Here is a 60,948-nt window from a genome sequence, read left to right as displayed (position 1 = left end):
TTATGATGTTAGTAAATGCATGTGTGAAAGTTTCATGCATTAATTTGATCATTTCTATGTGAATTTATTTAAAATGGACTTGTATGAAACATTGTTGAAAGGTGATAGGCTAATCTTACAATGGTCTAATAGTACATGCATGCAAAAGAGTGGTTTTGCATGTCAATTTGCCCAAAAAAGGGAAGAGTGGCGGCCATGACAAGTTATGGGCAAGGGAAACATGTTTCAAACATGTCTAGTTAATGGATTATGTAAGGAGGAATAAAAAAAAAGGAAGCATGGGAAATAAACTAATGAAAAATTAAAGGAAGAAAACAAAGAAAAAAATGTGTCCATCATTCTCATACATGACCGAAAAAAAAAAGGGAGAAGGAAAAGGCTTCATACTTTGGTTCTTCTTAGCCGTGTAGAAGAGGGAAAAGAGGAAGAAATTTAGCCACTTTGAGCTGGAAATTAAGGTAAGAATTCAAGTTAGCTCTTTAAATCTTAGCATGGTTTTAAGCTAGATTCTAAGCCCCTTATTTAACCATGCCGAAATCTTTGAAAATTATGGTGATATGAACGTTCGGCCATGGTAGATGTTAAAGAAGATGGTGGAAATGTTGTACACATTTGATTAGTAAGTTAGATGGATGAGATTTGAACTAGTTATCAAGTTCTTTAGGTAACCCATGTTGAAATCTTGGTTTTGAATAAGTGAGGTTTTCGCTAGGGTGACTAACAAGGGTGATGATTGTTGTTTCATGCTGAATCTAGATGAACAATAGTTTAAGAGGAGCACTCCGCCATGATATGAGATTGTGATGTTAGTGCCGAATATGAAGATGATGAACTTGAATAAGAAATATTCGGCTAGCATGATAAGTATGAATTATTAAGTAGTTGTGATAATTGATGAGTGAAGTGGCTAATGGGGACTCTTAATGAAATTATGCTAAGGCCAAATGTATCAAATGCTAAATGTGCTTATATGTGTGTGTGTGTCGTTAGTAGCTAATGGCATTCGGCATTGTTTAACTAAAATTAGAAATGAATGCTTGAAAGTTAAATATGGTCGCCCTAGTGACCAAATGCTAAAAGCTAATATATGAACAAATGATACTGAATAAATTGACCTTTGAAATGTATATGGTTGCCGTGTGTTTGTGTCGATTGAGAAGTAAATTTGTTTGATTTAGCTCAAGATCTTAAAGGAGAGGCGTCCAACAAGGGGAAATCGAAGGTCATCGAGTAGCCGACTTGGAACTATTTTACCTAACACAAGGTAAGTCATTAAGCACATATGTTTGATATTGCTTAAATGATTGTAAAATCTATGCAATTGTGTTTAATGGGATGCTATATATATATAAATGAAATTGTATGTGTATGGAGTGATGACAATTGTTGAATGTAAAAGAAATAGTGAAATGTGTAGAAAGTTTGCTTTCGGCACTAAGTGTCTTGGCAATACGTGTGTACGGTGACGAGAATGGCACTAAGTGTGCGTGCTGGAAATATATGGCACTAAGTGTGCGTGCTGGAAATATATGGCACTAAGTGTGCATGCTGGAAATATATGGCACTAAGTGTGCGAGCTCGAAGGGTATGGCACTATGTGTGCGGGCTTAAATCGCATGGCACTAAGTGTGCGAAATCGAGTATTAAGCACTATGTGTGCGCACTCTATATATATATATATAAATATCTCCGATCGAGCAATTATATGGAGGGTGTGTCTCCATCGAGTTGAGTATGGACAGCGGATCGGGTAAGTACCTTGAGCTCATGACGACTAGGTAATATGTTCATGCTCGGGGTTGAGCTTGGTAAGCTTTAAATCTATGTGATGATTGCAATTGTATGATTGTGGTGAAAATGAGTTGGTGTGTAAAAATGCCTCAAATATCTTATTGTATAGAATATGAAATGTGGATGTATGACTTGGTATGAGATTGAACCGAAGGTCCAAGGAACTATGATATAGTTCGATATGGATGGAGTACTTAGCCTCGTTCATTATTTCATGTTGTAATAATTTTGTTAATGGATGGTTGTGGAATGCTTATGACTTACTGAGTTGTAAACTCACTCGGTGTTTTCTTGTCACCCATTTTAGGTCTCTTGGACTCGTATTGTTGCGTGCTCGAACCGTCGTTGAAGTCATCACACCGCTGAAATCTTGTGGTATTGTTTTTGTTGTTGAAGAACATTTGGCATGTATAGGCTATTATATTTTGTCGAATTGTGGGTTGTAAACTTTAAGCCATGTGAAAATGACCTATGTGGTTGTCGAGTGGGATGCTAGAACCTATAGCCACGAGTCTTAGAAACTCAAATTTTGATAAGGTGGCCATAATTTGTGTCATGTATGATGGATGATTAAGGCCAAGGAAAACTTCATGAAATTGGCATAGTCTACTGCAGTAACTGTTACGGATAGCAGCAGTGGGATGAGATTGAAAAATCACTAAAAATAGTAGAAGTAGAACTAAATAGTGAGTAAATTATGGAACTGAACCTTGATGAATCTATTTTTATATGGACGAAACGAAACGACCATATGAGCAGTATACTGAGAAATATTAAAGTTCTCGTGAGACAGGGCCAGAACGGTTTCTGGGTCCCCTGTCGCGACTTTGAAAATTTACCATAAATTATCCAGAAAGAATTAGGAGTCATGCCTTATATTTACAGATTCCATTTTGAGTCTAGTTTCATTAGAAACAAACGGTACCAGTATTAAAGCCCTGTACAGAGATATATTCAAGTTGTAACGCGCGAAGGTCAGAGCAGTCGATCCCTGTAACATGGGTGAATTTAACTAATAAACTGTATCAATTGGCCCAACCAAAAATTCTAAAAATAAATACATGGATGGGTATATGAGTCCAAATTCAGGGAAAATTTACGAAACCAGTTTCCGAGTTTTGAAACTCGAGATATGATTTTTAAGGCGACGGTGACACAGTTTTCCAGCCTGTCCAGAAATGGCAAATTGGTCGGTACTTTAAGAGGATTTGTCTCGTTAACCCCTCGTGTCCGACACCGGCGATGGTCTCGGGTTTGGGGTGTTACACTCATAATCATACTTACTTCACATTATCGACCCTTATGTTCATACACAAAAGAACAACTTAGCCAAAGGCCGGTAGCTCGTTTATCAACTGAGCGAATACTTACTTGTAAGGACTCAACTAATTCAAGCACATACGAACATACCTCATTGCTGGAATTTTCACAAGTGTATAAACTGAAATTTTTACAGCAAGATTGCTCATTTCCGAGTCACGTACCTTCGGGATTTAACCGGATATAACCACAAGCACAATTGCCTTCGGGTCTTAACCCGGATTTAGTTACTTGCACAATTGCCTTCGGGTCTTAACCCGGATATAACAACTCGCACGAATGCCTTCGAGTCTTAGCCCAGATATAATTACTAGCATAAATGCCTTCGGGACTTAGCCCGGGTATCATTCAAATGCTCATGTATACATATATCAATAATCACGACACATCCATATTTCATTTTCGTTACTAAGGCTCAAACACAAAATATTTATCAAACCTTTACAATTTCGGCTCAATAGCCACACACAAGGAGCATGATTTCAATATAATTCAAGTAGGGTCATTACTCGAAGACTTACCTCGGATGTTGTCGAACGATTTCGACGGCTATTCGATCACTTTTTCCTTTCCCTTATCCAACGGTGGTCCTCTAAGCTCTTGAGCTAATTCACACAAATTTAACTTATTAAAATCTTATTATGATAGCTTATGGCCGAATATGACAAGGAATTTAAATGGTCATATGGCCTTGGCCATCCTTTAGCTCAAATACACAATGGTCATGCACAATTTTTAATCACAACAAGCAATTCAATACAATTCATTCAATCATCAAAGTGAAGCTCAAGGTACTTAGCCCTTATATACATTAGACATTAGAGTCACATGTGTATGAAATCACGAATCAATTCAACACATTAGTTAGTACTCTCCTTAGCCGAATTTTCCAAGCCAAGAATAGGCATCAATATGCTTGCCTCTAACCGAATGCATGCACACCAACTCCCCTCATGTGGCCGAATATGCATGTCCATGTTGAGGCCAATTATACACTTAATACCACACAAAAACAGCATACATTTTACTAACTAACGCATTACATATTGCAGCTCAATACACATCTCTCATTTACTTCATAACCGAAACATCATCACAAGCAAATATACACCTTGAAATAGTATATATGTCATACCAATACATCATGTGCAAACATATATTCATGTAGGTGCAAGGGCCGAATCTCAAGTTGCTTATATCCAAATATAAACACATATCCAAAGCTCAAATCTTACCTACCATGCAACATGCATGAATCATACTTATGGATATACCATGGCCGAATACACCACAACACCATACCGTTTCAATTTGGTCATGGTTAAACAAAGAACTTAGTATCTCATTCAAAAATGCTAAAAGAAAATCTAAGAGTCCTCAATCCCCCATCGCATGTATCATTATCAAGCTTGATATTTAGCATGCAATGGCATTAACACCACATCCACTTTGGCCGAATATCATTCCCATGACATAGCAAAGATTTGAACCATGGGCTAATAAGAACATCAAGCTAGCAACTAAAAACATGCATGAATCTCATGGCACAACCTCAAACATACCTTAATCTTGATGCAAGTATAGCCAAATCTCTTCCTAATCCCCTTCCAAACCAAACATGAAGCAAAAATTCCTTCCTTCCTCTTTAGTATTTTCGGTCAAGAGAGAATGAAATGGATGAACAATTTTTTTTCTTTTCTTTTCTTCAATACACGGCAATGGGGAGGGGAGAAGCCTTCACACACATTTTTTTTCATTTTTTTATTACCCATACCCCTTAGTTTAATGTTTCTCCCTATGCACCAACAAAACATGTCTATGACATGTTTTGCCCATCCTCCTTGTCATGGCCGCCACCTCTTATAAAAAGAGGGATATTTGACATGCAAGGCCATTGTTTTACATGCATGCTTTAATTAGTCATCACACATTTCCCCATCATACTTTCAAAGTTTTCTACTAGGTCCTTTCTAGTGAAATTCACATTTATAACTCTAAATCAAACATCAAAAAATGTCACACATGAGTTAACACATATTATAGGCAATAAAATAAATATTAAATTATTTTTATGCCTCGGTTTTGTGGTCTCGAAACCACATTCCGATTAGGGTCGTTTTAAGGCTGTCACAGTAGCAACTTCTTATTTATTTTTATTTATTTAAGGAATGCAACAACTTCTTATTGGAGATATTTGCTAAGAAGTATAATCAATAGGATGAGATTATAGAGTCGAATTAATGGCAATTCATACCACACAAACATGAGCTATTTTTAGGGAAATTATCTCACTTTTCTAATCTACGTCCATTTTTATAATTGCATTTTTTAAGGTCATTTATTTTAAGAATGGCTAAATTTAGTGATTTTTGGAATTTTATAGATATACCAATTAGGTCAAAACAAGTTGGTCAAATTCTATATTAGACCATGTAATTTGTATAATTTGTGGATTTAGTACATGTACTTTAATTTGATCAACTTTAGTCCTTGTACTTTTTGAATTAGTCAATTTTAGTCTCTATACTTTTCAAAATTTGAAATTTTAGTCCTTACCAAAAACAATCCAATGTCCAAAAACAAACCCAAAGAGTTTATACAGTATTTTATTAAAATTAAATTCGAGAGACTCCTTCAAATGCTGCATCCAATTCTTACGCACGGGTATTATCTGAAAAGTTTATGAACACTAAAGGGGTGAGCTAATAAGCTCAGTATGAGTTTTATATCAAGATAAATATCAAATATCACTTAAAACATATCCAAACATGTTAATCAAATATGAAAACTTTTATGCATGTGATAATTTCAAATTATTGATAAAAATGATTATGTATATTTTTTTCAAAACACCCTACCCATCATTGCTATACACCAAAAGGAGTTACTCAAAACTCATCCATCCATAACACACCAGCACATATTGAACAAAACCACCAAATTCCCAGACAAGTTTTAACACCCTTAACCCGTATCCATCACCGAACTAGGGTTATAGGCTTTACCGAACAAATCAGAACATGTGACAGCCCAAAATTGACCCTAGTCGGAAGGTGGTCTCGGGACCACAAAACCGAGGCATAAAAATAATTAAAAATTTATTTTGATGCCTATAATATGTGTGTGCTCATGTATGACATTTTATGATGATTGATTTAGTGTTATAAGGGTGAATTCCACAAGAAAGGACTTAGTAATGAACTTTGAAAGTATGATAGGAAATGTGTGATGACTAATTAAAGCATGCATGCAAAATAATGGACTTGCATGTCAAATTCCCCTTTATAGGTGGTGGCCGGCCATGACAAGGAGGATGGGCTAAACATGTCATGAAACATGTTTTGTTGGTGCATTAGGGTGAAATAATAAACAAAGGTGTATGGGTGATAAAAAATGAAAAAAATGTGTGTGAGTGTGGTAATCTCCCCCATTGCCGTGAGTTGTAGAGAAGGAAAGAAAAAATTTGTTCATCCTTTCTTTGAGCCAAAACTAAGGAAGAAGGAGGATTTTTGCTTCATGCTTGGTTTGGAAGAGATCTAGAAGGAGATTTGGCTAAGTTTGCATCAAGATTAAGGTATGTATGAGGTTGTGTTAGGAGTTTCATGCATGTTTTGGTTGCTAACTTGATGTGCATGTTAGCCATGACTCAAATCTTTGTTAAGCCATGGAAATGGTATTTGGCCAAAGTTGTTATGGTGATAAAGCCATTGCATGCTAAGTGTGAAGCTTGATGATGATGCATGCAATGATGGATTGTCTACTCTTGAGTAAGATTTTGAGCTTTCTTTTGTTTTATCATGATTGAAGTTGAAAAGGAGCATGATTGTCATATTCGCCATGATGCATTCATGAGCATGGTTCATGCTTCTTGCATGTTAGTTAAAATTTGTGTTTTGGATGGCTATGGACACCTTGAAATTCGCCATGCTCATATATGTATATATATGTTTGCACATGATGTTTTGGTTATGAAGGAAGTGATGAATAAGTTTGTTTAAAGAAGAAGATGTTGAAGAATAATTGTGAAATTGTAAGCACATTCGCCTAGCACACATATGAGTGCTTGATGCTATATTGTAAGTTTTGAGCTACAATATGCAAAGCATTAACTAGTAAAATGCATGCTGTTTTGTGTGGTATTAAGTGCATAATTGGCCTCAACATGGACAAGTATATTCGGCCTTGGGTAGCCTATTGAAGGCCTTAGCTTTTCCTTGATGCTCGAATAAATTGTATTGAATTGCTTGATGTAGTATAAAATGTGCATGACCATTGTGTATTCAAGCTAAAGGGTGGCCATATGACCATTTAAATTCCTTGTCATATTCGCCATAAGCTAGCACAATGAGGTTTTGATAAATTGAATTTGTTTGAATTAGCTCAAGAGCTAAGAGGGCCACAATTGGAAAAGGGGAAGGAAAAATTGATCGAATAGCCGTAAAAGCCGTTCGACAACATCCGAGGTAAGTCCTCAAGAAGTGACCTTACTTGAATTATGTGGAATGAAATATGGATGTATTGATTATTGATTTATGTGTGTATGAGTATTCGAATGATACCCGGCTAAGTCCCAAGGCGATTATGTTAGTGATTATAATTGTGTTTGAGCCTTAGTAACGAAAATAAATATGTATGTCCAATGATTATTGATGTATGTGTGCATGAGAAATTGATTGATATCCGGGCTAAGCCTCAAGACAATTATGCTGGAAATTATAACCGGTTAAGACCAAGGCAATTGTGCTAGTGGCTACATCCGGCTAAGACCAAGGCATTCGTGCGAGTCATTCTATCCGGCTAAGACCAAGGCATTTGTGCAAATCGTGATATCCGGGTTAAGTCCCGTAGGCCTTGGTGCGGGTTACCATAACCGGCTATGTCCCAAGGCGATTGATCGAGTAGCGACATCCGGTTAAACTCCAAGGTATGTGATTTGAAAATTATAAGCTTGCTGGAAAATTTCAGCTAATGCACTTGTGAAATTTCCCAATGACAAGGTAAGTGCGGTGTGTGCTTTATGCGCTAAGAGTAAGAGCGTGTGAATATCCGCTCCTATGATGGAACGAGTTACCGGCCTTAATGAAGCCGTTATTTGTGTATGAACATAAGAGTTGGGATGGTGAAGTAAGTATGATTATGTGAATGTGCATTAATGAAATGATGCATTTAACTATGTGAATGTATTGCTGTAATTAGAGTTGATTATATTCCTTGAGACTTATTAAGCATAAAATGCTTACTCCGCCGCTTTGGCTCTCGGTTTTCTAGATTTCGCCGATAGCAATCGGATTCGGGATCGTTGAAGTCGAAGTCATCCACACTATCAAGCCCCCATTTTGGTATAAATTCTTGGTTGAACTTGAAATGGCATGTATAGGACTACCCCTTGTTGGTTTAAATATGTTATGATGTATATGTGTACGGCCATGCGAAAATGGCTCGTAATAGTGAAGTATCAACTTAAACTATTTGCGGTTTGTATATATATATATGGTGTCATGATGTGACTATGAATTAGAAATGGGAATGTTGGTCACATGATCAGCCATTGGCATGGTTAAAATGATCATATGTGGACCTATGTAAGGCAAGACTAGTTGGTTCATGGAGACTACAAAATAGGTAAGACCTACCTTAAAAACAGATGCTGCCAGCTGCAGTAACGTGAATGTGAAAAATCACCAAAATTTGTAGGAATGGTATTAAATAGTGAATCAGCTATGTAAATGAACATTGATGAGTCTATTTTCATATGGAAGAAACGAAATGGTCATAGGAGTTACATGTTAAGAGATATTAAAGCTATTGTGAGACAGGGCCAGAACGGTTTCTGGGTCCCCTGTCGCAACTTTAAAAATTTACTATAAATTATCCATAAATAATTAGGAGACATACCTTATATGTACAGATTCCATTTTGAGTTTAGTTTCATTAGAAACAAACGGCACCAGTATTAAAGCCTTGTACAGAGAGATATTCAAGTTATACCGCGCGCAGGTCAGAGCAGTCGATCGATGTAACATGGGTGACTTTAACTAATAAACTGTACCAATTGGCCCGACCAAAAATTCTAGAAATAAATCCATGGATGGATATATGAGTCTAAATTCAGGGAAAATTTACAAAACCAGTTTCCGAGTTTTGAAACTCGAGATATGATTTTTAAGGCGACAGTGATGCAGTTTTTCCAGCCTGACTGAAATGTCCAATGAATGGGCAAAACAAGTGAACTTGGCTTGCTAACCCTCGTGTCCGACAATCGGCGATGGTCTCGGGTTCGGGTGTTACAATTTTATTGGTATCGAGCCACGGTTTAGTCGATTCTAGGACTACCGTGAGGTGTTTGGGGTCTAGCTATACATGCCATTAAATGATGAATCGATAGTGTGGTGATTTCGACAATTTGACTTTGAGTTTGTTTATAGCAATGGATCCCGATCCCAACCGAGCAATAGCTGATGATGTGGAGAGTGTGGCGCTGCTCCCACAAGGGACAGCGCCGACGGACTCTCAAACTATGGCCAGCAATCCGAATGATGAGGCTAGGCAAGCCTTTTATAGTGTGATGAACGAATGGTTTAATCAATACATTCGAACTAACACGGCTGTCCCACAACCTCCATTCCCGACAAATGCAACCTCTGACCTACAATACCTCCAGAATCGACCAAATAAGGTCAAGTAAGCCCCAATCGATAGGATTCAAAACATGGGGCCACTGAATTTAAAGCTACGGATGATGATGATGCCGAACGAGCTGAGTTTTGGTTGGACAACACTATCCGGTGCTCGATGAGCTATCTTGTTCACCCGATGAGTGCTTAAAGTGTACCATCTCCTTGCTACGTGATTCCACGTACTATTGGTGGAGTACTCGACTTACGTGGTACCTAGAGAGCAAGTGACTTGGGAATTCTTTCAAACCAAGTTCAAAAAAATAAAAAAGTAAAAAAGTATATCGATCGAGATTCATCGACCAAAAGCGAAGGAATTTCTTGATCTTAAGCAAGGTTCAATGTCGGTTACCGACTATGAACGAAAATTTGTGAGGCTTAGCCGATCTGCGAGAATGCATTTCGTCCGAAGCTATTATGTGTAAACGCTCGAGGATGGGCTGAATGATGATATAAGGATGTTCGTTGGCATTCTCGAAATACGAGAGATCGTAGTACTTGTTGAGCGAGCTTGTAAAGTCGAAGAGCTTAGAAAGGAGAAACAAAAGATGATGTGGGAACCAAGAATTCGAAGAGGTCCTCGGAAAGTCTCTTCAACAGCAATCAAGAGATTTCGAGATGATGTGAACCGGTCTAGAGGCGCTTTGGGCTTTTCTAGACGAGGACGCGATCGACCCCTGTGACCACACGAGTCACTTCGATCGCCGATGGTGGAAATGATCGCCGAGAGAGGGCGGAGTGTCAACATTGTGGCAAATGGCATTCGGGAGCTGTTGGTTTCGTGATCGCTCATGCTATAAGTGTGGATCGGCCGACCACTTTAGGAAGGATTGCCCGAGGATGCTTGAATGAATGTGAGTCGAGTGGAAACTCGGGTGCTACCATCGCCGAGGTAGGCCACCTAGAAATATGGGCAATGTCGATGGCGGTCGAGAGGATCTAGAGATGCTACCATCGATCCGAGGCTCGTGCTCTGCGAGGACTTATGCCATCTGCTGCACGCCGAGGATGCCGCCTCTCGGATGTCATTACTGGTGCTTTCACTCTTTCAATACTAATGTGATTGCTTTGATTGACCCCGGTTCTACTCAATCTTATATATGTGAAACCTTAGCATCCAAAGAAGACTTTGCCTATTGAGTCTCATCGAGTTTGTAATTGGTGTCAAACCCTTGGGTCATTACGTGCTTGTCAACAAAGTGTGCAAGAAAAGTCCCCTAGTGTTCCGAGGTTCTTGTTTCCGGCGGACTTGATGCTTTTGCCGTTCGATGAATTCGACGTTATTCTTGGTTTGGATGGGTTGACCATGCACGATGCGGTCGTAAATTGCAAAAGCAAGACTATCGATTTGAGGTGCGCGAATAACGAGATAATTCGGGTTAAGTCTACGGACTTAAAGGGGTTGCCACCGTAATATCGCAATGTTGGCCCGAAAATATGTAAGAAAAGAGTGCGGCGTACCTTGCGTCGTGCTCGATGACAAGGAATCGAAAAGAAACCCGAATCTGTGCGTGGTTTGTGAATACCGGATGTTTTCCTGAAGAATTGCCGGTTTACCACCGTCGGAAATAGAATTTGGCATCGAATTGGTACCGGTACCACTCCAATTTCGATAGCTCCGTGTCGTATGGCACCAACGGAATTAAAGGAGTTGGAAGCTCGATTGCAAGAATTGGTGGATAGAGGTTACGCTGCCGAGTTTTTCGCCTTGGGGTGCGCCAGTGTTGTTCGTGAAAAAGAAGGATGGAACCATGCGGCTGTGCATCGATTATCGTCAGCTTAATAAAGTGACAATAAAGAACAAATATCTGTTGCCACGTATCGATGACTTGTTCGATCAACTAAAGGGATCCTCAGTGTTCTCGAAAATAGATTTGAGATCGGGCTATTATCAATTGCGAATCCGAGATTCGGACGTACCCAAGACTGCCTTGAGCGAGATATGGTCACTATGAGTTCCTAGTGATGCCGTTTGGGCTCACTAATGCCCTACGGTATTTATGGATTTAATGAATCGGATCTTTAGACCATATTTGGATCGATTCGTAGTCGTGTTCATTGATGACATCTTGGTCTATTCAAGAAATGAGACCGAACATCTTGAACACCGCGGTTAGTGCTTGCAAATTTTACGGGATAAGCAATTATATGCTAAGTTCAACAAGTGTGAGTTCGGTTAAGAGAGGTTAGCTTCTTGGGTTATGTGGTATCTGATCGGGTATTCGAGTCGAATTCAATAAAATTTTAGCCATACTTAATTGGAAGCCTCGAGAAATATTACTTGAGGTTCGAGCTTTTTGGGGCTTGCTTGGTTATTACCGACGATTTGTAAAGGCTTCTCAACGATAGCCACGCCGATGACGGCTTACTCCAAAAGGATGTTAAGTTCGAATGGATGGAGAAATGCCAAAAAGTTTCGATCAATCGAAAACTTATTTGATGAAGCCCCAATTCTAGTGCAACCCGAGTCCCAAGCAAAGAGTTTGTCATCTATAGCGACGCCTCTCTACTTGGGTTAGGTTGCGTATTAATGCAAGAAGGTCGAGTTGTGGCCTATGCGTCGAGGCAATTAAAGCCACATGAGAAAAATTATCCGACTCATGATCTCGAATTGGCCGCCATCGTATTCGCCTTAAAGATTTGGCGACATTACTTATTTGGTGAAAGGTGCCATGTATACTCGGATCACAAAAGTCTCAAATATTTGATGATCCAAAGAGACTTAAATCTGCGACAAAGACGTTGGCTCGAGCATTAAAGGATTACGAGCTGGTCATTGACTATCACCCGGAAAGGCGAATGTGGTTGCGGATGCCTTGAGTCGTAAATCATTATTCGCTTCTGACCGATGAACGTGCACTTGTCTGCTTGATCCGATAGTGTGTTAGTAGCTGAATTGAAAACCAAACCACTATTGATACATCAAATTCGAGAAGCTCAGAAAGTCGACGACGAGTTGGCTGCAAAACGGGCTGAGTGTGTTCCGAACAAGGATTCAGAGTTTCAAATTGATGATGACGATTGTTTGAGGTTCAAAAGTCGTCTGTGTGTTCCAAAGAATTCGGAACTCATTTCGATAATTCGAATGAAGCCCATTGTAGCCGAATGGCAATCCACCCGGGAGTATGAAGATGTACAATGATTTGAAACGTTGGTTTTGGTGGCATGGTATGAAGCGAGACATCTCCGACTTTGTTTCGAGATGTTTAATATGTCAACAAGTGAAAGCGGAACATCGGTGCCTTGAGGATTACTTGACCAATCACGATACCCGAGTGGAAATGGGATCGAGTCACAATGGACTTTGTATCCGGACCGCCATTGTCGCAAGTAAGAAGGATGTGGTTTGGGTCGTGGTAGATCGATTGACTAAGTCGGCCCACTTGGTCCCCATACGTCGGATTTTCAATGGACAAATTAGCTGAATTGTACGTTTCTCGTTGTGAGATTACACGGGTGCCTATTTCCATCGTGTCGGATAGAGATCCGAGATTTACCTCGCGATTTTGGAAAACGTTGCAAGAAGCTTTGCGTACCAAGTTGCATTTCAGCACCGCCTTTCACCCCAAACCGATGGTCAATCCGAGCGGATAATTCGGATACTTGAGGATATGTTAAGATGTTGCGTCCTCGAGTTTAGTGGTTCATGGGAGCGGTATTTGCCGTTGATTGAATTCGCCACAACAACAACTTTCAATCAAGTATTAAGATGGCACCCTACGAGGCCTTGTATGGTCGTAAATGCCGTACACCATTGTTTTGGACCGAGCTCGGTGAAAGCAAGATTTTCGGGTGGATTTGATTAGGGATGCTGAATGAAAGTGAAAGTAATCCGTGAAAGTCTCAAGATAGCCTCCGATCGTCGGAAGTCGTGACGCGGACTGAAGCGTAAGGATATCGAGTATCGGTGGGTGATAAAGTGTTTCTCAAGGTATCGCCTTGGAAAAAGATACTCGATTCGGTAGTAAGGGCAAGTTGAGCCCGAGGTTCGTTGGGCCATATGAGATATCCGGCGAGTCGATCCAATGGCATATCGTTTGATTTTGCCCCCGAACTCGAAAAGGTTCACGATGTCTTTCACGCTTCGATGCTTCGACGCTATAGATCCGATCCATCGCACGTGATTAGTCCATCGAAATTGAAATTCAAGCTAATATGAGTTATGAGGAAGAACCGATTCGTATCCTATCACGAGAAGTGAAAGAGTTGTGAAACAAGCGGGTTCCTCTAGTAAAAGTGTTATGGCTCAAGCACGGGATAGAAGAAGCTACTTGGGAGACCGAGAACTCTATGAAAGAGCGATATCCAAACCTATTTACGGTAAGATTTTCGGGGACGAAAATTTCTTAAGTGGGGAGAGTTGTGACACCAAAATTGACCCTAGTCGGAAGGTGGTCTCGGGACCACAAAACCGAGGCATAAAAATAATTAAAATTTATTTTGATGCCTATAATATGTGTGTGCTCATGTATGACATTTTATGATGATTGATTTAGTGTTATAAGGGTGAATTCCACAAGAAAGGACTTAGTAATGAACTTTGAAAGTATGATAGGAAATGTGTGATGACTAATTAAAGCATGCATGCAAAATAATGGACTTGCATGTCAAATTCCCCTTTATAGGTGGTGGCCGGCCATGACAAGGAGGATGGGCTAAACATGTCATGAAACATGTTTTGTTGGTGCATTAGGGTGAAATAATAAACAAAGGTGTATGGGTGATAAAAAATGAAAAAAAATGTGTGTGAGTGTGGTAATCCCCCCATTGCCGTGAGTTGTAGAGAAGGAAAGAAAAAATTTTGTTCATCCTTTCTTTGAGCCAAAACTAAGGAAGAAGGAGGATTTTTGCTTCATGCTTGGTTTGGAAGAGATCTAGAAGGAGATTTGGCTAAGTTTGCATCAAGATTAAGGTATGTATGAGGTTGTGTTAGGAGTTTCATGCATGTTTTGGTTGCTAACTTGATGTGCATGTTAGCCATGACTCAAATCTTTGTTAAGCCATGGAAATGGTATTTGGCCAAAGTTGTTATGGTGATAAAGCCATTGCATGCTAAGTGTGAAGCTTGATGATGATGCATGCAATGATGGATTGTCTACTCTTGAGTAAGATTTTGAGCTTTCTTTTGTTTTATCATGATTGAAGTTGAAAAGGAGCATGATTGTCATATTCGCCATGATGCATTCATGAGCATGGTTCATGCTTCTTGCATGTTAGTTAAAATTTGTGTTTTGGATGGCTATGGACACCTTGAAATTGGCCATGCTCATATATGTATATATATGTTTGCACATGATGTTTTGGTTATGAAGGAAGTGATGAATAAGTTTGTTTAAAGAAGAAGATGTTGAAGAATAATTGTGAAATTGTAAGCACATTCGCCTAGCACACATATGAGTGCTTGATGCTATATTGTAAGTTTTGAGCTACAATATGCAAAGCATTAACTAGTAAAACGCATGCTGTTTTTGTGTGGTATTAAGTGCATAATTGGCCTCAACATGGACAAGTATATTCGGCCTTGGGTAGCCTATTGAAGGCCTTAGCTTTTCCTTGATGCTCGAATAAATTGTATTGAATTGCTTGATGTAGTATAAAATGTGCATGACCATTGTGTATTCAAGCTAAAGGGTGGCCATATGACCATTTAAATTCCTTGTCATATTCGCCATAAGCTAGCACAATGAGGTTTTGATAAATTGAATTTGTTTGAATTAGCTCAAGAGCTAAGAGGGCCACAATTGGACAAGGGAAGGAAAAAGTGATCGAATAGCAGTAAAAGCCGTTCGACAACATCCGAAGTAAGTCCTCAAGAAGTGACCTTACTTGAATTATGTGGAATGAAATATGGATGTATTGATTATTGATTTATGTGTGTATGAGTATTCGAATGATACCCGGCTAAGTCCCGGCGATTATGTTAGTGATTATAATTGTGTTTGAGCCTTAGTAACGAAAATAAATATGTATGTCCAATGATTATTGATGTATGTGTGCATGAGAAATTGATTGATATCCGGGCTAAGCCCAAGACAATTATGCTGGAAATTATAACCGGTTAAGACCAAGGCAATTGTGCTAGTGGCTACATCCGGGCTAAGACCAAGGCATTCGTGCGAAGTCATTCTATCCGGCTAAGACCCGAAGGCATTTGTGCAAATCGTGATATCCGGTTAAGTCCCGTGAGGCCTTGGTGCGGGTTACCATAACCGGCTATGTCCCGGGCGATTGATCGAGTAGCGACATCCGGTTAAACTCAAAGGTATGCGATTTGAAAATTATAAGCTTGCTGGAAAATTTCAGCTAATGCACTTGTGAAATTTCCCAATGACAAGGTAAGTGCGGTGTGTGCTTTGCTGCGCTAGGAGTAAGAGCGTGTGAATATCCGCTCCTATGATGGAACGAGTTATCGGCCTTAATGAAGCCGTTATTTGTGTATGAACATAAGAGTTGGGATGGTGAAGTAAGTATGATTATGTGAATGTGCATTAATGAAATGATGCATTTAACTATGTGAATGTATTGCTGTAATTAGAGTTGATTATATTCCTTGAGACTTACTAAGCATAAAAATGCTTACTCATTGCTTTGGCTCTCAGTTTTCTAGATTTCGCTCGATAGCAATCGGATTCGGGATCGTTGAAGTCGAAGTCATCCACACTATCAAGCCCCCATTTTGGTATAAATTCTTGGTTGAACTTGAAATGGCATGTATAGGACTACCCCTTGTTGGTTTAAATATGTTATGATGTATATGTGTACGGCCATGCGAAAATGGCTCGTAATAGTGAAGTATCAACTTAAACTATTTGCGGTTTGTATATATATATATGGTTTCATGATGTGACTATGAATTGGAAATGGGAATGTTGGTCACATGATCAGCCATTGGCATGGTTAAAATGATCATATGTGGACCTATGTAAGGCAAGACTAGTTGGTTCATGGAGACTACAAAATAGGTAAGACCTACCTTAAAACAGATGCTGCCAGCTGCAGTAACGTGAATGTGAAAAATCACCAAAATTTGTAGGAATGGTATTAAATAGTGAATCAGCTATTTAAATGAACATTGATGAGTCTATTTTCATATGGAAGAAACGAAATGGTCATAGGAGTTACATGTTAAGAGATATTAAAGCTATTGTGAGACAGGGCCAGAACGGTTTCTGGGTCCCCTGTCGCAACTTTAAAAATTTACTATAAATTATCCAGAAATAATTAGGAGACATACCTTATATGTACAGATTCCATTTTGTGTCTAGTTTTGATTAGAAACAAACGGCACCAGCATTAAAGCCCTGTACAGAGAGATATTCAAGTTATACCGCGCAAAGGTCAGAGCAGTCAATCGATGTAACATGGGTGACTTTAACTAATAAACTGTACCAATTGGCCCGACCAAAAATTCTAGAAATAAATCCATGGATGGATATATGAGTATAAATTCAGGGAAAATTTACAAAACCAGTTTCCGAGTTTTGAAACTCGAGATATGATTTTTAAGGCGACAGTGACGCAGTTTTTCCAGCCTGACTGGAAATGTCCAATGAATGGGCAAAACAAGTGAACTTGGCTTGCTAACCCCTCGTGTCCGACACCGGCGATGGTCTCGGGTTCGGGGTGTTACAGAACATTTAGCATTCATTTCACAATCATCATAGCATCATAGTCATACATCAATACAGAGTCCCTTACATAGGCCAACGAGACCTTAAAGATGCTTTAGAAAAAGGTCGGGACTAAACCGAGCTCATACAAAATTTTTTGAAAATTAAACATTTTTTTCAAAGTTATACAGGTTACATGCCCGTGTGAACAAGCCGTGTGACTCACACTGCATTAGACAAGCCCGTGTGTCTAGACCGTGTCAAATTAGGGGATACATACTGACTTAATCACACAGCCTCAAGACATGCCCGTCTGTCTTGGCCGCCGTCGGAACTGACTTGGGCCACATGGCTAGCCACATGCCCGTGTGCCTTGCTCGTGCTCAAGAATGACTTAAAATCGTAGGGTACCCAAGGGACACATGACCGTGTTACATGACCGTGTGTCACACACGGCTGAGACACACACGCGTGTCTCTGCCCATGTGGACAAAAATAGGCCATTTGAAAAACCAATTTTCCACCCAATTTGGGTCAAGCCTACAAGCATCAAACCAAGAACATTTGCACTATATTTCAGCCAATTTCAATACCAAAACAGACATCATTCATGCCATATCATTAACAACAAAATCATGCTTGTAACATATACCAAAACATGCCATCCCATAAGTCAAAATCATACCAAAACATATAGTTTCATAATCTCTAATCATATAATCAAATCTCATGCCATAACCTTACAAATTCCATACTAGGCACATTCCAAAAACTTACCAAATTGACCAGCTCTCTTGGCCACCCAAAACACTTCACATAGATAAAATTTCATCACATAATTCATTCTAAAAACTCTTTTATATACACAACCAAAACCAAGCCAAATCATATGGCTAGATATATATACACTTCACAACACATAACCAAATCCTCTAGCCTATACATGCCATTCTTCAATATATACATTTTCACAAGGTGCCAAAATAAAGTTTGATAGTTTGGTGATGATCCTCGACAATCCTCGAGCTCCCGATAGCTACGATATCTATAAAACAATGCAAACACATACAAAGTAAGCTTTCAAAAGCTTAGTAAGTCATATACAAATAAACTTATCAACTTAAGCATATAAACATCACAAAATACATATACTTCATGGCCAAGATACTAACATATACCACATAGTTTACATACAAATCACATATTTCCAATCCATATGCTCATATAACATATTTTCTCATAATTATATCATATGTTCATAAAGGTACATGTACTTACCTTTCATTCTCAACATGGTGTACAATTCAAACGTACCTAATTTGGATGCACATTTCATATAATCATTCGTATCTCAGAATGCCCGTTGAACTGTTCAGAATTATTAGGATACACGGATAACTCGAAAAGCTCGTACAATGCCAACGTCCCAAATGTGGTCTTACATGTAATAAAATATCGATGCCACAGTCTGAGATAGGGTCTTACACGAAATCAAGCACGATGCCAACGTCCCAAATGTCGTCTTACACGAAAATACATATCGAATCCTATGTCATGACATATGTATCCTGTTAAACCGTAATTTATACATATTTTTACCCCATGTTTAACACATTTTATGGATGACTTCCCATTAGAATTGGTGAATTCGATGCTCCTAATGCTTTAATTTCATGTTTTATACCAAGGAGAGCATAGGAAAGCAAAAGGAATAAGAAACGGTCCAAAAAATGGAGAAAATGGGCCAAAGTACGAAATCAACAAGGCCTGGACCTCCTCACACGGGTGGACCACACTGTCGTGTCAATTTGCCAGGCTCGAGCACGGCCTGAAGTAATCACACACGGGCGTGTCCCTACCGAGCCCAAGTTGAGTCCAACTCGGCAAAGGCTAATTTTGAGGGCTCTTAGGCATTGCAAAGCCTATAAATACACCATAGAGGAGGAAGAAAAGGCACAGAGAGAATAGGGGGCCAGGAATTACCCCAATAATGCCGATTGATCCATCTCAGAAGCTAGATTCATCATCAAGACTGAAGATCTCTCCTCAATTTCCCTTCAGGAGTTTTGGGTTTTCTTTATGTTTTGTATTCTTTATTATCCTGAGATGTTTTCTTTTTTAGTTATGAATTAAATCCCCTAAATACCTAAGGGGAATGAAACCTAAGACAAATCTTGTTATTATTTTCTGAATCGTATGATAAATATTTAACTAGTTCCTAATTAAGTGTTCTTAATTCTTGCTTTGATATCCAAGGATACTGATTCAAGATAACCTCTTATTCAGAGGAGGAATAGACCCAGTCTAAGAGTACATTTGTCATAATTAAGCGGAGTTGATTGTGCGCCTAGACATAGGGTGACAAGATTTTGCCAGATTAGGGTGAAACCTAATAAAGGGATCCATAGATCGAGTTAATGCAACCCTAGAGTGTTAATTAGAGAAAAGTCTCAGTTATTCAATCTAGGGATTAGACATTATTAGTCTTGAATAGGGATAATAAATAACTTATGGATTTCTACGGAACAAGTTAAATGAATAAATCGTCCGATTCGGAGCCAGAATAACAAGTACAGTCTAGGTGGATTTTTCCTTAGGTATTGCCTTCATTCAATCGATTTTCCCAAAAGCAATTTCCCAATTGTATTCTCTATGAGTTCTTAGTTTAGATAATTAGTTAGTTAAAACAAAAACCTCTTTATTCTTCGGCTAGATAATAAAAAGACAGCCATTACTAGAACTTTTAGTTCCTTTGGGTTCGACAATCCGGTCTTGCTAAAACTATACTACTGTTCGATAGGTACACTTGCCTATATCGCGATAATAGTTAGTTCAAGAACGAGTAATTAGAAATATTTAAAACCTATCATGAAATCACGCGATCAAGTTTTTGGCGCCGTTGTCGGGGACTAAGATGTTAGGAACACTCAATTTTTATTACTTTAGCCATTTATTTTTCTTGCAATTTAATTTATTATTATTATTTATTAAATTTTTTTCTTTCTCTTGGCAGGTTTTTGTAGTTTATGACTAGAAGAAACCCGTCAAGACCACAACTTTTTGACGAAGAAATCGATCGCATAGTATGTAAAAACCAAAGAAAAATAAGGCGAAGCTTAAGATACATAGAGAACAAGCAAGAAGACGATACTCAAACCCCAACTTAAGAGATGGCTGAAAACCAAGACAATCGGCTACCTCCTGCAATTGCGGCTAATCAAAATCCTACTTTAAGCACTATGTATGATTCTGCTAAACCTTCTTTAACAGGAACTGAATCTAGCATAGTTAGACCTGTGTAGATGTAAATACTTTTGAACTGAAGCCTAACACAATTCAAATGATCAATAGTTTGTTCAGTTTGACAGTTTGTAGGATGAAGATCCCAACACTCACTTAGCAAACTTTCTGGAATTTTTCAATACATTTAAAATCAATGGCATTTCTGATGATGCCATACGTCTTCGGTTGTTTCCCTTTTCATTGAGGAATAAAGCTAAACAGTGGTTGAACTTATTACCACGAGGGTCAATTACTACTTAGGAACAAATAACCGAAAAATTTTTACTCAAATACTTTCCGCGAGCTAAAACAACTAAATTACGTAATGATATCTCTTCGTTTGCATAGATAGACTTAGAAACAGTTTACGATGCATGGGAAAGATACAAAGAATTACTAATAAAGTGCCCTCACCATGGGTTACCACTTTGCCTTCAGGTTCAAACATTCTATAATGGCTTCAATCCTTCGACTCGACAAATGGTTGACGCAGCTGCTGGCAGAACCATCAACAATAAAACACCTGAAGATGCCTATGAGTTTATAAAGGAGATGTCACTGAATAACTATCAGTGGCAAGTCATGAGGACTAAGCCAACTAAAGCAGCAGGCGTTTATAACGTTGATTCGGTTACTATGCTGTCAAACCAGGTAGAACTTCTAAATAAAAAGATTGATGGTTTTCTTAGTTCTTCATAGGTTTACCCAGTAATGCAGTGCGAAGCAAGTGGAGGTGGACCAAACCAATTGGAATACCAACCTTATGGCCACAACATGGATAACAAGCAATTAAATTACATGGGTAATAATCCTTGACCTCCAAACAATCCATATAGTAACACTTACAATGCAGGTTGGAGGAACCACCCCAATTTCTCATGGGGCGGTCAAGGAAATCAAAGACCACAACATCCTCCGAGTATTCAACAACCACCCTACCAACAGGAAAAGAAGCTGAACCTTGAAGAGATGTTCTCAAAGTTTATATCAGTGTCAGAAACCTATTTTCAGAACACTGAGACAGCACTTAAAAATCAATAAGCATCGATCCAAGGGCTTGAAACTCAAATAGGCCAGCTTTCCAAACTAATCTCCGAATGACCACAAGGTAGCTTGCCAAGTAATACTGAACCCAACCTAAGGGAATAGCTCAACGCAATTAATATTCAAGATGAAAAAGGATTTGTTGAGCCTGAGCCAAAACTGAGGCAAGAAACTATGGTAAGCAAAGGTCAAGGTAAGGTAGATCACAATACAAACAAATCGGTGAACGTCGAATATAAACCTCGTGTGCCATACCCCAACGCGACAAGGAAAGACCGCTCAGATGAACAATTTGGTAAATTCCTTAAACTCTTAAAAAATTACACATTAACTTACCGTTTATTGAAGCCCTGTCACAGATGCCAAACGCAATAAAATTTTTAAAAGAGCTTTTAGCAAATAAGCAGAAGTTGGACGAGGCGTCGTATGTGGAGTTAAACGCAGTGTGCTCAGCTATTCTGCAAAATAAGCTACCAAGCAAACTAAAAGATCCAGGGAGTTTTACGATTCCTTGCTTAATTGGTAATTTAGATGTTAATAATGCATTACCTGATTTAGGGGCTACTATCAACGTTATGCCCTACAAAATGTTTAAATAATTAATTCTTGGGAAACCCAAACAGACTAGGATGAACATTCAATTAGCAGATAAAACTATAAGATTTCCTAGGGGTATTATTGAAGATGTGCTAGTTCAAATTGATAAATTTATATTTGTTGTTGACTTCATTGTTTTAGACATAGAGGAGGATAGCAACACTCCTTTAATTATAGGAAGGCCCTTTTTAGCAACTGCTAAAACAATTATTGATGTTGTCACAGGTAAGCTCACGCTTCGCATAGGAGACGAAACAATCACCCTTCAAGCTTGTAATTCTGGCAACACATCGAAAATTGAAGGGGATCATCTAAACCATTCTATTAAAACTGACCATATGATACAACCCACTTTACAGGAGATAAGTCTAAAGGTAGTACATGAGCCATTCTCGGGCAATAGTAGAGGACTTATTCATGAAGATCGAAGGCTACAAATCGAGGAGCTAGATGAATGGCGGACGCATAAACCGAGAACACCTGACAAACCAAATCTTCTACGGAACAAGGTTAATACCTTTCCAAATCAAGTTAAGGTTGGAGATAGAGTCTTATTTGATGCCGCAGATCCCCACATTGTCACTACCACACCGGATGAAGAAATCCCTCTTACGGTACTCAGCATTTTCCCATTCAGTACGGTTAAGGTGAGTCATCCCAAGTTCGGCACTTTTAAGGTAAACAACACACTTTTGATGTGATTGATCGCAGGAATGAGGAGTATAAACTCCTCAAACCACCATGATCATTCAACGGAAAGGTAAGTCAAGCTTAGACTATAAATAAATGCTTCTCGGGAGGCAACCCGAGCACTAACTGTATTAAATTCTTTAAAATTTAGTATTCGACATCTAACGTACTAATAGAACATTTGAATACAGGGTTCCCAACTCCACACGACCGCTCACACGGTCATTCTTAAGGCCGTGTGACCAATACGAATGGAAACACGGCCGTACGAAAAAAGGGTAAAAAGATTTTCCCAAACACGAGCTGTGATAAAATGCCACGACCATGTGACATGGCCGTGGTCAAATCTACCAAATGAACACGAGCGTGCGACATGCCCGTGTCTAGCACCCGTGGACAACACTATCAAAATAACACGGGTGTGTGTAGAGCTACACGACCGTGGGAGAAGCGAAACATATCACACACGATCGTGTAACATGATCATATAACCACACGGCCTATACACACGCGTGCGGAAAAATGTGTGTGACACCTTAATTAATTCGGATGACGAACACGGCCGAGCCACGACCCTGCAGGTGCGTGCACTACCGTGCCGATTGAGAAATTAGAATAATTCTTTTATTTTATTTTTCTTTCATTAATTTTTTAAGATTCATTTGTTTTACTTTTAAACACGGCTTATCTTTGTAACTACTATCAAGATTATTCTTTTCACTCTCTTTTTATCATTCAGAATCATGCTTGACATCCAGATTTATTTCCAATACTCAATCTCGCCAATCCAAGAATATCATCCATTCTTAATACAGGAAGTTTCACTTCTCCCCTTAACTTATTTTTATACTCTAATATATATCTTTGTTTATTGAGAACAATGTACGTCTTAAGTGTGGGGGGATATTTATTTCATTATCAGAAAAATCCCTGAATGACTACTTTATTCTCTTGAAAAGCTCTCATATTATATTTAGGATAAATTTTGATTGATTTATGATTTTTGTTGATATATCTTGAATTAAAACATAGGCATTTATGCATTGATTGTTTAAACTTCAAGACATTAGAGAATCAAGCATGACAAGTTGATTTTTAAGAATTTAAAATCATAGATTGTTTCCCCAAAGTTTAGGTATTACTTTGAGTTGGAATTCACAAGTTTTAAACATCAAAAAGCCATAATTTTTGTGAGATTTTTGAGCCTTTTGAGCATCTATTGATTATTTTATGCTCACTTTTATTATTGCTTTGAGTGCGTCAGTATTGAACTGTTATTCTAGAACTTGCTTGATTATGCATGTCGAGACCACACCATTTGATTTGATTTGTCAAATGATTAAGGCACTTAGTATTAACCCACTCATGCCATGAAAAGCCTACCTTCACAGTTAATCCCTAGTAAACCCCCTTGAACCTAACAAGACATTTCCTGTATTACCCTTAATATTAACCCTTAACCCATTATTGTTGAAATCCCCTAAATTAATCCTTATTTTTGTCGAGATTTGAGTTGAACAAATTGCTTACCTATGTCTTGTTCTTAATAGTTAGTCTATGTTATTTAACTTGTTCTTAAAGAAAAAATTGTATTCGCATTAGTAATTCCATATTCTGAAAAGAAGCTCTATTGTACGCAAGTGATGATTAACTCTTTTTCTAGTTAGGCAATTTTCCAATTCAATCTCGATTCTAACCTTTTCTTCCAGCTTGTGACCACACCCCTTAACCAAGCCTCATTACAACCCTCTAAAGACCTTTTGATTGATGTATCATCTTAAATTACAGTGGTGGAGATTTGATTCTCATGCAAGCCTATGGTAATGACCTTTCATTATTGACTATTGAGTGCTTCATTTATTTTCCTTAAACACCTCGAGTGATTTGAGTGATTCTTTAGTGAGGATGTGAAACTCTGTGATATTCTGAATCGAAGATAATTACTTAGGTGAGGGGAGACACCTATGTTTTCGGAATAAAATGCTCAACTTCAGATGTTTGAAACTTTTATGTTCTTTTAGTTGAATTCTCAATGTATCATTACCTATGGATTAATTTGATATATTATCGATAAAAATTATAATTTAAGAAGAATTTGTTTTGATTATGAGTTGAGAATTTTACTTGAGGACAAGCAAATGCTTAAGTGTGGGGGTATTTGATAAACTGTAATTTATACGTATTTTTAGCCATTGTTTAACGCATTTTATGGATGATTTCCCATTAGAATTAGTGAATTTGATGCTCCTAATGCTTTAATTTCATGTTTTATACCTAGGAGAGCATAGGAAAGAGAAACGGGCCAAAAATGGAGAAAATGGGCCAAAGTACGAAATCAACACGGCCTGGACCTCCTCACACAGGTGGACCACACGGCCGTGTCAATTTGGCAGGCTCGAAGTAATCGCACACGAGCGTGTCACACGGACGTGTCCCTACCGAGCCCAAGTTAAGTCCAATACGAAAAAGGCTAATTTTGAGGGCTCTTAGGCATTGCAAAGCCTATAAATACACCCAAGAGGAGGAAGAAATGGGACACAGAGAATAGGGGGCAAGGAATTACCCCAAGAATGTCGATTGATCCATCTCAGAATCTGGATCCATCATCAAGACTGAATATCCCTCCTCAACTTCCCTTCAGGAGTTTTGGGTTTTCTTTATGTTTTATATTCTTTATTATTCTAAGATGTTTTCTTATTTAGTTATGAAATAAATCCCCTAAATACCTAAAGGGAATGAAACTTAAGACAAATCTTGTTATTATTTTCTGAATCATATAATAAATATTTAACTTGTTCTTAATTATGTATTCTTAATTGATTCAAGATAACCTCTTATTCAGAGGAGGAATAGACCCTGTCTATGAGTACATTTGTCTTAATTAAGCGGAGTTGATTGCGCGCCTAGACATAGGGTGACAAGATTTTGCCAGATTAGGGTGAAAACTAATAAGGGGATCCATAGATCGAGTTAATGCAACCCTAGAGTGTTAATTAGATAAAAGTCTCGATTATTCAATCTAGGGACTAGACGTTATTAGTCTTGAATACGGATAATAACATAACTTAGGGATTTCTACGGAACAAGTTAAGTGAATAAATCGTCTGATTCAGAGCCAAAATAACAAGTATAATCTAGGTGGATTTTTCCTTAGGTATTGCTTTCATTCAATCGATTTTCCCAAAAGCAATTTCCCAATTCTATTCTCTATGAGTTCTTAGTTTAGATAATTAGTTAGTTAAAACAAAAACCTCTTTATTCTTAGGCTAGATAATAAAAAGACAGTCATTACTAGAACTTTTAGTTCCTTTAGGTTCAACAATCCGGTCTTGTTAAAACTATACTACTATTCGATAGGTACACTTGCCTACATCGCGATAATAGTTAGTTCAAGAACGAGTAATTATAAATATTTAAAACCTATCACAAAATCACGCGAACATATCCTAACTATGGTTCGTACGAGGCTTTTCGGACGTTGGAAATTTCTCGATACTTTCTCGAATATCTCATATTCAATTCAATAAGCCATTCAACATTGTTCAATAGCATTTAAACATAAGTAAACCATTACAAACACATTTATTTGTATATACACTTACCTCGTACAAATTCGGATAGACGAACTCGGCTACTCGACGACTTTTGACTTTCCCCGATCTAATTCTATTTTCTTTAGTTCTCGATCTATATAAATTCTAATTTAACTCTTTTATTTACCATATCATTCAAATCAATCTAAAAACACATATTTAAGGCATTTTACAAATTAGCCCTCACATTTCCATATTTTGACAATTTAGTCCCTAATCACAAAAATCACAAAATACACAAAATTGCTTTGCACACATTCCTAGCCGAATTCTCATACTACTCATATAAGCCCATATGTTTCATTTATTTCACATTTTATTCCCTCAATTTACAAATTTCATAATTTAGTCCAATTTACTCAAATTCATCAAAAATTCAAATACAAAGTATGTTAACCTAAAACATATCTTTCATTTACCAACAACTAAATTCTCAAAGCTTATAATTCATCAATAGCATAATTCAAAATCATCAACAAAATCAAAAATTGAGACATGGGCTTGATAGTATTCATAGCAACGATTACAAAAACATACAAATTATCAAAAACCGATCAAAAATCATACCTCAATTGAGTAATATGAATGCCGAAAGCTTGAACCCTAGAAATGGTGCTCTTAATCTCTTATTTTTGGAAAAAAAAAAGGAAATATGGGCAAAAAATGCATGTTTTATTATAATAATAACATTAATTTATATAATTACTAATATAACCTTTTTCAATTCATTTAAAATCCACTATGTAATGTCCAACATTGTCTATTCATAAATCTAAAGGTCTAATTACATCTTAAGGACCTCACATTTAAAAAGACATAGCAAATAGGCATTTTAACAATTAGAAGGCCACTTTTACATTTTACGCGATTAGGTCCTTTTATCAAATTGAGCACACAAACGATTTAATTTTCATACAAAACTTTCATACAGGCTAATTCACATATTATAGGCATGGAAAATAATATTAAAATATTTTTTAATTCAGATTTGTGGTCCCGAAACTACTATTTCGACTAGGGTCTAAACCAAACTATTACACAAGTTGCCAATACACATAGTCGTGGTCAATACGCATAGTCGTTGTCAATACACATATTGAAACATCATTCAAATAAAATCATATAGTCCCTAATATGAGCCCTCAATGCCTAAAACAAACATTAGAAGCGATTTGGTACTAAACCAAGAACTCAGGGAAATTTTCAAAGAATAGAGGCCCGTGTGGCCCAACCGTGTGTCTCACACGGCCAAAGACCTGTCCATGTCACAGGCTGTGCAGACATTCGAAATCAAAACACATGGCCGTGTCCCAGCCCGGGTCTTACCCCGTGTAACTCCCTGACTTGGGTTTCACGACCAACCATTAGCTCGTGTGACTAGCGAGTGTACCATACGAAATGGCCTCACACGCCCGTGTGCTAGGCCATGTGAAAACTGGAGGGTATACTGACTTATGCTGTAACGCCCCTAACCCGTATCTGTCGTCAGACTAGGGTTAAAAGGTATTACCGGACGTATCAAAACATTTTATGATCAGTTAGTAAACATCATCTACATATCATAACATCATAGTCAAAAATCATCACAAAGTCCCTTTCTTAGGTCAACAAGACCTTAAACATGCTTTAGGAAGGGTTTGGGACTGAACCGAGCACATACAAAATTTTGCTAAAAATTAACAAATTTTTCAAAGTTACATAGGTCACACGCCTGTGTGGGCAGGCCGTGTGCCTCACACGGCATTAGACACGCTAGTGTGTCTAGGCTTTGGCAAAGCAGGGCATACATACTGACTTATCCACACGGCCACATGACACACTCGTGTGTCAGGCCGTGTGAAAATTAGGGAGGTTACTGACTTGGGTCACACGGCCGACCACACGCGCATGTGCCAGCCCGTGTGTCTATGCCGTGTAACTCACTAACTTGTTTTGACTAAGATGCAGGGGTCACACGATCGAATCACACACCCTTGTCAAGCATACCTACAAGCATTAAATGACATATAATTCATACCCAATTTGCAACCAAAACATTCTTAATTCACATAACAAATCTATTCATTCATCTATGGTCAACATTATTAATTCCACATCAAATCTTATGCCAAAATCATACCAAATTCTCAACTAAATCTTATATCAAACTTATCAAATTGACCATTTTCATTAAGCCATATATGAACCTATTACAAACACCATAATTCATCACATAACTTATGCCAAAAACAATCCATAGTCTAAACCACAATCAAGCTATATCACATAGCAAGATTTTCACATCTCAAACATATTAACATCGCTAGCCTATACATGCCATACTCCAATAATTACAATTTCAAATGTACCAAAATATCGATTGATAGTGTGATGACAATCCTTGACAATCCCCGAGCTCACAGTAGCTTCGATAATCTATAAAATAATGAAAAACACAAAAAAGTAAGCTTTCAAAAGCTTAGCAAGCCATATACAAATAAACGTAACACATAAGATAAATATAAGCTAATTTAACCATGGAATCCATAGAAAATTTCATACATAAGTTTCATAATTCATACCTAACTCACTTGTTCTTAATGCACTTGCATTTAACCACCATTCGTTCTTATGAAATTCACATGTCATTATTTATACACATACTCACATTTCATTCTTGAATAACATATACATTTCATACGTACCTGATTCGGATACTCATTCACATTTTCATTCCATTCTTGATATTGCCCGTTGAACCATTTGGAATTGATAAGGATACTCGGATAGCTCGTAAACTCATAAAATACCAACGTCCCAGATGTGGTGTAACACCCCGTACCCGAGACCATCGCCGGAGTCGGACACGAGGGGTTAACGGGCTTAATCCACTTGCTTGCAGTTCATTTTAAAAATTTCAGACGGTAGGCTAAGCGTGTCACTTGTCACCTTAAAAATCATATCTTGAGTTCCACACTCGGAAATCAGTTTCGTGATTTTTCCCTGAAACTAGACTCATATATGCATCTACAAATTTTTTTCTAGAATTTTTGGTCGGGCCAATTAGTACAGTTTATTAGTTAAAGTCTCCCTGTTACAGAGTACGACTACTACTGATCTTCCCGCATTACGATTTGGATATCTCCTGTCAGGGCTTTAATCTGATTCCGTTTGTTTCTCTGAAACTAGACTCGAAAGGAATCTGTACATATATGGCATGACTTCTAATTATCTCTGGTCAATTTATAATGAATTTCCAAAGTCGGAACAGGACTCCGAAACCGTTCTGGCCTGTCTCACGAAAACTTAAGTATCTCTTAACATACTGTTCATATGATCATTTCGTTACTCTCCAATGAAAATAAACTCGTCAAGGTTCGTTTACATAATTTATTCACTATTTAATTCCATTCCTACTATTTTTAGTGATTTTACACATCCACGTCCACTGCAATTGTCAAGATCTGCCTTTAAGGTAGGCTTTACCTATTTCATAGTTTCCATGATTCAACTAGCCCTTAAACATAAATAGCACAAAATGTGATCATGATTAACCATCCCAATGGCTAATCGTTTCCAAACATTTCCATACCCTTAATGAACAACATACAATGATTATAATACCATGCCCAAAGTATACTTAAGCCACTTTCGCATGGCTATCCAAATTACACAAAACCGAAAGGTACATGACCTACAACAAAAGGGTAGTCCTATACATGCCATTTCAAAGTTCAACCAAAATATACCAAAAGGAGCTTTGATAGTGTGGGCGACTTCGACTTCAAAAATCCCGAGTCCGATAGTGAAGAACCAAAATCTATAAAGCAGAGAATCAAAGAAACGAGTAGGCATTTAATGCTTAGTAAGTTTGAGTCATGAATTTAGACACAACCAAAGTATAGCATTTATGTAGCTAAACAGATAATTTCATATGCACAAATTCTCAATATCATACTTACTTCACATTACCAACCCTTATATTCATACACAAAGATCAACTTAGCCAAAGGCCGGTAGCTCATTTATCAAGCGGCGAATACTTATTTGTAAGGGCTCAACTAATTCAAAGCACATACTGAAACATACCTCATTGTTGGGATTTCACAAGCGTATTAACTGAATTTTTTTACAGACAAGTTCATTCATTCCCGAGTCACGTACCTTGAGTTTAACCGGATATAGCTACTCGTTCAAATGCCTTCGGACATAGCCGGTTATAGTAACTTCGCACAAATGCCTTCGGACTTAACCTGATTTAGTAACTCGCACAAATGCCTTCGGATCTTAGTCCAATTTAGTAACTCACACAAATGCCTTGAATCTTAGTCCGGATTTAGTAACTTCGCACAAATGCCTTGGATCTTAGTCCGGATATAGTCACTTAGCACAAAGCCTTGGGACTTAGCCCGACATCATTCGAATAACCATGCACATTTATCAATAAATCATGACACATTCAGTATTTCATTTTCATTAGCAAAACTCAAACACAAGGCACTTTTCACACTTGCAATTTCGGCTCAATAGCCACACACAAAAGAGCATGATTTTGATTTGCTTAAAACATGATCTAATCAAATCATAATCTAAGTTCCATTACTCGAAAACTTACCTCGGATGTTGTCGAGCGGCTTCAACAACAATTCGATCACTTTTCCTTTCCTTATCCAACTGTGGTCCCTAAGCTCTTGAGCTAATTCAAACAAATTTAACTTATTAAAGTCTCATTTTGCTAGCTTATGGCGAATATGACAAGGAGTTTGATAGGTCATATGGCCACCTTTTAGCTCAAATACACAATGATCATACACATTTTTAATCACATCAAGCAATTTAATACAATTCATTCGAACATCAAAAGAGAAGCTCAAGGTACTTAGCCCATATATACATTAGACATTAGAGTCGCATATGTACGAAATCACGAATCGAATTCAACATACTAGCTAATACTTCCCTTTAGCCGAATTTTCTAAGTCAAGCTAAAGCCATCAATAGGCTACCTATGGCCGAACATACCCATCAACTCATGTACTCATTCATGTGGCCGAACATACACATCTATGCTAAGGCCGATTGCAACACTTAATACATTCTACAAGTATGGTCACTTGTATTGACTAAACACCATTTGTTTCAAGTTCAAAACTTGGCTAATACACATATATACACTATTAAAGCATCCTCTCCCTTTCTATTAATTCAACACATGCATTACCCATAATATACAAAATTATATTCGGCCTTAGCACACAACTTGCTAGTCGATTCTTCTCCATCTAGCAACTAATGCACATACGAGCTCATTTGTTAGAGTCTACTTCATCTAACAACAACCTTATTTCTCTTCTATTTCCTATCATGGCCGAATGCATCACAACACCTTACCATTTCAATTTTGGTCATGGTTGAACAAAGAACTTAATGTCTCACTCAAGGATGCTAAAAAGGAGATTCAAGAGTTATCAATCCACCATCACATGCATCATTACAAGCTTCACTTTTAGCATGCAAATAACATCAACACAAATCCACCTTAGCCAAATATCATCTCCATGACATAGTAAAGATTTGAACCATGGGCTAGTTAGAACTCAAGCTAACAAAAAAAACATGCATGAATCTCATGGCACAACATCAAACTTACCTTCACCTAGCTACAAGCATGGCCAATCTCTTCAACATTTCCTCCTTCTTTCTTTTGAATTTTCGGTCAAGAAAACCAAAGAACACAACTTGTTTTCTCTCTTCCTTAGAACATTCGGCCAAGAGCTATGAAGAAAGATGGACACTTTTTTTCTTGTTTTCTTTCTTACACTCACGGCAATGGAGGGGGCAACCACACATTATTTTTTCCTTTTCCATTTCTTTATTACCCATACTCATTATTTTATTGTTCCTAACATACATCACTACATAACATGTTTGTGACATGTTTCCACTCATAGCATGGCCGGCCATTAGCTCAAATATTGGGCAATTTGACATGCAAACCCACCATTTCTACAACATGCATTATTAGGCCACTTTACATTTGCCTAGCACATTTCTAAATTTTCTCACATAGGTCCTTTTGACTAAATTCGCATGCAATTTACTAAATCGAAGCCTAAAACTTTCACACATTCATAATCACATATTTTAGACCATAAATATCATGTTCAAATAATTTGGTGACTTGGTTTAGCGGTCCCGAAACTGCTTCTCGACTAGAGTCACTTTAGGGCTGTCACACGTGGTCTTACATGTTATCCAATATCAATGTCACTATCCCAGACAGGGTCTTACACGTAAATCTCAAATCGATGCCAATGTCTCAAACGTGGTCTTACACAATATCACACCTCAAAATCCTATTTCATGACATATGTATCCTATACTATTCCTATGGTTTGTACGGAGCTTTCATGTGACAGCCCAAAATTGACCCTAGTCGGAATGTGGTTTAGGGACCACAAAAACGAAGCATAAAAATAATTAAAAATTTATTTTGATACCTATAATATGTGCGTACTCATGTATGACATTTTATGATGATTGATTTAGTGTTATAAAGGTGAATTTCACTAGAAAGGACTTGTGTGAAAACTTAGAAATGAGATAGGCAAATGTTGAAGAGGCCTATTGATGCACACTAGGAAAATGTTGTCCTTGCATGTCAAATTCCCCAAATTTGACTATAATGGCCGACCAAGGTGGGCATGATGGGCAAGGAAAACATGTTTCCAACATGTTTGGCTAGTGAGTCATGTAGGAAGTATTATAATAAAAATAAGCATAAAAATGAAAAAAAAAAAAGAGAAAGATGAGCTTGGATGCCCCTTCCGTGAGTTGAGAAAGAAGGAAGAAAAAATTTTGTTGTGTTCATCCATTTTCACTTCTTGGCCGAAAATACTAAGGAAAAGGGGAGGACTTTTGCTTCATGCTTGGGTTGGAAGAGATCTAGAAGGAGATTTGGCTAAGTTTGCATCAAGATTAAGGTATGTATGAGGTTGTGTTAGGAGTTTCATGCATGTTTTGGTTGCTAACTTGATGTGCATGTTAGCCATGGCTCAAATCCTTGTTATGCCATGGAAATGGTATTTGGCCAAAGTTGTTATGGTGATAAAGCCATTGCATGCTAAGTGTAAAGCTTGATGATGATGCATGCAATGATGGATTGTCTACTCTTGAGTAAGATTTTGAGTTTTCTTTTTGTTTAATCATGATTGAAGTTGAAAAGGAGCATGATTGTCATATTCGGCCATGATGCATTCATAAGCATGGTTCATGCTTCTTGCATGTTAGTTAAAATTTGTGTTTTGGATGGCTATGGACACCTTGAAATTCGGCCATGCTCATATATGTATATATATGTTTGCACATGATGTTTGGTTATGAACTAAGTGATGAATATGTTTGTTTAAAGAAGAAGATGTTGAAGAATGAATGTGAAATTGCAAGCACATTCGACCTAGCACGCATATGAGTGCTCGATGCTATATTATAAGTTTTGAGCAACAATATGCAAAGCATTAACTAGTAAAATGCATGCTGTTTTTGTGAGGTATTAAGTGCATAATTGGCCTCAACATGTACATGAATATTCGGCCTTGGGTAGCCTATTGAAGGCCTTAGCTTTTCCTTGATGCTCGAATAAATTGTATTGAATTGCTTGATGTAGTATAAAATGTGCATGACCATTGTGTATTCAAGCTAAAGAGTGGCCATATGACCATTTAAACTCCTTGTCATATTCGCCATAAGCTAGCACAATGAGGTTTTAATAGATTGAATTTGTTTGAATTAGCTCAAGAGCTAAGAGGGCCACAATTGGACAAGGGAAGGAAAAAGTGATCGAATAGCCGTAAAAGCCGTTCGACAACATCCGAGTAAGTCCTCAAGAAGTGACCTTAATTGAATTATGTGGAATGAAATATGGATGTTTTGATTATTGATTTATGTGTGTATGAGTATTCAATTCTACCCGGGCTAAGTCCCGGGCGATTATGCTAATGATTATAATTGTGTTTGAGCCTTAGTAATGAAAATGAAATATGTATGTCCAATGATTATTGATGTATGTGTGCATGAGAAATTGAATGATATCCGGCTAAGCCCGAAGACAATTATGCTGAAATTATATCCGGGTTAAGACCAAGGCAATTGTGCTAGCGGCTATATCCGGGCTAAGACCAAGGCATTCGTGCGAGTCATTCTATCCGGCTAAGACCGAAGGCATTTGTGCACATGCTTATATCCGGTTATATTCGAAGAATCTTGGGCTGGAGGTGAGTGTTGGTTGCTGTAATAAATTCAATTAGTACACTCGAGAAGCCCAAAGAATAAGGTACGTTTATATGTGCATTGGAAAGTCGACATGTTTGAGCAACATTCGCTCAATCGACTAATGAATTTCAGTTATTGAATTGATTGATACTTTGTGAAAGTATATAATGATGAAGTGTGAAGTAAGAATGTGTATTAATGAAATGACGCATTTGGCTATGTGAATGTATTGCTGTAATTAGAGTTGATTATATTCCTTGAGACTTACTAAGCATAAAAATGCTTACCCGTTACTTTGGCTCTCTGTTTTATAGATTTCGCCGATAGCAATCGGATTCGGGATCAATAAAGTCAAGTCATCCACACTATCAACGTCTCTATTTTGGTATAAATTTTGGTTGAACTTTGAAATGGCATGTATAGGACTACCCTTGTTGGTTAAATATGTTGTGATGTATTTGTGTACGGCCATGCGAAAATGGCTCGTAAAAGTGAAGTATCGACTTAGACTATTTGCGGTTTGTATATGTATATATTTGGTGTCATGATGTGACCATGGATTGGAAATGGGAATGTTGGTCACATGATCAGCCATTGGCATGGTTAAAATGATCATATATGAACCTATGTATGGCAAGACTAGTTGGTTCATGGAGACTACCAAATAGGTAAGACCTACCTTAAAAACAGATGCTGCCAGCTGCAGTGACGTGAATGTGAAAAATCACCAAAATTTTTAGGAATGGTATTAAATAGTGAATAAGCTATGTAAATGAACCTTGATGAGTCTATTTTCATATGGAAGAAACGAAATGGTCATAGGAGTTACATGTTAAGAGATATTAAAGCTATTGTGAGACAGGGCCAGAATGGTTTCTGGGTCCCCTGTCGCAACTTTAAAAATTTTCTATAAATTATCCAGAAATAATTAGGAGTCATGCCTTATATTTACAGATTCCATTTTGAGTCTAGTTTCATTAGAAACAAATGGCACCAGTATTAAAGTTCTGTACAGTGATATATTCAAGTTGTAACGCGCGAAGGTCAGAGCAGTCGATCCCTGTAACATGGGTGACTTTAACTAATAAAATGTACCAATTGGCCCTACCAAAAATTCTAGAAATAAATCCATGGATGGATACATGAGTCTAAATTCAGGGAAAATTTACGAAACCAGTTTCCGAGTTTTGAAACTCGAGATATGATTTTTAAGGCGACGGTGACGCAGTTTTCCAGCCTGACTGGAAATGTCAAATTGGTGGGCAAAACAAGTGAACTTGGTTTGTTAACTCCTCGTGTCCGACACGGCGATGGTCTCGGGTTCGGGTGTTACAATTTTATTGGTATCGAGCCACGGTTTAGTCGATTCTAGGACTACCGTGATGTGTTTGGGGTCTAGCTATATATGCCATTAAATGATGAATCGATAGTGTGGTGATTTCGACAATTTGACTTTGTGTTTGTTTATAGCAATGGATCCCGATCCCAACCGAAAGCGATAGCTGATGATGTGGAGAGTGTGGCGCCTGCTCCGCGCAAGGGACAAAGTCTTGCGCGGACTCTCAACCTATGGCCAGCAATCCGAATGATAAGGCTAGGCAAGCCTTTTATAGTGTGATGAGCGAATGGTTTAATCAATACATTCGAACTAACACGGTACATTCCACAACCTCCATTCCCGACAAATGAAACCCCAGACCTACAATACCTCCGTGATGACCAAATAAGGTCAAGTAAGCCCCGATCGACGAGATTCAAAACATGGGGCTACTGAATTTAAGGCTAGGGATGATGATGATGCCGAAGCGAGCTGAATTTTGGTTGGATAACACTATCCGGTGCTCGATGAGCTATCCTGTACACCGATGAGTGCTTAAAGTGTACCATCTCCTTGCTACGTGAGTCCGCCTACTATTGGTGGAGTACTCGACTTCTATGGTACCTAGAGAGCAAGTGACTTGGGAATTCTTTCAAACCGAGTTCAAAAAAAGTATATCGATCGAGATTCATCGACCAAAAGCGAAGGGAATTCCTTGACCTTAAGCAAGGTTCTATGTCGATTCTGACTACTGAACGAAAATTTGTGAGGCTTAGCCGACGCGAGAATGCATTTCGTCCAAAGCCATTATGTGTAAACGCTTGAGGATGGGCTGAATGATGATATAAGGATGTTCGTTGGCATTCTCGAGATCGAGAGTTCGTAGTACTTGTTGAGCGAGCTTGTAAAGTCAAGAGCTTAGAAAGGAGAAACAAAAAGCGATGTGGAACCGGAGAATTCGAAAGAGGTCCTCGGAAAGTCTCTTCAACAAGCATCGAAGAGATTTCGAGATGATGCGAGCCGATCTAGAGGCGTTTCGGGCTTTTCTAGACGAGGACGCGATCGACCCCCTGTGACCACACGAGTCACTTCGATCGCCAGTGGTGGAAATGATCGCCGAGAGAGGGCGGAGTGTCCACATTGTGGCAAATGGCATTCGGGGAGCTGTTGGTTTCGTGATCGCTCCTGCTATAAGTGTGGATCGGCCGACCACTTTATGAAGGATTGCCCGAGGATGCATGAACAGAATGTAAGTCAGAGTGGAAACCCGGGTGCTACCACTGCTCGAGGTAGGCCACCTAGAAATATGGGCAATGTCATTGGCGGTCGAGAGGATCTAGAGATGCTACCATCAGATCTGAGGCTCGTGCTCCTGCAAGGACTTATGCCATCTGCCGCGTGAGGATCTTGCCTCTCCGGATGTCATTACGTACTTTCACTCTTTTCAATACAAATGTGATTGCTTTGATTGACCCCGGTTCTACTCATTCATATATATGTGAAACCTTAGCATCCAAGACTACGCCTATTGAGTCTCTCGAGTTTGTAATTCGGTGTCAAACCCTTGGGTCATTACATGCTTGTCAACAAAGTGTGCAAGAAAAGTCCCTAGTGTTCCGAGGTCCTTGTTTTTCGGCGGACTTGATGCTTTTGCCGTTCGATGAGTTCGACGTTATTCTTGGTTTGGATTGGTTGACCATGCACGATGCGGTTGTAAATTGCAAGAGCAAGACTATCGATTTGAGGTGCACGAATAATGAAATAATTCGGGTTGAGTCTACGGACTTAAAGGGGTTGCCGGTGATAATATCGTGATGGTGGCCCGAAATATGTAAGAAAAGGGCGAAGCGTACCTTGCGTCGTGCTTTCGATGACAAGGAATCGAAAAAGAAACCCGAATCTGTGCGTGGTTTGTGAATACCGGATGTTTTCCCGAAGAATTGCGGGTTTACCACTGTTCGGAAATAGAATTTGGCATCAAATTGGTACTGGTACCACTCAATTTCGATAGCTCCGTATCGTATGGCACCAACGAAATTAAAGGAGTTGAAAGCTCGGTTGCAAGAATTGGTGGATAGAGGTTTTACTCGCCGAGTTTTTCGCCTTGGGTGCGCCGGTGTTGTTCGTGAAGAAGAAGGATGGAACCATGCGGTACGTGCATCGACTATCGTCGACTTAATAAAGCGACGATAAAGAACAAATATCCGTTGCCACGTATTGATGACTTGTTCGATCAATGAAGGGAGCCTCGGTGTTCTCGAAAATAGATTTGAGATCGGGCTATTATCAATTGCGAATCCGAGATTGGACGTACCCAAGACGCCTTGAGCGAGATATGGTCACTATGAGTTCCTAGTGATGCCGTTTGGGCTCTCTAATGCCCTGCGGTATTTATGGATTTAATGAATCGGATCTTGAGACCATATTTGGATCGATTTGTAGTCGTGTTCATTGATGACATCTTGGTCTATTCAAGAAATGAGACCGAACATCTTGAACACTGCGGTTAGTGCTACAAATCTTACGGGATAAGCAATTATATGCTAAGTTCAGCAAGTGTGAGTTCGGTTAAGAGAGGTTAGCTTCTTGGGTCATGTGGTATCTGCAGACGGTATTCGAGTCGACCAGAATAAAATTTCAGCCATACATAATTGGAAGCCTCAGAAATATTAACGAGGTTCGAGCTTTTTGGGGCTTGCGGTTATTACCGAAACGATTTGTAAAGGCTTCTCAACGATAGCCACGCCGATGACGGTTACTCCAAAAGGATGTTAAGTTGAATGGATTTGAGAAATGCCAAAAAGTTTCAATCAATGAAAACTTATTTGGTGAAGCCCCAATTTTAGTGCAACCCGAATCTAGCAAAGAGTTTGTCATCTATAGTGACGCCTCCTCCTTGGGTTAGGTTGCGTATTGATGCAAGAAGGTCGAGTTGTGGCCTGTCGTCGAGGCAATTAAAGCCACACGAGAAAAATTATCCGACCCATGATCTCGAATTGGTCGCCATTGTGTTCGCCTTAAAGATATGGCGACATTACTTATTTGGTGAAAGGTGCCATGTGTACTCGGATCACAAAAGTCTCAAATATTTGATGACCCAAAGAGACTTAAATCTGCGACAAAGACGTTGGCTCGAGTGTTAAAGGATTATGAGTGATCATTGACTATCACCGGGAAAGGCGAATGTGGTTGCGGATGCCTTGAGTCGTAAATCATTATTCGCTTCTGACGATGAACGTGCACTTGTGCATTCGATCCGATAGTGTATTAGTAGCTGAATTGAAAGCCAAACCACTTGTTGATACATCAAATTCGAGAAGCTCGAGAAAGTCGACGACGAGTTGGCTGCAAAACGGCCGAGTGTGTGCGAACAAGGACTCAAAGAATTGAACTCATTTCGATAATTCGAATGAAGCCCATTGTAGCCGAATGGCAATCCACCCGGGAGTACGAAGATGTACAATGATTTGAAACGTCGGTTTTGGTGGCATGGTATGAAGCGAGACATCTCCGACTTTGTTTGAGATGTTTAATATGTCAACAAGTGAAAGCGGAACATCGGTGCCTTCAGATTACTTGACCAATCACGATACCCGAGTGGAAATGGGATCGAGTCACAATGGACTTTGTATCCGGACCGCCATTGTCGACAAGTAAGAAGGATGCGGTTTGGGTCGTGGTAGATCGATTGACTAAGTCGGCCCACTTTGTCCCCTCAGACGCGTCGGATTTTCAATGGACAAATTAGCCGAATTATACGTTTCTCAGTTGTGAAATTACACGGGTGCCTATTTCCATCGTGTCGGATAGAGATCCGAGATTTACCTCGCGATTTTGGAAAAAGTTGCAAGAAGCTTTGGGTACCAAGTTGCATTTCAAACCGCCTTTCACCCCCAAATCGATGGTCAATCCGAGCGGATAATTCGGATACTTGAGGATATGTTAAGATGTTGCGTCCTCGAGTTTAGTGGTTCATGGGAACGGTATTTGCCGTTGATTGAATTCGCTTACAACAACGACTTTCAATCAAGTATTAAGATGGCACCCTACGAGGCTTTGTACGGTCGTAAATGCCGTACACCATTGTTTTGGATTGAGCTTGGTGAAAGCAAGATTTTCGGTGGATTTGATTAGGGATCTGAGCGAAAAGTGAAAGTAATCCGTGAAAGTCTCAAGATAGCCTCCGATCGTCGAGAAGTCGACGCGGATCTGAAGCGTAAGGATATCGAGTATCGGTGGGTGATAAAGTGTTTCTCAAGGTATCGCCTTGGAAAAGATACTCGATTCGGTAGTAAGGGCAAGTGAGCCCGAGGTTCATTGGGCCATTTGAGATATCCGAAGCGAGTCGGTCCGGTGGCATATCGTTTGATTTTGCCCCGAACTCAAAAAGGTTCACGATGTCTTTCATGTTTCGATGCTTGACGCTATAGATCCGATCCATCGCAGTGATTAGTCCATCGAAATTGAAATTCAAGCTAATATGAGTTATGAGGAAGAACCGATTCGTATCCTATCACGAGAAGTGAAAGAGTTATGAAACAAGCGGGTTCCGCTAGTGAAAGTGTTATGGCTCAAGCACGGATAGAAGAAGCTACTTGGGAGACCGAGAACTCTATGAAAGAGCGATATCCAAACCTATTTACAGAGTAAGATTTTCGGGACGAAAATTTCTTAAGTGGGGAGAGTTGTGACAGCCCAAAATTGACCCTAGTCGGAATGTGGTTTCGGGACCACAAAACCAAGCATAAAAATAATTAAAATTTATTTTGATACCTATAATATGTGCGTGCTCATGTATGACATTTTATGATGATTGATTTAGTGTTATAAAGGTGAATTTCACTAGAAAGGACTTGTGTGAGAAAACTTAGAAATGAGATAGGCAAATGTTGAAGAGGCCTATTGATGCACACTAGGAAAATGTTGTCCTTGCATGTCAAATTCCCCAAATTTGACTATAATGGCCGGCCAAGGTGGGCATGATGGGCAAGGGAAAACATGTTTCCAACATGTTTGGCTAGTGAGTCATGTAGGAAGTATTATAATAAAATAAGCATAAAAATGAAAAAAAAAAAGAGAAAGATGAGCTTGGATGCCCCTTCCGTGAGTTGAGAAAGAAGGAAGAAAAAATTTTGTTGTGTTCATCCATTTTCACTTCTTGGCCGAAAATATAAGGAAAAAGGGGGAGGACTTTTGCTTCATGCTTGGGTTGGAAGAGATCTAGAAGGAGATTTGGCTAAGTTTGCATCAAGATTAAGGTATGTATGAGGTTGTGTTAGGAGTTTCATGCATGTTTTGGTTGCTAACTTGATGTGCATGTTAGCCATGGCTCAAATCCTTGTTATGCCATGGAAATGGTATTTGGCCAAAGTTGTTATGGTGATAAAGCCATTGCATGCTAAGTGTAAAGCTTGATGATGATGCATGCAATGATGGATTGTCTACTCTTGAGTAAGATTTTGAGTTTTCTTTTGTTTAATCATGATTGAAGTTGAAAAGGAGCATGATTGTCATATTCGCCATGATGCATTCATAAGCATGGTTCATGCTTCTTGCATGTTAGTTAAAATTTGTGTTTTGGATGGCTATGGACACCTTGAAATTGCCATGCTCATATATGTATATATATGTTTGCACATGATGTTTGGTTATGAACTAAGTGATGAATATGTTTGTTTAAAGAAGAAGATGTTGAAGAATGAATGTGAAATTGCAAGCACATTCGGCCTAGCACACATATGAGTGCTCGATGCTATATTATAAGTTTTGAGCAACAATATGCAAAGCATTAACTAGTAAAATGCATGCTGTTTTTGTGAGGTATTAAGTGCATAATTGGCCTCAACATGTACATGAATATTCGCCTTGGGTAGCCTATTGAAGGCCTTAGCTTTTCCTTGATGCTCGAATAAATTGTATTGAATTGCTTGATGTAGTATAAAATGTGCATGACCATTGTGTATTCAAGCTAAAGAGTGGCCATATGACCATTTAAACTCCTTGTCATATTCGCCATAAGCTAGCACAATGAGGTTTTAATAGATTGAATTTGTTTGAATTAGCTCAAGAGCTAAGAGGGCCACAATTGGACAAGGGGAAGGAAAAAGTGATCGAATAGCCGTAAAAGCCGTTCGACAACATCCGAGGTAAGTCCTCAAGAAGTGACCTTAATTGAATTATGTGGAATGAAATATGGATGTTTTGATTATTGATTTATGTGTGTATGAGTATTCGAATTCTACCCGGGCTAAGTCCCGAAGGCGATTATGCTAATGATTATAATTGTGTTTGAGCCTTAGTAATGAAAATGAAATATGTATGTCCAATGATTATTGATGTATGTGTGCATGAGAAATTGAATGATATCCGGGCTAAGCCCCGAAGACAATTATGCTGGAAATTATATCCGGGTTAAGACCCGAAGGCAATTGTGCTAGCGGCTAAGACCCGAAGGCATTCGTGCGAGTCATTCTATCCGGGCTAAGACCCGAAGGCATTTGTGCACATGCTTATATCCGGTTATATTCGAAGAATCTTGGGCTGGAGGTGAGTGTTGGTTGCTGTAATAAATTCAATTAGTACACTCGAGAAGCCCAAAGAATAAGGTGCGTTTATATGTGCATTGGAAAGTCGACATGTTTGAGCAACATTCGCTCAATCGACTAATGAATTTCAGTTATTGAATTGATTGATACTTTGTGAAAGTATATAATGATGAAGTGTGAAGTAAGAATGTGTATTAATGAAATGACGCATTTGGCTATGTGAATGTATTGCTGTAATTAGAGTTGATTATATTCCTTGAGACTTACTAAGCATAAAAATGCTTACCCCGTTACTTTGGCTCTCTGTTTTATAGATTTCGCTCGATAGCAATCGGATTCGGGATCAATAAAGTCGAAGTCATCCACACTATCAACGTCTCTATTTTGGTATAAATTTTGGTTGAACTTTGAAATGGCATGTATAGGACTACCCTTGTTGGTTAAATATGTTGTGATGTATTTGTGTACGGCCATGCGAAAATGGCTCGTAAAAGTGAAGTATCGACTTAGACTATTTGCGGTTTGTATATGTATATATTTGGTGTCATGATGTGACCATGGATTGGAAATGGGAATGTTGGTCACATGATCAGCCATTGGCATGGTTAAAATGATCATATATGAACCTATGTATGGCAAGACTAGTTGGTTCATGGAGACTACCAAATAGGTAAGACCTACCTTAAAAACAGATGCTGCCAGATGCAGTGACGTGAATGTGAAAAATCACCAAAATTTGTAGGAATGGTATTAAATAGTGAATAAGCTATGTAAATTAACCTTGATGAGTCTATTTTCATATGGAAGAAACGAAATGGTCATAGGAGTTACATGTTAAGAGATATTAAAGCTATTGTGAGACAGGGCCAGAACGGTTTCTGGGTCCCCTGTCGCAACTTTAAAAATTTGCTATAACTTATCCAGAAAGAATTAGGAGTCATGCCTTATATGTACAGATTCCATTTTGAGTCTAGTTTCATTAGAACAAACGGCACCAGTATTAAAGTTCTGTACAGTTAGATATTCAAGTTGTAACGCGCGAAGGTCAGAGCAGTCGATCCCTGTAACATGGGTGACTTTAACTAATAAACTGTACCAATTGGCCCGACCAAAAATTCTAGAAATAAATCCATGGATGGATACATGAGTCTAAATTCAGGGAAAATTTACGAAACCAGTTTCTGAGTTTTGAAACTCGAGATATGATTTTTAAGGCGACGGTGACGCAGTTTTCCAGCCTGACTGGAAATGTCAAATTGGTGGGCAAAACAAGTGAACTTGGTTTGTTAACCCCTCGTGTCCGACACCGGCGATGGTCTTGGGTTCGGGGTGTTACATTTCAGAAGTCGTAACTTTGTCTATACTTTCTCGAATTCAGTTATTTAGCTCTCATAGCAATTCAATACATTTCCACAACAATCAAACATATATTTTTCAATTGAAATATGTTTATTTGCATATGAACTTACCTAAAAAATGAGAAGGGCTAAACGATTCGATTATTCTACAACCTTCGACTTTCCCTGATCTAATTTTTATTTTTTTTGTTCTTGATCTATATAAATTCAAATTTCACTAATTTAATAACACATTTATTCATTTCAATCCACAAACACATAATTAGAACAAACATAGCATTTGCATGTCATCATTCTTGTGTTTCTCATACTCATTTTATATCAAGTGTAGACATACCAAATTATATTCATTTGGTCTTGTCATATTCACTATTACTTATACCCTTATACCATGGTTGTCTTCATGCTGATACTCTCAACCTAGTCATCTAGCATTCATAGTCATGTCTAATTCATATCCTTAATGTCACATATCACACACTCACATTAACATGTTTCCATAAGGTATTCCACACTAATTCCATTCTTCATTAACATCATTAACTAACTCTAAATTTACACTTTTATACTAAGAATATGATCACATCTATTGATCAAAGTTCATCCATCAAATATGCATACCATATCATACATTCATCGATACCAAGCCATCGCAACATGCACATCATCAAGACATTAGATTAGTCATGCAAAATCAATTAGGTTTACAACCTAATAATCAACTATGAGTCATATCTCATGGCTTTATACAAATGAATCATTATAGGCCAACTCAATTGGCCAAATCATGAAACGCATATCATAAAGTACTAAGTCTCTATACATGCCACTCACTTCAAAACACTTAAGGTTTATTAATACCCCAACTTGATAATTTGATAGTGTGATGCTACCTCCAACGATCTCCAACCCCGAGCTAACCTGACAACACTAAAGAAATGGAAAGGAGGGGGGAAGCTTTATAGCTTAGTAAGTCAGTATGAAATAATAATAAGCAATTTATTAAAGTGTTTTTGCCAAATTCTTACAACATATTCTCATGGTAACACAATCGAAGTTGCACATAATTCCACTATTCGCTAATATTCCAGTCAAGCTGTCTACTCGAGTCATAGTCACTAAATTATTAATATCTTGAGCTACGAAAATTCAAATTAAGATCCGCTAATTTTCTCTAAAACCAGACTCACATATTTTCTTACCATAAAATTTTCCAAATTTTTGGTCTACCGAATAAGTACAGTTTATTCTTTAAAATCTCCCTTTTTTGCTATCCAAGGTTCAGACCCCTCTTCACTAAAAATTAATTATCTCCTCATACCGTATTCGGATGATGTTCGCATTTGTTTCTTTTGAAAATAGACTCATTAAGTATTTGAAGAATATAAATTATAACTTATAATTATTCTTCTACAATGTTTTAGTTATTTTCCAAAGTTAAGATAGGGAAGCACGAAATTACTCTGGCCTTGTCTCACAAAAATTCAAATATCTATAATATGAAATTATTTTTCTTACACCATTTCCTCTATGTAAAACTAGATGCAATAAGACTTAATTTCATATTTTATTCCGTCTCTAATTTGATTTTCACAATTTTTGGTGGATTTTCAAAGTCAGACTACTGCTACTATAGAAAACTGTTTTAGTGCAATATGATGATAACTATCATAAATTCATTTTCAACTAATCATGAACTCACCATTTCATGGATTCCATGTTCATTTACACAATGTAAGTTAGCATGATATTACAACAAAATTCATAATCATAATTCATACATCTTAGCTCTTTGAGGTCTCGACATTTCATAGTCTCAATAACCATAAGCTTAGTGCTCATACCTGTACCCTTTCAACACTTTTCACATATTACTCCACTTCGTAACCATAACCTTGAATGGCCCGTTGAACCACCCTGAATACTGAAGGATGTTCGGAATCATCATACACCAAACCAAGTACCAAAGCCATGTCCTAGACATGGTCTTACATGGATCCACATGTTGACGCCGTATCCAAGATATGGTCTTATACGAAGCCTCATATCGGTGCCGATGCAATGTCCCAGACATGGTCTTACACTAGCACACATATCATCGCCAATGCCATGTCCCAAACATGATCTTACACTGGCACACATATCAAAGCCGATGCCATGTCCCAGACATGGTCTTACACTAGCACACATATCAACGCCGATGCCATGTCCTAGACATGGTCTTACACTGGCTCTCATCTCGGATGCCGACGCCATGTCCCAGACATGGTCTTACACGGGATCTCATTAACCATGGTGTCATGATATCTGAATCCTAAGCATTCCTCAGGGTCACCCAGGGCTTCTTCGAGTACACATATTGTCAAAACTTGTCCCTAGAACCGAATCATATATCTCATGATGGTAATTAATCTTATGATTTCACATAATTTTAATAATCATGATAATTGCTTTTTAACACAAAATCACAATTCATCACATTGTCATCACACATCATAGACATATTGTAGATCACTTCTTATGCATAGCATACAATAACCTTTATGTAACACCCCTTACTCATACCCGAGGTCAGGATAAGGTACGAGGCGTTACCAGACAAACATACAAACATTAAACTAAAATGCGGGCCATAAAATTTCATTCATATTTCAAAAAGTTCATTCACTTACACATAGTCCCTTATTTGAGTCTACGAAGCCCAAAACATACTTTAGAAAGGGTTCGGGACTAAACCAAGAACTTATGAAAATCTTGGAAATTTCATGCTTTAAGGCTCCACACACCTGTGTCCCAAAGTCGTGTTCCATACACGGCTGAGACACATGGTCGTGTCTCTGCCTGTGTGGAATATACCTAGGCTATTTTCCAAGCTTTGGTCAACCTTAATCTCTTACACACTTATACAAAATCAAAAGCATATAACATGGTATTCATTTAATGATTAAATATTCTCAATTAAACCACAAACATAGCATTTGTATGTCATCATACATGTGTCTCTCATATTCATTTTACCTTGTTTATTATAGTACCACTTATACATTTATACCAAGATTATCATCTTACAAAATATCTTCAACTTAATCATCAAGCATTCATACTTAAAACTAGATAATATCTTTATAAAATACCATAATTCAGATATGCAAAATAACATGTTTGCCTGAAACATTTCAATTCAACTCCATACCCAACAAACATTACATTGAGACTAGTCATATATATATATATATACATGTCATGATACATATCATTCTCTTTCTATTTTCTTATAAACACATATCATGTATTTCATTATATCAATATTTCATATACCATAGTTTCCATGTATTCCACATATATTTATTTTCCTCCTCCTCCTCTCCATCTTACATCCTTAATGTATATAGCATTTGTGTAAGTACGATTTCACAATTTACTAATCAATGCTCACATCAAACTGTCCACACGAGTCATAGTCACTTACTTATTTATAATTCGAGATACAGAGCTCCAAATTAAGATCCTTAAATTTCCCCTAAAACTAGACTCACATATATTTCCACCATAAAATTTTAATAATTTTTGGCTTATCCAATTAGTACAGTTTATTCATTAAAATTTCCCCTGTTTCACTTTCTGACAGTTCTAACCTCTCTTCACTAAAATTTAATTATCTCACAGTACAGAACTCGGATAATGTTCTTGTTGATTTATCTTGAAAATAGACTCATTAAGGATTTTAAAAATATAAGTTTAAGCCTCTAGTTATTTTTATCCAATATTTTTTTATTTTCCAAAGTCAGAACAGGGGATCACGTAATCATTCTAAACCAGCCTCATAAAAACATAAATATATCAAAATATAGAACTCTTTTTCTTGCTCTGTTTCTTTTATATGAATATAGACTCATTGAGCTTTAATTTGATATCTCATTAAGTCTCTGTTTCAATTTCTACTATTTTTGGTGATTTTTCAAAATCACGTCACTGCTACTGTCCAAAACAGTTTTATTGCTAATTCACTCTTTCACACTTTCTTTCTATTAACCTCATTTTAACATACATATCACAAATCATTTTCACCACATTTCATACATCACAAGTATGGGCCCATGATCACAAGGTCACCATAAAATCATCCTCATGTATAACTTACTTGTTTATAACCTCACCACATCCTGGTCACTTAATGAACACATCATTCACATAATCAAGTTCCTGCACTTATTCATCACAAAACTCACAAAGCAATACCTAGAGAGTCTCCGCTTGAACACTTGGATCAATCCTCGATACTTGGTGGTTTCAGCACATAGCTCCACCCATCATATAGTTCGGCTCTCTTGTACACATGGTGAACACTCAAGTACCACCCATGTGACCTAGCCAATTTATCTCGTAGCTCTCTTGTCTACATGGTGTCCTTCACGGAACCACGCATGCGACCTAGCTACATATATCCCGTAGCTCTCTTGTCTACATGGTGTACACATAGTATCACCCATGCGACCTAGCTACATCATAATGTCTTGTAGCTCTCTTGTACACATGATGTGCACTCAGCACCATACATGTGACCTAACTACATCTTGTCTCAGATCATCCAATCTTTCCAAGGTTCAACCGAGATTTCTCTCTTTTCCAACAATTTCACCAATCAACTAATTATCCACAAACATATTTCCAATATTATTATAAAATATCATAATACAAGTAACATTGATGTATTACTTACATATAAACTTACATTTCATTTAATATCAAGGCACTAACATTAAATTACACATTGCCTTATTAAAATCATATGAACTTACAATTTCCCATAATATCCATAATCATAGAAATCACATTTATGTATGATAATTCAATGCAGTTCATATACCATAGACATATTTTTAAATCAATTCATAAACTTGGCACCATAATCATTTAATTTAATATAATTCAATTAATTCACAAAATTTAACTTTCAAATATAAATTACAAAGATTATTGTTGTATTATTATCATACCAACTTACATACTTTCAACACCTCGAAATCATAATGAATATATCAATTTTACATTGAAACATGCATAAATTAATGCTTATTATACATATGAACTTACCTCGATACTAAAACGGCCATTTTACCAACTTTCCCAATTTTTGATTTTTTCTCTCATTCTAGGTTCAAATCTCATTTTCCGGGATCTAAAACATCATATTTTACTTATTTAATTAATGTACTATTCAAAACTGTCCTTAGCTCAAACTTTGGAAAAATTACAATTTTGCCCCTAAATTTTTGCATATTTACACTTTTTCCCCTAGGCTCGGGAATTAAAATTCATCCCTTATTCTTATGTTTTATGACATGCTGATCACTTTTCCCTTCTATCGAAACATCAAATTCTCACTCTAACATATACTTATGACTATTAGGTATTTTTACCGATTAAGCCCTTTTACTCGTTTTCACTCAAAACCGAGTAGCACAAGTTGTCTAACATAATTTAAAACCTCATATTCTAGTATAAAACATAAAAATAAACACATTTCATGTAACACCCCTTACCCATATCCGAGGCCGGGATAAGGTACGAGGCGTTACGGACAAACATACAAACATTAAACTAAAATACGGGCCATAAAATTTCATTCATATTTCGAAACGTTCATTTACTTACACATAGTCCCTTATTTGAGTCTACGAAGCCCAAAACATACTTTAGAAAGGGTTCGGACTAAACCGGGAACTTACAAAAATCTTGGAAATTTCATGCTTTAAGGCTCCACACGCCCGTGTCCCAAAGTCGTGTTCCATACACAACTGAGATACATGGTCGTGTCTCTGCCTGTGTGGAATATACCTAGGCTATTTTCCAGGCTTTGGTCAACCTTAATCTCTTACACACTTATACAAAATCAAAAGCATATAACATGGTATTCATTTAATGATTAAATATTCTCAATTAAACCACAAACATAGCATTTGTATGTCATCATACATGTGTCTCTCATACTCATTTTACCTTGTTTATTATAGCACCACTTATACATTTATACCAAGATTGTTATCTTACCAAATATCTTCAGCTTAGTCATCAAGCATTCATATTTAAAACTAGATCATATCTTTATAAAATCCCACTATTCAGATGCGAAAAATAACATGTTTGCCTGAAACATTTCAATTCAACTCCATACCCGACAAGCATTACATTGAGACTAGTCATATATATATATACATGTCATGATACATATCATTCTCTTTCTGTTTTCTTATAAACACATACCATTTATTTCATTATATCAATATTTCATATACCATAGTTTCCATGTATTCCACATATATTTATTTTCCTCCTCCTCCTCTCCATTCCACATCCTTAATGTATATAGCATTCTTGTGAGTACGATTTCACAATTTACTAATAAATGCTAACATCAAACGGTCCACACGACTCATAGTCACTTATTTATAATTCGAGATACAGAGCTCCAAATTAAGATCTGTAAATTCACCCTGAAACTAGACTCACATATCTTTCCACCATAAAAATTTCATAATTTTTGGTTTAGCCAATTAGTACAGTTTATTCATTAAAATTTCCCCTGTTTCACTTTCTCGTGAGCTTCGACCTCTCTTCACTAAAAATTAATTATATCATAGTACAGAACTTGGATAATGTTCTTGTTGATTTATCCTGAAAATAGACTCATTAAGGAATTTAAAAATATAAGTTTGAGCCTCTAATTATTTTTCTCCAAATTTTTGTGATTTTCTAAAGTCAGAACAGGGGATCACGTAATCATTCTGAACCAGTCTCACGAAAACATAAATATCTCAAAATATAGAAAATAGACTCATTAATATTTAATTTGATCTTCATTCAGTCTTTGATTCAATTTCTACTAGTTTTGGTGATTTTTCAAATTTACGTCACTGCTACTGTCCAAAACAGTTCTATTGCTAATTCACTCTTTCACACTTTCTTTGTAATAACCTCATTTTAACATACATATCACAAATCATTTTCACCGCATTTCATACATCACAAGTATAGGCCCATGATCACAAGATCACCATAAAATCATCCTCATGTATAGCTTACTTGTTTAAAACCTTACCACATCCTGGTCACTTAATGAACACATCATTCACATAACCAAGTTCCTGCACTTATTCATCACAAAACTCACACAGCAATACATAGAGAATCTCCCGTTGAACATTTCGGATCAATCCTCGATACTTGGTGGTTTCAGCTCATAGCTCTACCGATCATATAGTTCGGGTCTCTTGTACACATGGTGAACACTCAGTACCACCCATGTGACCTAGCCAATTTATCTCGTAGCTCTCTTGTCTACATGGTGTCCTTCACCTGGAACCACGCATGCGACCTAGCTACATATATCCCATAGCTCTCTTGTCTACATGGTGTACACATAGTATCACCCATGCAACCTAGCTACATCATAATGTCTTGTAACTCTCTTGTACACATGATGTGCACTTAGCACCATACATGTGACCTAGCTACATACTATCTGTGTCATCCAATCTTTCCGAAGGTTCAACTGGGATTTCTCTCTCTTTTCCAACAATTTCACCAATCAAGTAATTATCCACAAACATATTTCCAATATTATTATAAAATATTATAATACAAGTAATATTGATGTATTACTTACATATAAACTTAAATCTCATTTAATATCAAGGCAATAGCACATTGGCTTATTAAAAATCATATGCGCTTACAATTTCCCATAATATCCATAATCATAGAAATCATATTTATGTATGATAATTCAATGCACTTCATGTACCATAGACATATTTTAAATCAATTCATAAACTTGGCACCATAATCATTTACTTTAACATAATTCAATTAATTCACTAAATTTAACTTTCAAATATAAATTACAGACATTATTGTTGTATTATTACCATACCAACTTACATACTTTCAACACCTCGGAAATTATAATAAATATATCAATTTTACATTGAAACATGCATAAATTAATGCTTATTATACATATGAACTTACCTCGATACTAAAATGGCCATTTTACCAACTTTCCAAATTTTCGATTTTTCTCTCATTCTAGGTTCAAATCTCATTTTCTGGGATCTAAAACATCATATTTTACTTATTTAATTAATTTAATATTCAAAAAAGTCCTTAATTCAAACTTTTTCAAAATTACAATTTTGCCCCTAAACTTTTGCTTATTTACACTTTTGACCCTAGGCTCGGGAATTAAAATTCATCCCTTATTCTTATGTTTTATGACATGCTGATCACTTTTCTCTTCTATGGCAACATCAAATTTTCACTCTAACATATACTTATGACTAACATAATTTAAAACCGATTAAGCCCTTTTACTCGTTTTCACACAAAACCGAGTAGCACAAGTTGTCTAACATAATTTAAAACCTCATTTCCTATCATAAAACATCAAAATAAACACATTTAACCTATGAGAATTTTTCCAAATATGAACCCTAGCTTAAATTATTGCTAGAATAAGCTTAATCAAATTACCGGGATTCCAAAAACGTAAAGAACTGGAAAAACGGGGTTAGAACGGACTTACTATTGAGCTTGGAAAGCTTGAAAACCCTAGCCATGGCTTTCCCCATGATAATTTCGGCCTCCATGAAAAAGATGAGTCAATTTTGGCTTTTTTTTCCCTTTTTATTTCTTTTAATTACCAAATGACCAAAATGCCCTTCCTTACTAAACTTTCAAAAATTCCATCCATGTCCAATTTTTGTCCATCACTTAGAAATTGGTCAAATTGCTATTTAAGACCTCCTAATTAATATTTCAAAGCAATTTCATACTAGAAACTTCTAGAATGCAAGTTTTGCAACTTATTCAATTTAGTCCCTAACTTCAAATTAAGCACTTTATGCATAGAATGTCTTCATGAAATTTTCACACAATCATGCAATCATATCATAGACCTCAAAATAATCATAAAATAATTATTTCTGTCTTGGATTTTGTGGTCTCGAAACCTCTGTTCCAACTAGACCCAATTTTGGGCTATTACATTTCACCTACGGTTATTTTTCCAAATATGAACCCTAGCTCAAATTATTGCTAGAATAAGCTTAATCAAATTATCGAGATTCCAAAAACGTAAAGAACTTGAAAAACGGGGTTATAACGGACTTACTATTGAGCTTGGAAAGCTTGAAAACCCTAGACATGGCTTCCCCCATGCTAATTTCGGCCTCCATGAGAAAGATGAGTCAATTTTGGCTTTATTTTCCCTTTTTATTTCTTTTAATTACCAAATGACCAAAATGCCCTTCCTTATTAAACTTTCAAAAATTCCATCTATGTCCAATTTTTGTCCATCACTTAGAAATTGGTCAAATTTCTCTTTAAGACCTCCTAATTAATATTTCAAAGCAATTTCATACTAGAAACTTCTAGAATGCAAGTTTTGCAACTTATTCAATTTAGTCCCTAACTTCAAATTAAGCACTTTATGCATAGAATTTCTTCACGAAATTTTCACACAATCATGCAATCATATCATAGACCTCAAAATAATCATAAAATAATTATTTCTATCTTAGCTTTTGTGGTCCCGAAACCTCTGTTCCAACTAGACCCAATTTTGGGCTATTACACTTTAACTTGACATGTTCAATTCAACTTACCAATTTAGATTCAGTCACAATCAACGATAACATTATCGTAGGTACTTGTCAAATTCTCGTTGTATACATCTGTATGACAACTCATTCAATTTTTAAGACAATAATATAATTTACAATTCAAGTATGACATTGCATTATTATTATTATTATAATCACACGAACTTTCCTCGAATACGAGCACGGCTAATTAGTCCATTTTAGTCCATAATCTCATACCTTCCTGATTTAAGTCCGAATATCATTTTCCTTGATCCATAATATCACATTTAGCTTGCTAATTAGTCACATTATTCATCGTGACCCAAAAATCTTATTATGGCAAAATTTTGTTTTTACCTCTAAAATTTATCATACTTACACTTTTTCCCCTAAGCTCATAAAATGATTTTTATTCAATTTATTAGCATTTTAAGCCTAGTCGAATCATTTTGATAACTATAACAACCCACAATTTCCACTAGAACACACTTTTACTACATATTTTATAACTTTTACGATTCAGTCCTTTTAAGCATTTTCACCGAAAATCACTTAGCAAAAGTTGTTTCTCCAACCATAAACATGCATAATCTACCATTAAACATGAAAATGCACAAATTTATAACATGATTCAAATCTTATACCTTCATGATAACTCAAATAAATGGTAGAAATAGGTAGATTGTGACACCCCTAATGTGACCCTAGTCGGAGAGTGGTTTCGGGACCACAAAACCGAGTCACAAAAATAATTAGGTGTTATATTCTGTGCTTATTGTATGTGGAATTTGTATGTGTGAATATTTCGTGCCTTGATTTTTATTAATTAGGTGCTAATTTATAAGAAAGGACCCATGTGATAGGACTTGAAAATGTGATAGGTGAAATTTAAATGGCCAAATAATGCATGAGTTATTGACATGAGGGACTTGCATGTCAAATGGACCACTTTTAACTTAGTGGCCGGCCATCAAGATGGTGCATAGATATTATATGCATTTTATGTTAGCATGATAATAGTTAATGGCCTTATGGTATGGAAGAAAAGATAATTAAAAGGAATGGAAGAGTGTTAGAAAAAAAAAAAAAGATATTCATCCTTCTTCTCCCCCCCTTTTTCCGTACCAAAAGAAAAGAAAAAGGAGAGGAAATTGAAGATTAAGGCATTTTGATCACCTTTAAGGAAAGAAAGGTAAGAGTGTGTTCATCTTCCTTACTTTCTTGCACAAACAAACAAGAGGAAAGAGGAAGGAACTTGTCTAGGGCATTCGGCTATCTTGGAGGTTAAATAAGGTAGGAGTTCATGTTATTTCTATTGATTTTATGAGAATTTAGCTAGTAGTCAAGCTACTATTGTAACCTATATGCTAATCTAAAAGATGCTATGAACAAATGTGAAGTTTTGCTAGTTAGGATTATTCGGCCAAGTGTTTATGTGGTAGAAATTAAGTGTTAAATGAAATGAAAATGGTATTATATGGGGTATGTATATTCGCCATATAAGTAAATATGATAGGTATGATTTGTGTTTTGGAGATTTTAGGTCATTGAGTTCTTGTTGTTGTGTGTGTATGTGCATGAGTATTCGGCCATGCTATAGAATTCATGATGCAAAATGATAAATGCTTGGTACATTCAGTCATAATGGGCATTAAGATGGTGAAGTTTGAATTAGTGAAATGTTCATATAGGTTGTCTTGATGAAAAGAGAAAGAGAAGAATTAGATATCATATTTGATGATAGTGTGGTATATAAGGGTGTTGAACTTAAATAAGTAATATTCGGCTAGCATGATGAGTCTGAAATATTAAGTAGATGAGATAATTGATGGTGAAGTGGCTAATAGGTACTTTTAATGAAATCTATGCTAAGGCCGAATCTATCAAATGCTAAATGTGCTTATGTGTATATTCGGCCACCTAATTAAGCACATAGGTGGTGTTGAATTTGATCTTGCACATTCAGCCATATGGGTGTACACACTTGTGATACTATCCTTGATTAGGATAGTAGGCAATAGGGTGATAGCCTAAGGTTGTGAACCGAATAGTTCAAAAGCATGGGGTAGAAGGATAAGAATTTGTCATGTGTATCCTATGAAATGAAATTTTAATGTTTAATACAAATATTTTACAAAGTGGTTGAATGGGTTAATTTAATTGTTTAAGCTCAAGATCCTAAAGGAGAGGCATCCAACAAGGGGAAAACGAAGGTCATCGAGTAGCCGACTTGGAATTTATTTTACCCAACACAAGGTAAGTCATTAAGCATATATTTGGTGTTGATTTAAATGATCATAATATATATGCAAATGTGTTTAAATGAGTTGATGTGTAAATGGAAATGTATGTGTATGGAATGATGCCATTGTTGAATGTATAAAGGCAGCAAAATGCATAAGGTATTGGTCTCGGCACTAAGTGTGCGGGTATAAATGGACACTGTGACAAGATTGGCACTAAGTGTGCAGGTTTAAAATTGTACAGCACTAAGTGTGCGAGTTTGATTATATAGCACTAAGTGTGCGAGCTGAATGTATATAGCACTAAGTGTGCGGATTCACTATATGCTCTTGCATTACAATTGGCACTGAGTGTGCGACATTATCGAGTTAATCTCAGACAGCGGATCGGGTAAGTACCTTGATCTCATGACGAATAGGCAATATGTTCATGCTCGGGGTTGAGCTTGGTAAGCTTTAAATCTATGTGATGATTGCAATTGTATGATTGTGGTGAAAATGAGTTGGTGTGTGAAAATGCCTCAAATATCTTGTTGTATAGAATTTGAAATGTGGATGTATGACTTGGTATGAGATTGAACCGAAAGGTTCGAGGAATTATGGTATAGTTTCGATATGGATGGAGTACCTAGCTTCGTTCTTTGTTTCATGTTGTGATAACTTTATTAATGGGTGGTTGTCGAATGCTTATGACTTCTGAGTTATAAACTCACTCGGTGTTTTCTTGTCACCCATTTTAGGTCTCTTGGACTCGTATCGTTTATGCGTGCTCGGAACCGTCGTTGAATTCATCACACCGCGGAAATCTTTGGTATTGTCGTCGTAGTTGAACTAGGAGAACGTTTGGCATGTATAGGCTATTTTGTTTTGTTGAATTGTGGGTTGTAAACTTTAAGCCATGCGAAAATGGCCTATGTGGTCGGTTGAGTGTGATTCTAAAACCTATAGTCACGAGCCTTAGAAACCTTAATTTTGATAAGGTGGCCATAGTTTGTATTATGTATGATGTAATAGTTGGCCATGGAAGAATTATGAAATAGTCATTGTTTGCTTTAGTAACAGATGCTGCCAGCAGCAGTGAGGTGAGATGGAAAAATCACTAAAAATAGTAGAAGTAGAATTAAATAGTGAATAAACTATGAAATTGAACCTTGATGAATCTATTTTCATATGGACAAAACGAAACGACCATATGAGCAGTATACTGAGAGATATTAAAGTTCTCGTGAGACAGGGCCAGAATGGTTTCTGGATCCCCTGTCTCGACTTTTAAAATTTACCATAAATTATCCAAAAGGAATTAAAAGTCCTGCCTTATATGTGAAGATTCTCTTTTGAGTCTAGTTTCATTAGAATGAAACGGCATGAGCATTGAAGCTCTGTACGAGAAGATATCCAGGTCGTAATGCGCGAAGGTCAGTGTAGTCGACCCCTGTTACATGGGTGACTTTAACTAATAAACTGTACTAATTTGCTTGACCAAAAATTCTAGAAAAAAATGTGTAGATGGAATTATGAGTCTAGTTTCAGGGAAAATTTACGGAACTGGTTTTCAAGTTCTGGAACTCGAGATATAATTTTTAAGGTGACAGGGACGCAGTTTGCCAGCTAGGCTGGAAATGTGAAAAATAGTCTGTGTGACACATGAGAGTTGGTCCTAGAACCCCTCGTGTCGGACTCCGGCGATGGTATCGGGGATGGGGTGTTACATTTTATTGGTATCAGAGCTATGGTTTAGTCGGTTCTAGGACTACCATAGCGCGTGTGAGTCTAGCTATACATGCCAAATTGTTAGTGCTAAATAATGTGATGACTTCTGACGGTTGAAATTTTTGTTTCGATTAGCAATGGAACCCGAGATAGAGAGACCCTTGGCGGATGACGTTGAAAGTGTAGCAGCTGCTCCCGCGCAAGGGACACCTCCTGTTGAGCCTCAGTCATCCGCGAATAATCAAAATGAAGGGGCGAAACAAGCCTTCTTCACCATGATGAATGAGTGGGTCGCGCAATATGCCCGAACCAACCCGGCTGTCCAACCATTCCCGAATTTAAATACTCCACCCCAAGAGCCCGTAATGCCTTCAGTTACTGATCCTGTGAGGCTGAGTAAACCACCTGTAGACCTGATTAGGAAGCGCAGGGCTAAGGAGTTCAAGGCCATAGTTACTGATGATGCCGAAAAGGCCGAGTTCTGGCTCGATAACACCATTCGAGTGTTAGATGAACTGTCATGCACACCCGATGAATGTCTTAAGTGTGCTATATCCTTGTTGCGAGACTCAACTTACTATTGGTGGAGGACTTTAATTTCCATAGTCTCAAACGAACGAGTTACTTGGGATTTCTTTCAATCAGAATTTCGAAAGAAATACATTAGTCAACGGTTCATCAATCAGAAGCGTAAGGAATTCTTGGAACTCAAGCAAGGCAGTATGACAAGATCTGAATCTGAACATGAGTTCGTAAGACTCGATCGGTATGCCCGGAGTGTGTGGCTGATGAGGTTGCTATGTGCAAAAGATTTGAAGAAGGATTGAATGAAAAGTTAAAGTTACTAGTGGGAATTTTGGAGATAAAGGAGTTCGTGACACTAGTCGAACGAGCACGCAAGGCGGAAGAACTTGGAAAGGAAAAGAAGAAGGCTGAATTTGAAGCAAGAGATTACCGTAAAAGATCAACGAGTAAAGCTCCGTTCTCGGCTGTAAAGAGGTTCGGGAGGACACCGTAAGTCGAGGCGTGTGGGAATTTCCATTAGAGCCCGACCATCGACAGACTCTTTAGCTACTTGGTAGCTAGTGTGGGCAATAATCGTCAAGAGAGACCAAATGCCCCCAATGTGGAAGACGACACCTAGGTGAATGTTGGGGTAAGTTTGTTAACCGGCTCATTACGGATGTGGTTCAAGGACCACTTCATTAGAGATTGCACGAGCTAGATGAGAAGAATAAGATGCAAGGTGCAAGATCTAGTGGGGCGACGGCTAAAGGTAGACCCCGAGGATTTCGGGAGGTAGGGGTGGTAATCGAGAGGAGCCAACGACACGGCTATTCGGTCCGAGACCCGTGCTCTGCTAGAGCATATGCCATCCGCATACGAGAGGAGGCATCCTCCCCTGACGTTATCACTGGTACTTTTACTCTCTTTGATACTAGTGTGATTGCATTGATTGACCCCGGCTCTACTCATTCATATGTATGTGAAACCTTAGCATCCAGTAAGACTCTACCTGTTGAGTCTCTCGAGTTCAATAATTCGAGTGTCAAACCCTTTGGGTCAATACGTACTCGTTGACAAAGTGTGTAAGAAAAGTCCCCTAGTATTTCGAGGTTCTTGTTTTCCGGCGGACTTGATGCTTTTGCCATTCGACGAATTCGACGTTATTCTTGGTTTGGATTGGTTGACCATGCACGATGCGGTTGTAAATTACAAAAGCAAGACTATTGATCTGAGGTGTACAAATAACGAGATAATTCGGGTTGAGTCTACGGACTTAAAAGGGTTGCCAGCTGTAATATCAGCAATGTTGGCCCGGAAATACGTAAGAAAGGGGTGCGAAGCATACCTTGCGTATGTACTAGACGACAATGAGTTAGAAAAGAAACCCGAATCTGCGCGGTGGTTTGCGAATACCGGATGTTTTCCTCAAGAATTGCCAGTTTACCACTGTTCGGAAATAGAGTTTGGCATCGAATTGGTACCGGTACCACTCCAATTTCGATAGCTCCGTATCGTATGGCACCAACGAATTAAAGGAGTTGAAAACTCGGTTGCAAGAATTGGTGGATAGAGGTTTTGCTCGCCGAGTTTTTCACCTTGGGTGCGCGGTGTTGTTCGTGAAAAGAAGGACGGAACCATGAGGTCGTGCATCGACTACCGTCGACTTAATAAAGTGACAATAAAGAACAAATATCTGTTATCACAGTATCGATGATTTGTTCGATCAACTGAAAGGAGCCTCGGTGTTCTCGAAAATAGATTTGAGATCGGGCTATTATCGATTCATGAATTCGAGATGCGACGTACCTAAAGCGCCTTGAGCGAGATATGGTCACTACGAGTTCCTAGTGATGCCGTTTGGGCTCACTAATGCCCCTGCGGTGTTTATGGATTTGATGAATCGGATCTTCGGACCATACTTGGATCGGTTCGTAGTTGTCTTCATTGATGACATTTTGGTCTATTCGAAAAATGAGACCGAACACGCTGAACACCTGAGGTTAGTGTTGCGAATTTTACGGGATAAGCAATTATATGCTAAGTTCAGCAAGTGTGAGTTCTGGTTAAGAGAGGTTAACTTCTTGGGGCATGTGGTATCTGCGATCGGTATTCGAGTCGACCGAACAAAATTGCAGCCATACTTAACTGGAAGCCTCCGAGAAATATTACCGAGGTTCGAGCTTTTGGGGCTTCTTGGTTATTACCGACGATTTGTAAAGGTTTCTCGACGATAGCCACGCCAATGACGGTTACTCCAAAAGGATGTTAAGTTCGAATGGACGGAGAAATGTCGAAAAGTTTCGATCAACTGAAAACTTGTTTGATGAAGCCCCAATTCTAGTGCAACCCGAATCGGGCAAAGAGTTTGTCATTTATAGTGACGCATCCCTACTTGGGTTGGGTTGCGTATTGATGCAAGAAGGGCGAGTTGTGGCCTATCGTCGAGACAATTAAAGCCACATGAGAAAAATTATCCGACCCATGATCTCGAATTGGTCGCCATCGTATTCGCCTTAAAGATATGGCGACATTACTTATTTGGTGAGAAGTGCCATGTGTATTCGGATCACAAAAGTCTCAAATATTTGATGACTCAAAGAGACTTAAATCTCGACAAAGACGTTGGCTCGAGCTGTTAAAGGATTATGAGCTGGTCATTGACTATCACCCGGGAAAGGCTAATGTGGTTGCGGACGCCTTAAGTCGTAAATCACTATTTGCTTTGCGAGCGATGAATGTACACTTGTCTGTTCTACCCGACAATGTGTTAGT

General features: G+C 37.7%; 1 non-coding gene across 1 annotated transcript; it reads right to left on the bottom strand.

The window, feature by feature from the left end:
• Positions 1–20,992: 20,992 nt before the first annotated feature.
• Positions 20,993–21,099, bottom strand: LOC128285804 (small nucleolar RNA R71). The gene has a single exon (XR_008276352.1). It is a non-coding gene; the product is annotated as a small nucleolar RNA R71 (small nucleolar RNA).
• Between the last annotated feature and the right edge of the window lie 39,849 nt (positions 21,100–60,948).

The sequence above is a fragment of the Gossypium arboreum genome, chromosome 12 (assembly GCF_025698485.1).
Source record: "Gossypium arboreum isolate Shixiya-1 chromosome 12, ASM2569848v2, whole genome shotgun sequence".
Taxonomy (NCBI): Eukaryota; Viridiplantae; Streptophyta; class Magnoliopsida; order Malvales; family Malvaceae; genus Gossypium; species Gossypium arboreum.
Note: the sequence above shows the minus strand (reverse complement) of the source record. Positions and strands in the feature narration are given on the sequence as shown.